The following is a 72,089-nucleotide window of genomic DNA, read 5'->3' as shown; positions in this document are numbered from 1 at the left end:
ATCAGGCAAGATTGCGCCGCGAACCACGCAAGTTCCAAATCAAGAAAAAACGAATTTAGGGATGTCCACCCTTAGCGGACAGGGCTCGCCCACCCTCAGCGGGCGGGGTCTGCGTCACTAGCCGCGCAGGTCCTCAGTTTACCAAAAATAAAATTTTCAAAATTCAAAATGAAACAGGTTCGCCATCTTCAGCCGGCGGGGTCTACGTCACAAGCCGCGTAGGTCCTTATTTTCAAAAAGCACAAACAAATTTCAAAACAGATTCGTCCACTTCTATCGGACGGGGTGTCCACCCTCAGCGGACAGGTTCGCCATCTTTAGCCGGCGGGGTCTACGTCACAAACCGCGTAGGTCCTTATTTTCAAAATTCAAAAACAGATTCGTCCACTTCTATCGGACGGGGTGTCCACCCTTAGCGGACAGGCTCGCCATCTTTAGCCGGCGGGGTCTGCGCCACTAACCGCGCAGGTCCTTAGTCGCTGCAGCGATAACTTTTTCTGGTTTTCCCTTTTTCCAAAAATTAAAGGACTGGTTTTCCCTTTTTCGAAAAATTAAAGGATTGGTTTTTCGTTTTTCCAAAAAAGAGCGATGTGCTGGATTTTCCTTCGTTTTACGTCCCATAAAAACAAGGGGGTTTTCTCGTTTAGCTAGCCCTGAAAATGAGAATCTTTAAAAACATTTTTACCTCGTGATTGGGCTTGGCCAGGCCCAATTACACTTTATAGCTTTGATTTCCAAAACATCTGTAGCTACTCCCAATGACAAAGTGAGGGAGTTTCTATGCACCTTTAGATACTTCCAATGACAAAGTGAGGGAGTATTCTATACTATCCGTTGATAAATCCCAATGACACGTGAGGGATATGTCGACATTTCAAGTGATGACCTTAAGTCAAATGTTATCACTCGGGGGCTCGTGAGACCCTCGCAAAACAGGTCACATACACCATGGCTTGTGTGACGCACTCCGTCTAGTACTTTGACCATCGTCTTACTCCAAGACTCAGTCAAAGTGGGGGCTAACTGTAGACACCTACTTTTGTCCCCATTCCCGAAAGGGAAATGTTCGATGATGAAAGCATAAATCTCCACTTGACAACGCATCTCCGATAAAATAAACGAATCTCAATTCCCCTTTTCATTTCACCCGAAACCTGCTATTTATAGAAACCCGCTATTTATGGAAACCTGCTAAAAATAGTAACTGTCGTAAAGGGTAGTTTCTAAAAGTGGAAAGTCATAAAAGATAGAAACCTGTCAGAATTAGGTGTTGCATTCCAACATAAATCCTAAATGAGATAGAAAACTGCGAGAATCCTATTCCTAATATGATTCTGAAATAAGAGTTACGTATTAATTAAAATCCTAACGAGCCTAGAGTTCGTAACGGGCCCAGACGCATCCCGTCACAAGGTTAATACGCACTAAAAGACTTGATTAAATCTCAAACACTACGGATTTCAGGAATCCGAATCTGACTAAGAAAACAGCCCAGACCCTATTTTCAACGCCTGGCTCTGGGCGACGAAATCTTCAGCGCCCAGGCCTGGGCGCTGAAAATACCTGGGTACGTGTTTTTTCCTAATTCTTTGTGGATTAGAACTCTGCAATTCTATCTTTCCACGAACTCTCCCCTATAAATACAGCCCCAAATTCGACGTGAAAAGAACACACAACAACACACAATTCATATTCTGAGTATTGACTCCAACTCTTAGCCTAAGCCTCTCGCTGCGAAATTGTTCACGCGTTCTGTCGTAATCGATCCATAAATCGAACAGAACGTATCCTGTCCCATAATTTGAGATTCGTTAAATAAAAAGGAGAAATAGCAAAGTCAAAGTGGTTAGTTTTCTGAGAACCGTGACGCACCTCTCAAAGGTGCGTCGTAATGTGTCCCTTTTTGATGATTTAACTGCTTTCCTCGCCCTTTTTATGAACTGTTAAACTAACTAAATCTGATTGTTCTATCACGCCTAACAAATATAATATTTTTGGGAAATTGGATTATCATGCTAGGTCCCTTAATGCAATCTAAATCAGATAATCGCGATCGATCTAGTATTATATGTTGCACATTGCTAAAATCAACTCAGATTAGTTTAATAGTTAACGCATGTCCCTTCAATTATTTATGCTGAGCTAATAAGGATATCCTGCCTCTGGAGTTATCGACGAGCGAGTACTCCTCTCGGTAGTTACAGTCCCCCGAACCCTCAATCTCTACCTTGCGGGTGTATGTTGAGAGATCCCCACACCAGGGATCACAAGGGAACCTACGCCCGTCGTGGTCAAACATAATTGCACTCCCTTTATGTCACGATAACCGGATTTTGTCAGTTTTTCTCATTGTCGTTAAAAACTGAATGGCGACTCCTATATTACTAGTCAATTGGGTGTAAGCTCACAGGAAATCCAATTACACTTGATTGAATAAAAAGAATCGTCACACCCACGAGGGACGAGGTCACGCATTAGCCTCGTGCTTTTTCGACCCCCTCACAGTTTTGAGCTAGTCTTTACGGCTCAATTTTGCCACTACCTGGGTCCTTGATTAGGGGACTATGTATAAGTATCAACGGCGACCTTTGTCTTGAGGTCGTAATCCGGTTTTATCTTTTGAGATTATCCAAACAAGGGACTTCGTACATCGTAGTCTGGGAATATTGTTTTAACTTTGCATACTCCCTTTTGAAATATATATTTTCTTTCGAGCCCCCAAGCACTCGTGCTTGACGGTCATTTCTTGTCAAAGAGGTTCCTTGGGGATACACATTTTGTAATGTCCTTGATCGTGTTTGGGATCGTGCTTGTAAGTGCGAGCGATCTTTGTAGTGGTGTGCTACTCTTAACGAAGCCATGAGGTGCGACTTTCAGTAAAGAAATCGGCAATTTTCGAGTCGAATGGATACGGCAGGGCCCTATAGAAATCAGGGCTTCTTTTGGGCCTGAGCTCATTTTCGGCGCCTAGGCCTGTGCGTTAGAAATATTTCATGCCCAAGTGGGGCGTTGAAAATATTGTTTGGGCTGGTCTTTTGATGACACAGTTGGCCTCTTGTTCGTTCGTGTATTTCACTTGGAAATTCTACGTATTCTCTTCTCTTTTGTTTTTCTTTATTTTTGGAACGTAGAATTTTATTAGAGATCACAATGAGTTGAGTGATCGTGATGATTTCTCGAGAAGCCGTAGCCGATTGGTGGACTACGGTGTTTGTCGCTTTAGGGCGATTATTTAAAGGAACTGTCACTCTTAAGGCGTTCAGTTATTGCAATAGTTGGGCGAGTCTATTTGGCCCGAGGAACATACCTTGAGGCGTAAGACTTTGATCGCGTATATATTTTTATTTTGCTACAGTCGTTTCGTAGCTTGGAGCCCCCAAGTATGCATGTTGGGATGCTTCCTTTTGGCGTACGATTTTTATAGGTTCTTTCGAGAAAGATGCCTTGGGGGCCCGCTCGTATAGGTGCGAGCTATCCCTTCCGTGGTAGGTAATATTTTGCTACCTTTAATCCTTAATGTAGAAGTCGTGTGGCTTGCATTTTGAATTTGGGCGATAAGTAGTCTTTGCCTCATACTCTTGGTCGTGCCCGCATTAGTGCAATATGCCTTACTCTCTTTTTTTAGACTTGTACCGTGGGATGGTTGAACTTATGGTGCGACGTAGGCTTGTGTGGCCTAACATCGTGTCTTAGAACATTCCTCCAGGTGTTGGGATATCATTATTATTTTTTGCATTGGAGTACTTCATCACGCCTCGTTCAAGTGCTTGAACAAGTGTAGCACCTTCTGCGTGGGCGTGCACGGCTTATTACTTCGTTCGATGCGAGGATTCATAGATGTTTCTTTCTTTCTTTTTTATTTATTTATTTTTATCCTTGATTTTTCTTTCGCTTTTGCTTTGGAACGACGTAGACTGTGTAACGGGCGCTTGTAGGGCGAGCGTTATGTGCAGTAGTTTGATCGGAGTTTTGGTGACTCGCGATTTTCAGTTACCCTTGTTAGTGGGGTGACTTTATATATTCTAAGTAGCGCTTAGAATTTGGGAGGGGTTGTAGCCATTCTAAGGTTCGTTTTACATGATCAAACCTTAGGATTGTGCCCCTATGACGTGTGTATAGCATTAGCGTCGAGAATTTGCGATAAAATCGTCATTTCGAGCATTTTTAGAGTGTTTTTCTCAAGCCCCCAATTGTAGCTACGGGATTGGCAGGGTTCTATAATGCTTGGCATACGTTTTTATGCATTCATGGTGACATGGATCATGAATAGTTTGAACCAGACTCGTTTAGTGCGAGGTACGTTCGAGTAGTGATTTGCTACTTCTCTTGTAAATGTCGTATTGTGCGACATTGCCATGGTCAAGGTAGTCACATGTTGAAGTGTGCCTTGACCAAAAGCTAGGTGCCTTTCTTTACCCATAATCATATTTAGAAATCTTTTTGACTCACTTGCAACATCGAGATAAACGCATACTTAGCTTAAACCAACGACACTCTATTATGTTCGAAGAAGTCTTTGGAAATTATTTGAAATCCGAGTCCTACTGTGTACAATCCGAGGTGTCCTAAGTAAGTTGACTTATAGAAGGGTTCGTACAGGATTACATGAGTGAATCAAAATACTGTTACGATTTTCGGAATGCTATCTAAGGATTTTCTGGAAGCCAGGGTGCAGGCGTGAAGATATCACTTGTGCCCGTGTGGCACATGCTTTAGGCTTTTAGGGCCATCTTTTCCATAATTGCGGGAATATAAACCGCTTTCAAATTGACTTAGATTTACTTGGTGTATGTCTGCACAAAAGGTCAAGTTATACTTAGTTCTTTCCCTAGCTCTTTCATTTCAATTTTTAGCCCCCAGTTGCTATTATGTCTTCTCATTAATGGTGCTTTCAGATTTCGATTTTAGATGCCCGTGTCATATGTCTGAGTAGGGTGAGCCTTGGTTAAGTGCCAAGTCCTATTGACAATGTCTGATTTTTTCAAAAGGGATTCGCAAGCATTTGAATTACCATGAACGGGTGCCCTGAGTTCGAAGGAACGATGGGGCGATGCCGTAGAACAATCCTCTTTATTGCAAGCTTACTGCCTTTACTACTTGTTGGCGATTATGACTGTGTCTAGTGGTGAAAGAAGGTCTTTAAGTGAGTTACTTTGCTTTAGGGAGGGTCAAGTCGAGTACTTTAGAGGTCATGGACGCTCGCGCTAGCCCCCATTCAATTGAGGCAAAGCGATCTTTTGAGTATTGGCTAAGTGCCTAGGAGTGTGAATGCTCCTTCTGGCAAGGGTATGTGCCCTTATTATTTTTCGATGTGTGCTCATTTTGGCATCTTGAGGACTTGGGTTCTTCCTTTGACTTAAATTTTTCTTTCGATTTAGATTGCAAGTAATTAAATTTCAATAAGGGACTCTATTTTTTATTCTTGTTATTCTATAGGCTTTAACATTTTTGCAAATTGGTTGGACCAAATCATGGATTGCCTACGTATCCGTCTTAAATAGATTTAATTTGGAATCAGGTCTTGCGTAGTTCTTAGCCAGAAAATGGTTTCTTAGAATGCCGATTTTAAACAAGTACGTTCGAGTGGAATCATAATGTTTGAAATAGGGTGAAATAAGTGAAGTTTATTATTATTTTAATCTTCTGCTTTGCCGTAAGACAAAAATTTGTTTTATTTTTTAAGTACATGTATTTGCACAAAAATCTTTTCATGTGTTTTTTGGTACGTATATCTGAATACGTGTTGTACCCCCCCAAGTGTTCGTTATTTTTCCGTGTATGTGCGGATAAATGACGAGCACTTCTGGACAAAATTTGGCAAGCAGAGAGATTCAGCGCCCAGGCTGGGGCGTTAAAGATTCCGGCGCCCAGCTCTAGGCGTTGAAAGTGATTCCTGGGGAGATTTCTTGGCGCGTTGCTTCTTTTCGTTTTGTGCCAAATATTTGCGAATCTTTTTTGTGCGCTAAATGTTTTTTTTAGACGAACTTTAAAGGTGCTTTGCAAAGTTTCTTTTTTATTTTTCGTATATTTTTTTTACGTTAGGCGTAGAATGTACTTTTCATTTGTCTTTTTTTTTATTCGTGACTCAAGACGGCTTGAAAGATGGGTTGAATGAGATAGGATAATTTGTATAGGTACTAGTCAATCATGAGGATTGGAAAGGGTAGAAGATCGTAGAACTTTATGTAGTTTTTGTGGTATGATTTGGATTGGTTGACTCAATTCTTTTCCTTCGTTTACTTGGGTAAATTTCGCACTTTGGGAGGTACGGGCTAAGTATTTCATGGCTCGCTCTTTTCGCTCTCCCTTTTCTCTTTCTCTTTTTTCTTTTTTGCTTGGGATTTCTCCCCCTTTTTATTTGGGCTAAAAGGTAGATGGTTGTGGTCTTTGAGTCACGAGGCGAGACTGAGTGAGCCTCGTTTGGTAGGCCTAAAGTGGACCTTTAATTTTAGTAGGCCTAGGGTGGACCTTTAAATTGTCTTACTTTGTAAGCGTATTTAGTCGTTTCTTAAAACGTGCAAATAGCGTAGATTCAAAATATTGTTTTTATTTTATTGAAATTTAACGAAAGAATTACATCGAAAATAATTTTTTTTGCTTCTTTTCAGATTCCAGTTTCCGGGATTTAATTGGAAGTTGTGATTTAGACTCGAACATTCATTAAACTTTTTTGATTATAACCCGTGTATGAATACAAGGAGGTGGCCTGGACTCAAAATAATGACGTGGCGTAAGCCTATAATACTTGACCAAGCGACTTTCAGACTTAGGCTAATTGGACCATAACTTTCGTTGGTTGATACTTTAGATTTTAACCCTTGGGTGTTCATTTGTCATGCGCCATTTTGCTTAATGTTGGAAAGGTAGTTAGTTGGGGAGATCGAATTTTCATTTTTGCAAGACTAGAATCATTAGTGCGGCTTCCCTCTTAGTGTGTATTGCTTTACCCCAATGGTAGCCTTATGGCATGCCGATTTGGGTATTTTCATGGTTCGTCATGTTGCATTCATGGAAAATCTTTTAGTCCGTACTTAGGAGTACTTCAAGGAGCGAGTGGCTCGAGAGGACTATGATAGTCGTGACCCAATGTTATCATAAGCCTTGAGGTCATTAATTTTTTTTTTTTTTTTTTTGCCAATGGTATTGACACCTTAGGCTCACTTTGGGGGTTGTGCGACTATGGAGGAATGATTTTCAGAATGTGACTGTTTCCATTTTGCAAATACTTGAATTACATAATATATTCTTTTTATTGGTGAGAGAGAGTATTGAGGCCGTAGATTCTTAGCAAGGGATGACAATTACATATGGGTGCTTATTGATTTCTTTTAAATGTTAGGAAGGGAGACTCAATATGGTTTAACCTTTTAACTTGCAGAACGACACCAAGCATTAGGACCGATTCTATGTATAAGACAACTAAGACTTAGGATTTAGATTGTACTTTGGCATAGCCTAGTCTAGACTCGGATTTATTTATTTTTTATTCGAACATTATTTTTCCTTGAAAACTTTATTCGAACATCATTTTTTGAAACATTTGCCCATGTGACATTCAAGGTCATTTAATCAGCGTGCTCGGTTTAGTGCCGAACATAGTCGTCATAGGAGGCCTAGTGACGACACAATGAGTTGTTTATTTTATAAGTCGTTCTTAGAATGGAGTGCCTTTTTCATACGTCCTCGTTGCAAATTTGTTACGAATTTTTTTTATTGCTACGTATACTTTATGCGCGGGTACCGAGGCTGCTGTGCCTGACCAAAAGGCCAGGCAGCAACTTCGGCGCCCAGGCTGGGCGTGGAAAATGATTGGCGCCCAGCCAGAGGCGCTGAAAATGCGTCCCCGACTGGTACTCGTATTTTGTTCGCGTATCCTTTTTCCGTATATACGACTTGATTTTGCGTGTTTGCCTAATAACGTCCTTTACGCGTTTGTGCGGCGTTGTGGGACTTGTTACAGGTTATCCTGGGCGTCGCTTATTTTTGTGGCGATCGCCCGGGGCAACGGAACACGTATTTTGGTACAACTCTTTGGCCAATTGGTGTTTATGAATGTTTGGGAAATTTTAGGGTCGTTGGTTTTCTAGTATTATTTGTCACACACAATCACATAATTCTCTACACATAACTAACATTACAACATGAAGCAAAATAATATGTCACGTAGTTTATGATAGGCTTCTATGGGTAATATTTGCGCCGGCTTAGTACCTCTTCTATCGTCGATCCAACACATGCCCCGGCCGGGGAAGTGCATTCACAAGCGAATTTCGTCCCAAGAGGCCAATCACGATGTAAGCCAAGGGGGCATGCACCAATGAGAGGGACCTAGTGGGAGAGCGATTGGGTTTGGGATAGGTGTACTACTAGCGAAAGTTCCGAGTGGACAACATTCAAAGCGTATGCACCCCCGGGTGGCGATGGGTATCCTTATTCCCAACTCCCGAGATGAAACATGCCAAGGGAGCCAAGATTCGTTATGCGGTTCTGTTCGTTCACATTAATATGCTGATTTTCAGGTCGTCCCAACTTGATAGGGAAATAAACGCGGGGTAGGATCGTTTCACCCTTCGGCTATTTTGATTACCTACGAGCACGAGTATTTCATTAACATCCCCAGTGGAGTCGCCACTGTGAGGGGGTCGAAAAAGCACGAGGCTAATGCGTGATCTCGTCCCTCGTGGGCGTGACGTTGTCAGATCAAGTGTAATTGGATTTCCTATGAGCTTACACCCAATCGACTAGTAATATAGGAGTCGCCATTCAGTTTTTAACGACAATGAGAAAAACTGACAAAACCCGGTTATCGTGACATAAAGGGAGTGCAATTATGTTCGACCACGACGGCCATAGGTTCCCTTGTGATCCCTGGTGTGGGGATCGCTCAACGTACACCCGCAGGGCAGAGATTGAGAGTTCGGGGGACTGTAGCTACCGAGAGGAGTGCTCATCGATAATACTCCAGAGGCAGGTTATCCTTACTAGCTCAGCATAAATAATTGAAGGGACATGCGTTAAACTATTAAACTATTCTGAATTGATTTTAGAATATGCAACACATAACACTAAATCGATCGTGATTATCTCATTTAGATTGATTTAAGGTACCTAGCATGATAATTCAATTGTCCAAGGTATTATCTTATTAGGCGTGATAGATCAATCAAATTAATAGTTTGACAATTTTATAAAAGGGTGATGAAAGCGATTAAATCATATGAGGGACACATTACAACGCACCCTTGAGAGGTGCGTTGTGGTTCTCAGAAAACTAACCACTTGGCTTTGCTATTTCTTTTATTTAACGAATCTCGAGTTTCTAAGCAATGTTCGAGTATTTAAGCTTAATTCATCAAGCTACAAGGGGCAGGATGCGTTCTGTTCGACTTTTGGGTCGATTGCGACAGAACGCTGGATCAATTTCGCAGCGTGAGGCTTAGGCTTAAGGCTAGAGTCAATACTCAGGTTATAGAATTGTGTGTCCTTTTTCACGTCGGTTTTAGGCTGTATTTATAGGAAAAGAGTGTGCGGAAAGATAGATTTTAAGATACGAATCCAAAAAGAATCTGGAGATAAAACGGCCCCAGGCATTTTCAGCGCCCAGGGCTGGGCGGCGAAGATTTCGGCGCCCAGATCCAGGCGTTGAAAATGGGATCTGGGCCGAGTTCTTTGTCAGATTTTGACTCTTAGAACACGGAGCTTTTGAGATTTATCCGAGTCTTTTAGTGCGTATTAACTTATGACGGAATGCGTCTGGGCCCATTACGAACTCTAGGTTCATTAGGAATTTAATTAATACGTAACTCTTATTTTCGAATTATACCAGGAATGCAAATTCTATCTCTTTTAGGATTTATGTTGGAGTGCAACACCTAATTCTGACAGGTTTCTATCTTTTATGACTTTGCCACTTTTAACAACTACCTTTTACGGCGGTTACTATTCTTAGCAGGTTTCTATAAATAGCAGTTTTGACTGAAATGAAAGGGTGATTGAGATTCGATATTTTATAGGAGATGCGTTGCCAAGTGGAGATTTTATGTTCTCATCATCAAACCTTCCCTTTCGGGAATGGGGACAAAAGTAGGTGTCTACAATATGTGATAGGATAAGGAGTACCTGAGGGTGGTGACGCCGTAGGTGTTTTGTCAGAAGTACTATATTTTTTCCGTATTGTATGTATCACACGATCTTTCAGCTTTGTCGACGGAAACTTCGCACGCTTCCCCCTTCCTAACTCTGTAACCTCCACACACTGCCTTGTCTCACTCTCATCACTACCCGTCGTCTCATCGACACCTGTCGTCTGTGAGACGACGTCTAATTCCACTCGACTAGGTGTATCATGTTGTTGTTCCTCCCTCACAGGCGACGACGCTCCCTCTTCGTCACCACTGGTCAACGAGACTCCCTCATTATCACCCGTATTCGACAACACTCCCTCAGTATCACCTGTAGGTGACGACACTCCCCCAGTAGCGCCCGGCGGCGACGACACGTTCGCAAGACACGTAGTCCCACTTGAAGGAAATAATGCCCTTGGTCCAAATATGCATTTAATGATAACTCTAATAAATGCGGTTCAGTATTAATTATACAAGTTAATAATTCAGTGAGATCAAGTGAACTGAATGCCTAGCTAGAGGCCACTTCAGTTCAAGTGGATTAATGATATTAATCTACAGCTTACTCTTGGCTGAACCCGTAAGGTCACACAAATAATACGTAAACGGATCAAGTATTTAATGGCATTGAATACTCTATCTAATACATATTCGGAATCGACGAATCTTAGTTTCAGTTGGAGCCGAGATCGTCAAAGGCAAATAAATGAATACTCCGGAAACGATGATATTGCTGGAAACGGAAATATGGATCGTATCGGAAATATAAATATTATCCAAGTCGTAGATGTTGCCGGAAACGGAAACATGGTACGTATCGGAAAATACTATCGGAAATGGAAATATTGCCGGAATCGAAAATATTGCCGGAAACGGAAATATTGTCAGAATCGGAAATATTATCGGAATCGAAAAATAATTCCTGAAACGGAAATATTAAATATTTGTTCGAGACGGAAATTAATTCCGGAATCGAAAATTTTAAATATTGTTCGTATCGGAAATGAATTCCGGAATCGGGAAATTAATCGGAAGCGCGTCGTACGAATTCGCATCGAACGAGCTTGCTAGACGAAGGCCCAACACGAAGCCAGGCCAGCGCCCAGCAAGGGAAACGCGCGCCACAACACGCCAGCCCAAGGCTGCGCCAGGCCCACCTCAAGGCAGGGGCAGCGCGCGCCCAAGGCTGCGGCAGCGTGTGGGCTTCATGGCAGTGGGCTGCGAGTGCTCGTGGGCTGCGCGCGCGCGCATGGCGTTCCTCGTGGGCTGCTGTGCGTGCGTGTGTTTTTGTGTTCACATAAGAAACCTAAAGCGTATAGGATTCGATTGATGATTAAATTCCTAATCCTAAAAGATAAATTAATTAAATAAAGAGTTCTACTAGGATTCTAATTTAATTAATTCGTATCCTAGTAGGATTCGATTACTTATTCCATGGCCTATAAATATGAGTTCAGGGCTCATAATTTATAACGAGTTTTCAAGTATTCAAAGTGACATTTTGGGAGCAAAATTCAGTCATATTGTTGCCCATATTAGCCGAAATTCCTAATACCTTAAGGGCGATTCTAGTTGGTCAATCTTAAGGCGGATCCGGACGTGCTGTGGACTTTCTACGGAGGGACGACACTTGGAGTCCTAAAGACTTGTTCTTGTTCGGTTCGGGCGCAGCAAGGGAGGGCACGCTACAAAGTGTATGCATCTAAATTATGCTAATTGTTATGTGGCAATTAATTTGGAATCCTGACATTTATGGTTTTTCCGCATGATTTATATTCGTTTATATGTATCATAACCTAACAGTGGTATCACGAGCCTCTTATTAATTGCATGATCTATTAATGCTTAACATGGTTAAATTTTACAAATTTGCAAAGAATTAAAAAGGGGTGATTAATTTTCGTAATTGTTAATTAATTGCAAATTGCGTTTATTTAATTATATGTACACAGTTTTTCGGCAGTTTCTTCGTTACTCAACCAAATCGAGTGATTTTTATATGAATTCTGCATGTAAAATGCATTCTAAAATTTTGACAAAAAGACTTTTTTTTCGGCCGAACCCAGAATTCCCAAATTCGAAGCCTAACTATGACTTTTCGGAGGTTTTAGTTTTTCGAACGCAAAAGTTTGTAATTTTAAGATGTTAAATTGAATATTTGCGATTCTTGTTGTTAAATCTTGAATTTTTGATTGACCTACTGTATATGTTTAACAAATTTGAATGCCTAAGCTTGTTAATTATACAACCTAATTTGTAATTGTAATTAATTTGTTGAAATTCGAATAATTTAGAATTTGATTTGATTTTCATAATTAATTGACGATTTAATTAGGTATCCATGATTAAAAACCACCATAAAAGTTGTTAATTTATGATAAATTTTAAATTTTTATGACCTAGATTTGAATCCATGTTAATCGAAAATTAATTGATTAATAAATTTTCGATTTTCGCCCTAAAATTATGAAATTAATATGATTTATTAATTTGTCGTTAATTTTAAATTAAAAATTTTAAATTTTTATGAAGATTGCTCATGAATGTTGCACGCAAAGCAATGGTCGCTACGTGTAACCCTTAAGGGGTGTTGTATAGTGCGGGCACGCGACGACAAGCAAGGGAGCTCGTCGCCCGTGCGGTACGAATGCAGCGAGCAACATAGCATGACGCGCGCGCGAGGCATTGATGCTGGCCGTGTGTGCTATGCAATGGGCGAGGGCGACGAGGAAAGGCACAAGCGACGAGCAAGACGCGTGTGGGCAGCGATGGTGCTGCGCCACAGCGCGCCTGGCTCGCCCCAGCAAAGCAGCAGCAGACGCGACACAGCACAGGGCTGCGCGCAGCGTGGCCAGCGATGGATGCGTGTGCGTGTGGCGTGTGGCTGTGTGTGCCTTGTGCAGCGATCGATCGAGTGGGGCGCAGCAGCCACGTGGCTTGATGGGGCTTGGGCGCAAGCCCAAGTGCCTCGTGTTGCGAAGATTGATACGTTTTGTTTTTAAGTTGAGATTTTCAGTTTGGAAATAATTTTAATTAACTTTAAAATTAATAATTTAAATTGTTTTCTCGGAATTTAATTTTGATTATTATAATTATTATAAATTTTAATTTATACTAATTATTTTACTAAAATTAAACCTTGAATAAATTTAAATTCGTTTAATTCAACTGAAAATAAATTAAATGTATTCGATTATAATTTTATATGAGCTTTAAATTTTAATTAAACTTGTATCTTTCCGGTTAGACTAGAAATACATTTTTATGTTTAAAATTAGTAAAGCATATAAAGTTATTGGTTTAAGTGGGAGCATTTTTAGTCATAAACTCTTGATTAGGTCTACAATCCTTTAAGGTTAAACAACTTGATTAGAATTAATAAGGACTGAATAATTGGTAGATTATTGGTGCCCTTGATTAATTGCTGCAAATATTTATGTGATGCATAACATGTTTTACTAACCAGCTATGTGGGCCATTCATGATAATGAATAGGTGAATGGTATATATTGTATATGTACTGTTTTGCAGGTTATTGATAAGTGACTAGTATGGCCCAAATAGGATAGAAAATATGGTATGCGTACCATTAATTTGAATGTAATATTGGTCTAAAGTACCAAATTTTATTGCTTTTAAATATGGTCTGCGTACCATCAAATAGTTGTAATTAGTTTAATTATAGCTTATCCTATTTGAAGAAAATGGCGCCTCCCATGGTGAAATTCAAGACGGAGTTTCCAATCCATTTTCAAGACGGACTTTGAAGTTGAAGCATCAAGATGAAGTCGGGCCATACTAGATCACATTTATATCTTATGCATGTTTTAAGTTATTTATTTCTTTAAATATGTCTTAATTATGCATGAGATTATGGCTTGTTTATGTTGCATGATTAAGGATTTAGTTCACTTAAAATCTAACCATCATAGTAAGAGCCTTAAGTTCCAAACTTAAAAATTGAGTTAAAAGGTGCCATGCCAAAATAACACTTATTTGGATAACCTTTACATCAATCTTAGTAATAGTTTTCCACCATAGCGAGGTGTTACTTATTTATTCTAAAGGGGTAAGGTACACAAATAATTGTGAGTACATGTTAGTTTTGGTGAAACTCAACGATATAAGTAAGGAGTCCTTTTATGTCGTGGCAAAATCGATAGGTTTACCTAATAAGTTCTTAGACGTACCTGTCAACCAAGAGTAGTTTCTAGACTATTAGCAAAAGGCTTTTGCTTACCTAAAATATTTTAGAATTGAGTCAAAATACATAATCTGCTTAATTCTTCAATGATTTAAGGGTCTTGGAATCATTTTATTCACACCTGCCGGAACAAAAATTCGAATAAAATGCTAATGACTTGTTTGAATTGCATGATTGCTTTAATATTCAAGTTATTATTCATGATAAATGTTTAGACTTTGCATGCTTCAATGTATGTTTTAATTATTGTTTATAATTAAATATCTTGAACTGCAATAAATCCTTTTAGAAAGGTAACAGTAAATTTCCTCGATTGGTAGTGAATCCAAGAACGATTCACGGAAATGAGAGAAAATGAGCAATATAAAATGTACGTTTCTTTTAGCGACTTTTATGGTTGTTTTCGAGTATCAAAGTCGAATGGCAAACCGATTGGTGCTTGTGAATTCAAAATACACTGTAGTTTTGAGATCATAAAGCATTGAGTTTAAACGCTCAGCTTTACCAATGGTTAACAACCTAAAATCTTTTTCCATTTAATTCTCGAATGAGTCTAGACCCTAGACATTCGAATAGATTCATGCTTAGAGAACTTTAGAAGCTTCTGGTAAGATCATCTAGTTGATGCAAAACATTCAACATAAATAACATGGTAAGAACTTTGTTGGAGTGACATTGGACATGTCTAAACAAAGTATAAAAGTCAACACTAGAGAAGTCAATTCTTAACACTATAAGAAAGGGTACAAGAAATAGGAAAACAAGGAACAAACAAAAGGAATTTACGATTCCGTTTCTACCTATAAGTTTATGTTTAAAGAAAAGTGACCTAGCAATCAAACTTCCTTGGTATCATATACCGCTTGAGGTTCTTACTTAGGTAATAACTCAAACAATGGAAGCTAGGCTACACTATTGACCTACAAGTTGGGAAATGAAGCATGGAAATGCTACATTAGTTGTAGGGTCATCTAGTTTGTTTTAAGTCCTTTCAAGGCTGGAACTTAATGGATATTTTGTTCCATAATCAGCATACCTAAATTTATGTTTTCAAACACACAAAGACTCACATTCAAGAAAAACAAAAACAATGTTTGTTTGTTTATTTGAATGAAATGGTCATTTATGGGATGAGTCAATATGCTTGATTAAAACAAACAACTCTTTAACAATAAAAACTTTACTAGGTTCAAATCAACCCCTTGATTTGAGTTCCATTAATCTTTGGCATTGTTGCTTAGACCATATCAACAAGTTAACATTCAAAGGATCTATTTTGATGGACTTTTTAAAGTTGATTGATTTCTAGATCAATTCAAGACAAGCTAGTCTTACTTGTTGAAAGTAACAAAAGATATGAACTATTGTTAGAACGCCTAGACAATAGAGTTCAAAGCTAAAGAAAGATTTTATGACTTTATTATTTCACATAGATTTGAGTGAATATATGTTTATTTACTCAAAGTGATATAAGTTTGAATCTGTTTGGCTAGTTCAAAGATTCAGAAATATAAAATCCACTTGGTAAGAAATCATAAAGATCTAGGATAGATCATGTTAATGATTACTTGAGACCAAAAATGATCATCAATGATTGTGTGTTGTAATTTCACAATCTAGCTCCATGAGATATGGCATATCTAAGTTGGAATGATCGAAGTCAATTAGAACTTGATTCGATCAATGATGAATCATAAAGACTTTTCCTATAATTTCTAAAACAAAATGCTCAACTACCATCAAACTAAAACCAAATTCGTCAAAGCTATTGAAAAGTAATTTCAGAATATCTTGTCAATAATATATATCTAAAGAGTTGCTAAACTCAGTGGGAGCTTAGTGTTTGTTATTCAACAAACTAAGGCCCAAGTATAGATATATGTTTCATTGTGATTTATTCAAATGAGACACAAGGGTATTGTTTCTACCACGAATTTTTGAGAACATAATGTTTGTTTGCTCGAAATAATGTCCTTTTGGAGATTCGTTTCCAAAATGACAAGTGGGAGAAAATAGACCTCGAAAGTCTTCGAGGCGAACAACAAACATAAATGGACATTTCGGGGGCTTTTCGAAGTTCTTCAGAAAATCCGAACACTTATTCTTTAAGGACTTTAGAAGTGGCTTTAAAGAATAGACATCTCTTAGAAGACTTCACAAGTGCTTCAAAGAGAATAGAATATTCAAAGTACTTTCAAGTGGCTGTTGATATTCTATTGTTTGATCGATGTTCTATACCCAAGTAGGCATAGAGTTCAAGTCACTGAAACTATGAGATTCTTCTATTAGATAGTGAAGAAACATGGAGTTCAGGTCACTGAAGCTATGCAATTCTTCTATTAGATAGTGAAGAAACCTACAACTTGCAGTCAAACTATTATGTAGATTAATGAGTTTGTGACTTGTAAGAAAGCTATGACGAAACCTAGATTCCCTAAAATGGTTAGAGGCCATATATAGACTTAATGTTTAATTGGTTAAAGGCCATAAAAACATACTCAACATTCTGATGACAAAATTGAAATTTTGTAGATTTGCAAGAATGATTTACATCTTTTGGTTGCAAATTGGTTTTAAGGATAAAAACCATCAAACATGGAAATATGTTCACACACAAAGCTAGATTAGTTGCTAAAGGTTACAAGCAAATTCACTACGTGGATTGTGTTGAAACCTCATGCATAATCGTAATGCTTAAGTCTATAATTCAAGCAATAATTGCATATTGGTACATATGGCAATTGGATGACAAAATGTATTCTTTAATCAAATGTTGGAAGAAACTATGTACATGGCATGTCAAAGGATTTGTGGATCCAAATAAATGCTTGAAAAAGAAAGCTAGCTTATGAAATCTAAGTACAGGTTTAAGCAAGCAATTGGGAATTGAAACTGTATTTTAGTGAAGCTAATAAGTATGTTAGTTTCATAAAATGAACATGATTCTTATAGATATATAAGAAGTTTAGTGGGAGTACGTAAAAACTTGAGTGGTCCTATGTGTATCACACACATATCTCTCTATTGTGAAAAAACATTCAAATGCTAATGACTTAGATTTGAAATTATTCTTCAATGATGGACCATGGCGAAACTTAGTACATACTGGGTATTAAGATCTATTTACAAAGATCTTATGATATTGTTTTAGATTAAGTAATGGCATTAACTAAATCAAACACAAAAGACTCCATTGGAGACATTCGACCCATATGAATAAATCTAAGTAAAGGATGTTTGAACTATGTATAAGCATTTACTAAGTTAAACCTCAAAGAATCTAAGTGAGATTCTTAACCTATATTATATGTCAAAGAATTTAGCTGGATTTAGTATCTACTGAAACTAGATGAGCTAAAGTTACATGAATAGAATTCAATTGGGAATTATTCTGCAAAAGAATTTATCATGTATAATATAATATAAGGATTGCCAAAAACGTATCGTATGACTTTAGGCATGACGAACATATACAAATCTCTATTGATATAAGTAAAGATCAACTAGATTGAGATCAAGAAAAACTTATGGTACTTGAAAAAGTACATAAGAATAGTTCTTGATTCAAGGAAATATAGATATGCTAAATATTGATGCTACACGCATAAACACTGGCAAAGGATCAAGCAAGATTCCTTTGAAGTTAACCATTGACAAGGACGAGCTAAAAAGCATCGTGTTTTGAAATGGCAACATGGATTGGAGACTATGAGTTGTTGCGTGGGAAATTAAATATTAATTTCTACGTTCTAAGATACAGCTGGAAAGTCTTCCACATATCTGTGAACTGCTTAGATAAGAAAATTCAAACAAAGCATCACAAGCAACCTATACAGTTGAAGTAAAAGTAATTATTGCCTAAGAAGCAATAAAACAGAGTTGTTTGCATTAAAGAGTTCTTCATTGAACTTGGGTGGATCACATGTCTGCTGACTTGATGGTTCTTCATTGCAAAATATGTAGAACCACTATCGAAGTAAGAAAGACTAGATCACATAATAAACAAACTCAAAAGATCTTATCATCCTATCTCGAAGAACATTCGATGAAAAGGATATTAAGATTGGCAAAGCATGATAACTAAACCTATGCAACAAGTGAGAAGCAACACTCACATTGTAGCACTGGAAATCAAGCATAGCTTTGAATTCCATGAACTGTTTTAAACATGGGTTTGAGGCCCATGGTTGTAAAACATTAGGGTTGAACATTTATCATATATGAAATGTATTTTCATATTCCATTTAATCTTGGTTTAGTATTAAATGATGAGTCCCTTCAAATTTGACGAAATATTCAAGATAGACTGTCAGGACCAGTCCTGCGACTAAGAAATGTCTATCAAGTGAACTTGAATGTCAAAGGTTGAAAATGGTCCCTAGTCGGAGTTTTCTATAAAATTGGACGCATAGAAAATGTTAGACGACTAGAATGCAAGATGACTAGTAGTTCTGTTTCTTGAACTATGTGGACATAGCAATGTCATAATCATTTGCATAGATACTTACTTTGGGAAGACTAGTATCGAACAAGACCTATGAAACTTTACTGTAAGAGATGAAAATCTGTCATAAGTAAATTTCATTAAAATTATTAGACACTTATCCTCAATACCTGAGTGATTTGAGATTACTTGTTTAAGAACTGCTTACTTTGACGTTGTCAACCGTCGCATCGTAAAAGGAGGCTATAAAGGCAACGCTCAGGTAATCACCTATCAAACGAAGTCTAATCTCAAGATCGCAAGATTAGGATTGTCCTCCCATAAATCGGGATGAGATGCTGAAAGTTGTACAAGGCCACTCGGAGAGCTTGAAACTGTAAAATGCATGGCCGTGCTCAGATGAATCATATGCTATGATTATCTGTTTATTTGATCAGTTGAACTCTGAAACCGAGAAACACCTCTGGACATAATAAGGATGACAACTCTTACCTTATGTTCAAAAGCAAGCATCGAGTGACAAAGGAATTAGGAAATGCACACTTGTCCCTACGGACAAGTGGGAGACTGAAGGAAATAATGCCCTTGGTCCAAGTATGCATTTAATGATAATTCTAATAAATGCGGTTCAGTATTAATTATACAAGTTAATAATTCAGTGAGATCAAGTGAACTGAATGCCTAGCTAGAGGCCGCTTCAGTTCAAGTGGATTAATGATATTAATCCACAGCTTACTCTGCACTGAACCCGTCGGGTCACACAAATAGTACGTAAACGGATCAAGTATTTAATGGAATTGAATACTCTATCTAATACATATTCGGAATCGACAGATCTTGGTTTCAGTGGGAGCTGAGATCGTCAAAGGCAAATAAATCAATACTCCGGAAACGATGATATTGCTGGAAACGGAAATATGGATCGTATCGGAAATATAAATATTATCCAAGTCGTAGATGTTGCCGGAAACGGAAACATGGTACGTATTGGAAAATATTATCGGAAATGTAAATATTGCCAGAATCGGAAGTATTGCCGAAAATGGAAATATTGGCAGAATCGGAAATATTATCGGAATCGGAAAATAATTCCGGAAACGGAAATATTAAATATTTGTTCGAGACGGAAATTAATTCCGGAATCGAAATGTTAAATATTGTTCGTACCGAAAATGAATTCCGGAATCGGGAAATTAATCGGAAGCGCGTCGTACGAATTAGCATCGGACGAGCTTGCTAGACGAAGGCCCAGCACGAAGCCAGGCCAACGTCTAGCAAGGGAAACGTGCGCCACAACACGCCAGCCCAAGGCTGCGCTAGGCCCACCCCAAGGCAGGCCCAGCGCGCGCCCAAGGCTGCGGCAGCGTGTGGGCTTCGTGGCAGTGGGCTGCGAGTGCTCGTGGGTTGCGTGCGCGCGCATGGCGCCCCTCGTGGGCTGCTGTGCGTGCGTGTGTGTTTGTGTTCACATTAGAAACCTAAAGCTTATTAAATTCCTAATCCTAAAAGATAAATTAATTAAATAAAGAGTTATACTAGGATTCTAATTTAATTAATTCGTATCCTAGTAGGATTCGATTACTTATTCCATAGCCTATAAATATGAGTTCATGGCTCATAATTTATAACGAGTTTTCAAGTATTCAGAGTGACATTTTGAGAGAAAAATTCAGTCATATTGTTGCCCATATTAGCCGAAATTCCTAGTACCTTAAGGGCGATTCTAGTTGGTCAATCTTAAGGCGGATCCGAACGTGCTGTGGACTTTCTACGGAGGGACGACACTTGGAGTCCTAAAGACTTATTCTTGTTCGGTTCGGGCGCAGCAAGGGAGGGCATGCTACAAAGTGTATGCATCTAAATTATGCTAATTGTTATGTGGCAATTAATTTGGAATCCTGGCATTTATGATATTTCCGGATGATTTATATTCGTTTATAAGCCCCAATGGTCAAACTTCCCATCACCGTCATGCACCAGTGGCAACACATTCGATGCATCCGCGAAAGGAAACTTCCCTTCATGAAACTTGACATCTCGTGAGACGAAGAACTCATGTGTCTCTAGATCGTAAAGTTGTCATCCCTTCCTGCCAAACGGATAACCCAGAAACACACATCTGCGACTCCTAGACTCAAACTTATCCCCTTTACACCGGAGATTATACGCTACAGACACCCAAACACTCGGATAGGCACATACGATGGTGGTTTACCCAATAACATCTCATAAGGTGTTTTATTGTCAAGGACCGGGGTAGGTGTACGGTTTATCAAGTAACAGGAAGCCAAAACACATTCCCCCAAAAATTTATTGGAAGATTTCCTTGAAAACGTAACGCCCTCCCAACATTCAAAATGTGTTGGTGCTTTCTCTCGACTCTCCCATTTTGTTGAGGTGTCCCAACACACGACGACTCAAACAGAATCCCATGTTGACGAAAATATTTTTGCAAGCAATTGAATTCAGTACCATTATCACTGCGTACTACTCTAAGGGATCGATTAAACTGACACTTAATCATGGCAACAAAATTAAGAAATGTCGATGCAACTTCCATTTTATTACTCAGTAAATAAATCCAAACACCTCTAGAATAATCGTCAACAATGGTAAAAAAATACTTTGCCCCACAAGACGAGGGTGTCTTGTAGGGTCCCCATAAATCAAGATGGACCAATTCAAATGTGCGACTAACACGACTATCACTAACGGGAAAACTCTCCCTACATTGCTTTGCTCGCGGGCATACATCACAAATTGTTTTATTCTTCCTAATCTTATGACTCACGTGAGGAAGTAACTGCAATACTCTTTCCGGCGGATGCCCCATCCGTTGATGCCAAAAGTCGACCACACACTCTACTGATAGCACACGAACCCTCGGAGACCCACGGAAAAATATAGTCCTTCCTGTCAATCACCCACGCCAATCACCATCCTCGTCGAGCGGTCCTGAAGAACACACATTTTGTTAGTAAATTGAGCAGCACAATGTAATCCGTCACTTAATTGAGTTACAGAAATTAAAATGCAGTTCAATTTAGGCACAAATAGAACATTATTGAGCACGAAACCATCCTCCAAGACCACCGAACCATATTGATTTGAATTCGCAGGTTTACCGTCTGATAACACAACCTGTTGATTTCTCGATGTTTTGATATTTCTCAGAATTGAAATATCACCCTTCACATGATGTGAGACCCCACTGTCAACAATCCATCGTAAATCAAGATTACCTTGCAACTTGTTTGGTGGTCGTGACAAGATGTCAACAATTTGCTGGACTTGCTCCTTCGTCACACCAACAAGCTCATGATTGGTTGTCGTCACTGCTCCCTGCGATCCGCCTCCACTCGTCACAGTGGTTGTCGCCCCTCCTGTGGTATTGCTCACGGCATTGGCACGAGCGACACCACTGGTCGACGACGCTGCCCCATGAGCTCCTCTGCCTCCTCTAATCGACGTCCTTCCTCCTCGATCAGGCCCTCTTCCACCTCATTTTTTCTCATCCCACAATTCAGGAAATCCTATCAAGTAATAGCAAGTATCTTCCTCGTGACCCTCACGATTGCAATGACCACAGAACCTGTCACTCGCATCCCCCGACCTCGACCGACCCTTAGTTTCAACCTTGAACGCCATGACACCCTCGTTACTTCTAGATGCCTTGGCACGCATGGTCTCTGTATTCATAACCGTCTGATACGGCTCGTCAAGGCCTGGCAACGGCGACCTTGCTAACAGTTGCGCACGAATGGCTTCATAGTGGTCTTCAAGACCAATTAAGAAATAGTGTAGACGATCTTCATCGTGAATTTCCCCCACCTGCTTCCCTATATTGCACGTGCAACCCGCACAAATACACCTAGGAACTCGTGCATACTGTACGTACTCCTTCCATACCTTCGACAGACGACCATAGTACTCCATGACGCCCTCAGACGCGCCCTGGTTGCAGCCACTTAGAGCCATCTTAATATGACAGACCCTAGTGCTTGATACAACACAGTACCGCGTCTTCAAATGAGCCCACAACTCGTGAGCAATATCAAAGTCCTCCAGATTCGAACGCACACTCTCGTCTATGGTGTTTGTGATCCAGGACACCACCATCGAATTGACCGTAATCCAATGTTTCTTCTTTGTCGCGTCCGTAATGGATTCCTTCACAGACCCATCAAGAAAACCAAATTTAAAATTTGAAATCATCGAGCGACGAACCCCTTTGGCCCACTCATCGTAGTTCGATGCTCCTCTAAGTTTCACAGGGGTGATGACAATACCGGGGCCGTCACCTGACCCGATATAATAGTCTAGGTCGACGGCGGCGGTGACTGTCTTTTGTGGCGTCTCCTCTTCGGTACTCATTTTTATACTCGAGGAATTTGTAACTCCTAATATCTCAATACTCAACTAGCGAAGGAATTCGCTATTCTCAGACTCTCTCAAACTCGTGCGGAAAAAAATTTAGGGTTTTTAACCTAGGCTCATGATACCATGTCAAATATTGTGCAATCTCGTGTCTATTCTCATTAATCACAAACATATATATAGTACATCTCAGTTACCTAAACCCTAGCATACATATTAGGTAACATACCATATTTAGGACTCTATAGAATATTCACAGCATAATATCTACTATATTTTATCTTAACTGTAAACGTAGAAACCTTATGTTTGGAAAATTATGTATATGTTCTTATGTCATAAAATACAGAGTAGTAACGCATTGCATCACCCACATCACACCCGACATGCATATAGTAATAACTGGGCATCACTCACGTACACCACGCCATACTCTAATCGTTTCATCATATTAACCCTTAAACAATTACTATATAAAAGTAGCCTTTAGAATATGGATGGCAATGGCCGGGTTGGGCCAATTTCGCAGGGTACGGCAACACATAATTAAGCACATTCGCGCATAGGATAGACACGATACAACATGTTATTGTGCATGTCAAATGAAACCACGTTTTCTTTTGCAAAAGTATATCAAGACGCGGCCCGTCACAATAAAACAGGATATAACCATCTCAGAATTTGTCCAAGTCACAGAAGTACGATACGATGGGAGGTGGATTTGAAACGTGTCTGGACCTCTCTCTTGAGAACTTCAACACAACACACTACAACATGTATGTACTATCTACGTAGTAGTATTTTAAGTCGGACGAGAACGGTGCCTCACTAGCCAGCCTCAAACACGCAGTCTCAATACGAGACATGACCCATATGCATCTTAACCATTAGCATCTTGATAAGGATTTTACCGGTTATTTCGGATGTTAGTGGCATAAGGTTGAGTGCTTGGCACACCATGTGATATTAGCTAGCTAAAAAGCATATAACAACAATAATATTTGAGTGGGAATCTTGTGTTGTGCGCAATTTCGATGTACGGAATTATAGATGCTATGCTTGAATTATACGGATCCATTAATAAATCATGATTAGTACTCACTATTAATCATAAGTTCTTGACATTATTCGGGACACTTGATATTTTATATGTTAAGACAAAATTTATGGTAATTAACAATTAAATTCACATGAAAATACGTACTTTCCATGTTATGTAACACCAATATGTGACAAATTCCATCTTATATTTAAATTATCACCATATAATTAAATGAATATATCATGCTTTTTCTAGAAAATAAATATTTATTAAGAACCTTCCAACCGTATTAAAGCCAATCTTTCTCCCGTGGATCATGACACAAGTAACTTTTTTTATGTCATCCAGATATATCAAATCTTACCTTATATTATTACCTAACATTATACTCATCTCTAATTTTGCCTTTTGGTGATGCTAAACCTTATACTTCAATTAATTTTGGCTTCAAATCTCACTTTAGAATTTTTTATTTTTAAAATTTGGAATTTTTATTCTCTTTTATCAATAATCAAACATGAATAGGGTGAGCAAAGATATCCGGATACCCGGTTTTTCGGATCACAAAAACCATGATCCGTATCCAACCCGGTTTAACTGAAATCGGATATCCGGTTTAACCGGATCGGAAATTTGGATAATTCGAATCCGATTTATGCAAAACTAATTCTTAATACCTTGTGAATAAGCTCTTTTATTCTTTGTTTCCTAATAATCGTCATAAATTCGTAGTAATATATTTTTAGTATCCAAAAATCATGTACACGGTAATTGTGAATTTAATAACCTTAGTATGCACGAGTTTATCCTGCATAGAGTTTCTTTTTCTTTGGTATTTCAACATTATTAATCACAAATGATAAAACACGTAGTGTTTCAGTATAATCAAATAACTACATTCGGTAATTTTCTTTAGTATTGTATCTTACAGACTTATATTCTTGTTAATTTTTTATAACATACGGAGTATGTAACTTTCTATTTTGTTATTTAAGTCACCAAACTTTTTTAATTTTTTATGAAATCGTAAAATTCGGATCGGATTCGGATTCGGATTCGGATATCAGAATCTTAAAAAGCGTGATCCGTATCCGATTTTTTCCTCAAAAATTCGGATCGGATATCCAATCCGATTTTATCAAATCGAATATCCGAAAATTCGGATACTTCAATCGAATAACGGATCGAAAATATGAATATCCATTTATTCGGATTTTTTTCTCACTCCTACACATGAAGGGCGTCAAAATCGCAGCCATGCATGTATTATGAAATACATGTCATGGCCTTGTTTGTAATTTCCCAGCCATTTTGAAATTGTTGAATAGTCAACCCCGTTTGCCAACTTGGATCCTATGAATACCATTTTAAAATATTTAGCACCATTTTTGTGATATTAATACCACTTTATAAAATTTAGTACAAAACGAGTACCATTTAAAAAAAGTTTAGTACCATTTTTGTAATACCAATACCATTTTTGTAATACCAATACCAACTCAGCAATGCCAAATCACCACCCCGTTTTACAAATTTACAATTCCGTTATACATTTCCCCCAAAAATATTTAACATTTACATTTATCTTTTTATTTGAGGTTGGCATGTTTTTGCAAATACATGCCAGGCATGTATTTGGACTTCCTCCATGAACGTACACCTCTAGATACGACATCGCACTATCAAAACTCAAATGTAGGTTGATTCTTATTTTCCTTTATTGCGTGAGGATATCATCTGATTTACGGCTCTCTTCTCTTTACCTTATTTTTACTTATTTCAGGTGTGATATGATAAGATAAGATAAGATAAGATAAAATAAGGGTCAATAAGATAAGATATGATAAGATAAGATAAGATAAGATAAGTTCATGGTCAATAAGATAAGATAATGTAAGGTAAGGTAATACTATAAGTTTCAATAAGATAGGGGTCAATAAGATAAGATAAGATAAGGGTTAATAAGTTCAGATAAGATAAGATAAGGATCAATAAGATAAGATAAGATAAAATAAGATAAGTTCATGACCAATAATATAAGATAAGATAAGATAAGATAAGTGAAATTCAGGTGAAGAGAACACTACCGTACTAGTTATTGGCTTGTGCGATGTCCATGACAGTAGAAAAATAGATCAATTGGATTATTATATTACTTGTTTTGAGACTAATTTAAATTTAACTAGATTATTTACCGTGCACGCACTGATGTTATAAAATTATTATTTGACCAACTTTTATAAAGGATTTAACTGAAACATTTCTCCTCGATCCTAAAGTTATTATATACTCGATCTGTAATTAATTAGTGAACATACTAATTTGGGTGATGATAAAGGTCGCAAGTTGCGACAACATTATCTTACGTGTTGGAGTTTAATTGGTACATATAGGCGCCACGTATGTTACGCGTCGTCAGAATATTTTTACTATCAATGCAATATTTTTACTATGAAAATATGTAAATAAGGTAGTCGATATAAAGAAGAAAACAAAGTAGAATATTAAGGTTTTCTTAGCTACGTACCTTTTTTGAAAACATGAATAATAGGTTATATATATAAGTTAAATATTTTAGTTTTCAATTTAAATCATGACACATAAGCATCTCATGTCATCATTACGACACGGCTTAAAGGTCGCATACTGCGACCTTTAATCATTTTCGTACTAATTTAATCATATAAAATGCAATTTTCGTCCTATTACGTACATATTGCATGTTTATATGCTTAATAATATGCTAGTTTGACAAAAATATTGAGTAAATGTATTTCTCAATATTAAGTATAACGATTTTACTAAATTATACAAATGTTCATTTTTAGCAAATCATTATTACATGTTATCTAGTATTTCCATAATCTTTAAACCAATTTCTTTTACATGCACAAAAAGTTTATATAAAAGGATAGAAAATAAAAAAAGTTAAGTTTAGTATTTTATTTTTATGAAAAATATTTTTTAGCGGGAAAATTTTACACCAAAAAATGACATGCATGTGTCACACATCGTGTCTCTTTGAGAATAAAGTTATAATAGATTTGTTAGATTATAATTTACCTTGATTTATGCTTTAATAAAATTATTATGTAAGAAATAGTAACTCGTAAAAGTTAATGAATGATTAGTGACAAAAGACTAATTGAGATTATTATTAAATTATGTTGAGTTAATATATTTTGCTCATATAGAAAATAACAAAAAGAGTGGTTAGTGGTTGGAATATGACACAAACAAATGAGTGCTACGGAGTAATACGTAAGAAACTATGGCTAACTACTACTCTCTCCGTCTCTTTTTGTTTTTTACGTTTGATGTTTTTCACGCGATTTAACGACTATTTAATGTGCATTGAGATTCCTCTATTTTTTTATTTAAACAAGAAAAATTACGTTTATTTATAATGTTTTCACTCTTATAAAAAATATGACATTGGAAAAATGAGAAATATTTAATGTCCAATGGATTTAATTGGTTAAAATAATATTTGGACACAAATTTTGATAGAATATTAATGCATTATGTGACAATATAAAAGGAAATGTAAAGAACAAAATGAAACACCCAAAATGGAATACGTAAAAAACAAAAAGATACGGAGGGAGTATTGAGTAACATTTTGAAAATTATTACCTCCATTTCATAAAGTTCTTACCGCTTTGAAAAATGTGTCAAACAATAAAACTGACCATAAATTCTCATTATTATATCTATCTAAAAGTATCATGATATATATATATATATATATATATATATATATATATATATATATATATATATATCTTGTTAGATTCGTCTCAAAATGTATTTTACATAAATTAATTGTTTATAATTTTTTGTCATATACAATTAAATATACAATCAAACATTGTATCAAAATCCGTACAAATAAAATGTGTAAAAATATTTTTGAAACGAATGTAGTATTTGAGATGATGATTTATCATATTAACGTTAAATAGAAAGTGACATGCAGCAAGAAACTTTAAAAAAATGGAGAATAAATGTTTGGAGGTTCAATTTTCGATGAAAGAAACAAGGTGATTGGGCTAATGATAAACTCATAATCTTTTATCAACTAAAGAAAGCCTTTTTCTTTCCAAAAAAAGGACAAAATAGTTAGCTTACCTTTTTATAAACCAACTTTGATATCATGATATGGTCTAAAAAGCATGTGTATCAGTATTCAGTGAACATACAAATGTACTTTTTGCAAATGTTCAATGCACATTGTAGGTTACTAATACTCCCTCCGTTTCTAAATAAGTGTCACATTTCTATTTTTGGCGTTCTCTTATAAGTGTCATATTTCTATTTTTGAACATGTGCTTTTCTCACTTTTCCATACACTTTTCCCACTTTTCTATAAATCATAATTACTTTTACTTACACATTCTACACTTTTCCACTTTTCAATCCCCACATATACTTTTATTTGTACTTTATTCAATTAAACAATTATCTACTTTATCCTTTTCCCAAAAAAAACATTCTCAATCATTAACTCTTACACACTTTACAATTTTATTAATTACCGTGCCCGAGCCCAAATGTGACACTTATTTAGGAACGGAGGGAGTACTATTTTTTTGGGTTGATATAGAAAGCTTTTTACGCCTTAGGGTACCCGTTTAAATATGAAAATTTTGATCGTAGATTCTTACTATTATATACATCAAAATGTTATTATTTAAAATTGTTAGATTGTCCTCGATATGTATTTTCAAAATATCAACTTTTTATGTTTTTTTACATATAAAAATAAATATATATTAAATATTTCATTGGAACGTGCAAATAATAATTGTGAAAAATATTAAACAACAGAGGTAGTGTATCATTGCTTTTTTTGTATATACATAAGAATTACACATATGGGCCTTAATTTAGATGAAAGGAATTTTACATTTTATTTGAATTTCTATTTAGGGTATATAGGGATGTTTAATTAGACTCTGAGTTAGAATAAAACTTTTGATTAAGTTGTGCGGAGTAACTTCTTCGATCATAATATAATCGTAGAACCAACTTTAAAGGCTGATTTTTAGAGACGTAGAGAGTATCTTTGTACATATTTTCCTCAATGGTAGACAGGTAGAGATGAAATGAAATTGAAAAGTGGGTGATAATAAAGGTCGCAAATTGTTACAACATTTAGTTGTCGTAATTTTATATGTCGGAATTTAATTGTTACATATAAGCGCCACGTAGGCTATGCGCCATCATAATATTTTTACTATTAATGCAATTTTTTAACTATGAAAAAATGTAAATAAGGTAGTCGATATAAAAAAGGAAACAAATTAGAATATTAAGATTTTCCTACCTTTTTTTGAAACATGTATAATATGTTATATAAGTTAAATATTTTAGTTTCCAATTTAAATAATGATACATAAGCCTGCCATGTCATCATTGTGACACGGCTTAAAGTTCGCATGTTGCGACCTTTACCATTTTCGTAAAAACTATACTACTTCCTTCGTCCCTTAATATTCTCTCCGCTTTCCTTATAAAGTCGTCCCTTAATACTCGTTCGTTTCTGTAAATGACATATTTTTACTAATAGTATATCATTTCTCTCACTTAACCATGACGCACATATATTCTTATTTCTTTAAAAAGCATTAAAAAAATCAACCCACCCCTACCTCCACCCCTTTATTTGACACTTTTTTCACTAATTATATTAAAAAAAATATCCCACTGTCAGCATAATAAATTAATCAGTCAATTAAATTCCCCAAAATTTTGTGCCGTTCAAACTAAACGAGTATTATGGGATAGAGGGAGTATGTATTAGTCTTTTAGGGTGTATAAGTTACAAAATTTTAAATAACCCCTAGCTCTAAGATTTTTCTTATGTGTCAATATAAATACAACACTCAACTTTGTTTCTCATAGTCAAATATTTCCCTATTCTTTTTTAGATCACAATTTGATTTTTGGCACTATTCATATAATTTACTTTAATTATTAATTTTGATTTATACTTAAGAAAAATTATAGTCATATGTGATTTTTTTATAATCATCTAATTATATAGATTTATAATATCAATTTTTTATAATTTTTACCTATTGATAATTAAATATATTGATGATTGAAATATGGCAATGGAAAAAAAATAAACAAACTGTGTCATCTAAAAAAATAGAGAAAATATATAATTGAATGGATAACATCTTCTCTTTAAAATTGAAGGGTTGAGATTTAGAACTTGTATACCGGCTACACTTTCTTTGTAGCCGCTGAAAAGTCTTTCATCAAACTTTCAGCTTTTTTTTTGATAAACAAATTAATTCATTGATAAAAAGTCATATGACATCTACATAAAGTTTTGAATCTAACAAATACATAACAATCGAATCGAATAAAAACTTCCTTTCACCATAGCTACGATCGTAGTATATCAAACATCATGTATACCCTTTTTTATATAGCTGTGATTTACAGCCTTCATTGACGAGGGGGTCTATAGATCTGTTGTAGTCGTGACAAATATGATTTCCATCTGATTCCTCTGATTGTAGTCGAAAGATTGACATCCTCTTCGATCCCGCATAAATCTTTACCAAATAAACAACCTGAATTAAACTAAACACACAAAACTTAACTAAAAACAAATCCACCATAGGGGTACTTACTACATTGAAACAATCAAACCCACCACAGGGGTACTTACTAGACTGAAACTATGTAGTTTTATTGAAATCAAACGCAAAAACACAATAGAATTGAAAGAGAAGCGGCGGAAATAACCAAATTTCCGAAGAAAATTGGCTATTTCCGTCCTAAAAAACCCTAATTTTTGTAAACCCTAAAGATAGAGAAAAGAGAGAGAGGGGGGGAGAAGCGGCTATTTCATCAAACTTTCAGCTTGTCTAGGCTTTGAAATTTTAATTTGACATCAATTGAACATTAAATTATGCTTATTCTAAGTTGCTTATAACCTTGAGGAAAATAAAGATGATAATTATTCTTTGTTTTGTTCACATTTTTTCCACTTATTTCAGAAAAAATAGATAAGCTCAATTAAGTTCAAATAAGTTCAAATAAATTCAAATAAGATAAGTTCGGGAAAAATAAGGGTTGAGAAAATATACTTTATAACTAAAATAAATTTTTATAAGTTATAACAAGTTCAGATAGTATCAATTATGTTCACATAAGTTCGGATAAGATAAGTTTAGGAAATTTTAGGGAAGATCCGGTGAATAGAATGCACCCTTACTCACTTAGGCTCTGTTCTATATGACTTATTTTGACTTATTTCAGACAAAAGAAATTCAGATAAGTTAAGTTAAGTTCAGATAAATAAGTTCAGCAAAAGTAAGTTTTTTTCAGACATTTTAACACACAAAAAAGTTTATTTCAGGAAAAAAAAGTTTTTTTCAGATAAAATAAGTTCAGATAAGTCCAGATAAGTTCAGTTGATTTCAGGTAAGTCCAGATAAGTTCAAATAAGTTCAGATAATATAAGTTGAGCAAAAATAAGTTTTTTTCCAGATATTTTCACACACAAATAAGTTTATTTAAAAAAAAGTAATTTTTTTTCCAGATAAAATAAGTTCAATTAAGTTCAGATAAGTTCAGATAATATAAGATCAGTCAAAATAATTCCATTAGAACGAAGCCTTAAACCCAAAGGCCAAAACTGATGTTGGTGGACAGCCCGATCCGGGGACAAATTTCGGCAACCCATAGACGATCAATGGTGGCTACGGGTGAGCACATATCGGATATCCGATCCGAAATCTTATTTTGGACCGGATATCCATATCCAAAAATTTTGAAATTTGATATTTGTATCTGATACGAAAACTTTCGGATATCCAATATCCGATAGCCAAAAATTTTCGGATCAATTTCTTTATGTTTTTTTAACTTTGTTTTCCATCAATCACTAGAGGAAAAATCGTCATGTGCTTCCCTTCAAGTGCGGCTCATTTAGTAAATTGGCAGCACTTGAGAGCATGAAAAATAAAAGAAAAAAATACATTTTCACAAGTGGGGGCTATATTAAAAAATTGGCAGCACTTAAACTCAAATGCGGGCTTTAAACTCATATGCGGGCTCATTTTACAAAAGCCGCACATAAAATTTCTAAAATATTGCAAAAAAAAATAAAAAAATTCAATTCTAAAATCAGAGAAGCATTCGTTTTCTCTCTCCCCGATTCTTCTCCCTCTTCCTCTTCACTTCGTTTTCTCTCTCCTCTGTCGTCGCCGTCGCTTCTTCACCCCCGGAGATCGATCTCCCCTACCTCCGTTGATCTCTACCCTCTTCCAGATCAGACTAATTCAGGTTTATTCATCGATTTTTTTTCTGGTTATTTTTGGCGATTTTCCTCTTCAATCCTCCGCCCTAATCAATTTCTTTACTCCAATTTCATGGACATTGGAGGACCTCTCATTTTTCGTTAATTTATTAATTTTTATGCAAATATTTTGTAGGTAGTTTGGATCACTGGAGCCAGCCGCGGAATCGGTATGCGATCAATTTTTGTGTTTTGATTGAATTTATTGCTTCTATTGTCAATTATTAGCTGCTGTGAACTTCAGATAGTAATTTTTTTTTGATATTGTTGTAAAGCTTGTTGAATTGGTGCGTATGTAGCAAAAAAATATGATGTTTAAACGCTGTGATGTGGAAATTGTTTGTTGATATCCATATTCTGTTGTTTGGATTACTGGACCCAGCCGCGGAATCTGTATGCAATCAAATTTGTGTGTTTTAATTGAATTTATTGTCAATTTTTAGCTGCTATGAACTTCGGAGTAGTAAATTATTTGATATTGTGGTAGAGCTTGTTGAATTGATGTGCAAAAAAGATGATGTTTAAACGCTGTAATGTTGAAATTGTTTGGTAATTCATATTCTGTTGGTTTCGTCACTATAGTTCAATTGATTGATCACAAACTCTTAAGTGAGTCCGTCTCATTGTAACTTAATTCCACCAATGCCGTTTAGCGGTTTAGGAACAATCTGTGATCAATTTTCCTGGTAAATTTTCGGTTAAGTGTCAGTATGTGTTTCAATAGTTAGCTTATTGTGAGACCATCTCACCATTAGTTGTTATAGGATTGATGTTTCATTGTTATATTTGGAAGTTTTCTGGTGAGGGAGAACGACAACATCTAGTTTGGGAACTGAAACACATAAGTGTCAGTATGTGTTTCAATAGTTAGCCTCATGCTCTACCTAATGCTGACCATAAGATGTACCTTATCTATAAACTGCAGTCTTAGGTTAGTTTTTTTAAAACTGATATCTACCTCATCCTTCAACTTTCTTCATATTGTTTATGATTGTATTACTTTCTTTCTCAATGCGTCTTGCTAATGTATCCTTCTAGTTCATTCAGGCTGAGATCACTTGGGCTTTCACTGTATTGGGATACTTGGGGAAGCTTATAATGGGAATCTTAGGGAGGAAACGGCCTCCATGTTTACTGGTTCAGTAATAGAATTGAAGACGTGCAATGCTGCTTTGCTTGAAGGCACTGGAAAATCCTGGGAAGAGGTAGGGTCACAACTATTTACTCTGTTTCTCGATTTTTGTAATTATCTTTTCAAAATGGATAAATCAGATGATAAGAGTGCTTTTAGCAACCAGAACAGAGGTACATTAGGTGTCTCGGCTGGTCTGCTGTCACATCAATGATTAAGACCCAAATAGTTTTTGAAGTTTAACTGACTTGATTTGTAGCTGTACATGTTACGTGTTAGTACTCTTTTTTAAAGTTGGATTTCAAGAATAATAAAAAATTGTTAACAATAAGTAGATTTGTGTTAACAATACATAGATTTGCAATTGCATACTAGAATTTAGGAAGTGAAGATCATCGTCTTACAATTCAGTAGCAGCATAACACCTTCATCAAAGCTAATTGCCCAACTTCATTCTTAAGAACAGAGAAAACATAGAGTTTTACAGAGGAAGTAATTATTGTATTATTGCTAAAAAAAAGTGTTCATTTTTATTGTAATGAACGAGAATACAATATGAGGATGTAAAACTATATACTAAGTTCACAAATATTACAAGAATCATTAGCTGTATGAAAAAGAAGTTGGAAGCTTCTTACATCAGGAAATTCTGGAACTAAGTTTTACTGTTTGTTGATGTTATTGCTGAGCTGTAGTAAGCACTGCCACAGTGCCACATAGGCACGTAGGTTAACTGCATGATCGTCGTCCTGATCAATTTCTTGTTGCTGCATGCTGATGATCATCTGTTGGATCATTTTCATTTTGTCAGCATGTTTATCAACACTGGATTATGAAAAGGTTTCTTCAAGAAGTCCTGCTTTTGTACTGGATGGTGTTTTTTTTAACTTATTATTTTTTGTTTGCCAATGATGGTTTTGCTGATGGATAAAATATCAAGTAGAGCAAGATTGCTTAGTTTTTTAGTTCATTTGTTAACTCCTTTTCAGGGGATTTCGTGCCTCACATTCCTGGCTAACTGAAGTGTAAAAGATGATGGAAGAGGATTGGCCATTATTTAAGTGTATAAGATGGACAGGAAAATAAGTTTGTCCCATGTTTGTTTGTTTGAACCTTAACTGTTTAAAAGAAATTACGAGTTTAATGGGGAAGGATTCTATATGACCTGGTGGAATATGCTGATCCTGTGCTACGATATATTTGTCTGCAATTGCATACCTTATGATCCGTTAAAACATGTAGAATACCCAGCTCCTGGCAATAACAAGGCATGAAGATCAACAAATTCCTGGAGAAGACATAGTTAACATGTAACTGCCTCAAAGAAGGACAAATACAGACGATATTGAGTAATTGGTGAGAGTCTAAATTTAAGATTAAAATGGAACAATATTCATGAACTTTTTCTGAAATGTTTCAAGTCAGTAACCCCCTTTCTTATTAGTCTCTTTGAAATGTTTCAAATCAATAACACCCATTCTTTTTGTGTAGATAAGATGTATATTATTACAAGGTTCATTATTTCATTATATTATAATGTTTCGAGACAAATAAGCCATTTTTATTATTATAAGGTTCATTATTTCATTATTGTGAGCAAATTATGTCTTATTTTAATGTACCATATAATAATTATAATATAACTAACATTTTTTTTTTTCTCGATGATCGATCTTCTTTAGGTATTCAACAATCCGAGGGAGAAGCCTTTTACCACTGAGTAGATAAATGAAGTTCGAGAAAAGTTGGCAAAGTTCATTACCATTTATTGTCTTTGATATTTTCTTCTAGTGAATCTTAGATTATGGATGCTAGTTTTTCATAGGATTGTCATGTAATCAATTTTTATATTATAATTATATACTATTTAATTTAATTATCTATATAATTGGATTTTTTTTTATGTGATGTATGGAGGTTAACTAGTGGGCGTGGTCTAATTGTATAATATATGTAGCAGGGATATCAGTTATATAACAAATTTCTAGATCAATTGCGGCTCATTTATATATCAAGTGCGGCTCTTTTTTATGCTTGTGCTGCCCATTTTTATGTCAAGTGCGGGCTAATTTCCAAAATTGGCAGCACAAAATTTGTCAAGTGCGGGTTCACTTTCAAAATTGGCAGCACAAACTTTGTCAAGTGCGGGCTCATATTGCAAAATTGGCAGCACCAAATTTGTCAAGTGCGGGCTCATTTTGAAAATTGGCAGCACTTGAAGTATCAAGTGCTGCCAAAATAACATCAAGTGCGGGCAAGCCATGTGCTGCACATGTAAAAGCCCGCACTTAACCCCTTAAAATGAGCCCGCACTTGAGCTTTTTTCTTCTAGTGAATTTCTCACTTTCACTCGTACTCTCACTCTCATTGTTAACTACCCAAAATAAAGAAATAAAGTTCCTTATTATGAAATGGAGATATGTAATTTAAGAATACATAAATTCTTACTTTGTATAAAGAATAAGTACAAGAGCTAAAATCTCAAAAAAAAAAATATATATATTAATCGACGAGTTCAAACAAACCAACTAATTGTACCCAATTTTCTAAATCCAACAATACCTATATGCAACTCTCGTTGTTTCCGTTTCTTGTATATAACACACCCAATTAAAACTCCAACTATCACCGTCGTTTAGCCAAATCATCCGCCTTTCTTTCCGGAGATGGGGAAGAGATATCATCTAACATTTATTCTTTAATTTGCGAGCGATACTGAAGTAATGACTCAAAGTAACTCATGGAGATTTCTAGCTTCATTTTAGAGGAGAGAAAAAAAAGTTAAATCGAATTTAGAGAGAGGTACTGATTTGGTTGGAGAGAGAGAGAGGGGGAGGGGGGTGGGGGGCTGGTAGGAAGGTTGAGGGAGGCGGAGAAACTTAGGGTAAATATATACGAAGTATGTAAAAAGAAAAGTAAACATGAAGTTAAACAAGCTCCCAGTGTTGCTAAGGTTTAACGTGTTACGGACATATCTATTACATTATACTAAAACAGACATCAGGAATGACACGTGTCACTTTCTGGTGCAATTTTTTCCCGCCAAAATCTTTTTTATTATTTTACTTTAAAAAATTTACATTACCTTTTTATTAAACTAAGATAAAAATGAAATAAAAATATAATTCAATTACCATAATCGTTAATCCCTTCGTCCCAGGTTAGTTGTAACATTTTCTTTTTTCGTCCGTCACAGATTAGTTGTTACACTTCTAAATTATGAATGACCCCACAATTATTATATTGTCTCTCTCTTCCCACCAAATTTTTTTTGTCCCCACACCCTCTCTCATTCAATAAAAAATACTCCACTAACTCCTATCACATCTACTTTTTCAATAAAATAACAATTGATAACCAAACAACCGCTTATCACCTAAAACTTTGTGCAAAGGTAAATGTAACGACTAAATTGGAACGGAGGGATGTATTTTGTGCTGCACATAATTTTAGGAGAGTGAGTTGAATTTATTAAAATAAGATGAAAATGAGGTAGATGATGAATTATTTATTATATTAAAAAAGATGATGTGAGTAAATGTGAGGACCACAAGAGAAATATTATTCTAATGGAAGTGGGGACCAAACCATGTCGGAAAGGAAAGTATATCTCTTTTTAAAATACGACAACTTAAGTAAAGTGTATCTCTTTTTAAAATATGGAGTGAATAATATGTTATTGGAGGAAAGCTGAATCATTATTATTTTTTCCTTTATGATATGATTTTATTTATGTATTATTACACTACAAAAAACAATCTCGTATAACGACGGATTTATAGCGATGGATTTATACCCGTTTCTAATTTAGAGACGGGATATTCATCACCAGTCTCTAATTTTATTTCGAGAAGGATATTGTAAATTCGTCGCTACTTTTATCGATGGAATTTAAAATCCGTCTCTAAATTAGGGACGGATTTTAAAATCCGTCTCTAAATTAGGGACGGATTTTAAAATCCGTCTCTAAATTAGGGACGTATTTTAAAATCCGTCTCTAAATTAGGGACGTATTTTAAAATCCGCCTCTAAATTAGGGACGTATTTTAAAATCCGTCCCTAATGTGTTTTAGCAATTCTCCAATTTAGAAACATAAAGTTCACGAGCAATTTCTCATAGACTCTTCGTAGAAAGTTGATCTAAATTAGAGACGGAATTTTAAATCCTTCCCTAAGCCAGAAACGGAATTTTAAATCCGTCCCTTGTATAAAGACAGATTTTCTACATCCGTTTCTAATATTTCTTTAATTATTATCAATTTCACACATAGAAGTATACAAGTTGTACTTGGTGTAGTTGCTTGGAGTTTCTCCTTGTGACTTTGAGGTCACAAGCTCGATTCCCTCTATCCCTTCCTCCTGCAAAGATGGATCGGGTTGACCTAATTGCGAGATTCCGAACCGAAAATGGGACCGAGTTGAACTGAACATCTAACCATAGGTGGCAACTATTTTTAGCATTGACAATTTTAGAGGCGGATTCAAAATCCGTCCCTAAATTTTAGAGACGGATTCAAAAATCCATCCTTAAATTTTAGATACAGATTTTATGGAATCTGTCCCTAACTTGAATTAGCGACATGATTTTTTAAAACGGATGTAATCCGTCCCTAAACACATATAGCGACGGATTTGACCAATTTAGAGACGGATTTGGTCCGTTGCTATATTAGCTTTTTTTTTTTTGTAGTGTTATAACTTTTCAATCTGATAATAAATTTAAATAATATTGATGGATGAACTTCTAATGATAGTTCATTTCTAATGCTAATATAATACATGGTAAGTACGATGTTAATTAAAAGGCAAATTTGCGAAAGACAACCTTTTATAATTTTTTTTGCAAAAAAAGACCTTAAACTAAATTAAATTTGCGAGAGACAACCTAAATGGATTTTCAGGCGTTGACCCAACGTTTTCCGGCTTGACTTGCCCGGTTTTGCTACTTACACCCTCTTTCCCTCCTTTTTTCCCACTTAAAACTAACTTGGAGTCAAAAATAAAGAAAATAATCCCTCAAAATTTCTTTCTCTTCTGTGTTCTTCCTTCCCCCACTCATTTTCTCTCTCCTTAATTAAAAACCCCACTTGTTCTCTCTACTCAACAATATTCACTTCACTTAAAACAAACCCTTAACAATTTTGCAATTTCATGCAAAAATATCCAAATGGGTACCCACAATTTTCAATCTATTACAAAACCCTCCAAATTTATTCACTATTTTGTAACAATACCCCAAAATTTTCCAAATTTTCACCCGCAAAAGTTCAATCAATTTTTTTTTCTAGAATTAGTAAAATCAAGCAACATGTCTGTTGTGTGAAATAATGGAGATGTTTTGGGGATGTTTTGACTATTTGATGATGTTGGTTTCACAAGAACAGAAGCTTCAATGAAGAAAAATACAGACCATCATGAAAGTCTGTAATATCGTTGAAAATGAACATGGTTCTGTTTTTATCAGTACTTGCATTGAAAATGGCATATGCTTAGAGCCCAACGCCACTTTTTTCCTTTAATTCAAAAATTTGGGGGAAAAAACCATAACTTTTCTTCATCAAAACTACGCACAATTAAGGAACAAAACTTACCGAAAATTAGTTGTAGAGTGTTGAAAAACAGTTAATTGAGAGGCAATTGCAATAATTTCATCCCAATGATTCAACAGGAAGATTGGGCGAAAAAAAAAATTGGGGGAAGGAAGAACACAGAAGAGAAAGAAATTTTGAGGGATTATTTTTTTTTATTTTTGGCTCCATGGTAGTTTAAGTAGGAAAAAGGGAGGGAAAGAGGGTGTAAGTAGCAAAACCGGGCAAGTCAAGCCGGAAAACGTTGGTCAACGCCTGAAAATCCATTTAGGTTGTCTTTCGCAAATTTAATTTAGTTTAAGGTCTGTTTTCGCAAAAAAATTTATAAAAGGTTGTCTTTCGCAAAAAAGTGGTTATAAAAGTTTATCTTTCGCAGATTTGCCTAATTAAAATAATAATACATGGTAAATAGAGTAATATTAAAATCCAATCATCAAAATTGCACTCAATTCAAATTATGTTGCATTTGACTATGTTATGCTCGGGTTTTACGAAAATTAGTCTTGGGTCAGTCATTTGGGTTTGTTTAACTTTGTTAGATCGATCTGTAAATATACAACTATAATCCTTAACTTGGTATTGTAATATGCAAATTTAGTTCATTTGAATATTTTTTTACACAACGTACTTTGAATTTATACTTTTTCTCACGGAATATATCCTTTTTACTTTCACGTTTTCCTAATATTACAAAAAAAAAAAATTTAGTTACTATTGAAATAATAAATTATTTTAGTATATTGCACTAGACCTCATCTAGTATTTCATAAATTGTTCACATTGTAAAACTTAAATATAAATTGCAATAGATTTTTTCGGAATATTTTTTGGATATCAGATATCCGAAAAAAAAAAAATCAATATCCAAATAGTTATTTGATATTTGGACTTTTCGGATCGGATATCGGATCCGAATTCAATTTTCACACCGGATATCCAAAAAATCGGATTATATACGAATCGTTCGGATATTCGGATTTTCTGATAGTTTTGCTCAGCCCTAATGGTGTCCGTTATTAGTGGTGGTGATAGGCTGATATATGAATTTTGATGACTGAGTGGCCATGGAGTGTGGTTTTGGCGGTGGAGAGAGAAATTAACGTGGGAAGTTGGCTACATGCTCATGGACGAGAGAAAGTTAACCCCAAAGATATTGCGGAGACGCATAGCCTATTGGCCCTGTTTGAGAAGAATTGTGGAAGATTTACGACGGAAGCTGTGTATTATGGTACCTTGCAACGTGAAGTTCAACATGGCGGTGGTGGCTTAAGGTGGTGGCTACGGCGGAGAGAGCTTCAACGCGGTGAAATGGTCAACTCGATCACTCAATACATTTAGTGGTGGTTTCGAGGGCTTTCCCGTTGATTGAAGACAAGATCAATGGTTTAAATACGACGAGTAAAGCATAAAAATGGAAGGTAGCGGCGAGGCTGTAGTGGTTCAGTGGTTGTCCTTGTTGGTGGCTGTGGTGGTGGTGACAGATGAGAAAATGAAAGAAAAAGTAGTCCACCTTGAGCATATGTGGTGTGGGGTTTGTGTTTTGTGAGTGGCAGCAGGCCCACTTTACTTTAGGGTGAGTTTTCGACGGATTTGGGCGGTGGATTCGGGTGTCGATTAGTGGTGTGTGATCGGGATTTGGGTGGCTATAGTGGCAGAGTGTGAAAGTTTGTAAAAAGGCCGAAAATAAGAGATTCAAAGGAGATATCAAAACCTTCAATTCCATGCATATATAAGGAAAATTAAGACTGAGAACAATGTAGATATAGAAAAAGGCGAATATCGGATTGAATGACTTGAGGTGGGAATTGCAACAAAATGTTCTTCAGAAGTGTGAAAAACATATTATATATGGCAAAGTAAGGTATTGTGACTCTGGCACCTGAAAGTTAGAGTTTTATAGAACATTGTTTTCTAACTGCTGGTTTGGTAGGAGTTTAGATTGTTGGAACTTTAGCTTGGGACATAAAGTTTGACAATCTCATATTTAAAAAGGCATATATATTGGTGGTTAAGTAGGCAACATATTTGTTCTGTTTGGCAAAATCAGTTGTTTAAATAGATACACGTTAATTAGTCATTGTTGTTACCCTGTATTATTTATGGATAGTTAATTAACCGTACTAACACATATCGGTTCTGATAGTTAACTGCAAAATAATTAGTCATTGTTGTTACCCCGTATTATTTATGGATAGTTAATTAACCGTACTAACACATATCGGTTCTGATAGTTAACTGCAAAAGGTTTTTCGGTTTTTAAAATCAACATGATTATGTAGGCCGGGTATAACTATAACTAATTTTTAGTTCATGATTCTCTCTAAATTAACTTATCAAATTCATAAACCCATAAACTAAAAATTGACAAATGACAATGATACTAAACATGCCCTAATATTTATTTTTGTTTTGTAATTAAAATTACCTACCTTTCAGTTTTTTTAATAATTGTTTTTTTTTTGGTGTAAACACCCAGGTTCACCCTTAGGGCTAATTCGTATTCGGGGCGAGTTATGGATGGATAGGTTCCAGTCCCCTCCCAATTATTGTTACGGGAGATCGAACACGGGTTTTCCCTACCCAGTTCAGCCTCAATCACCACTGAACCAACAGACAATTGGTTTATATATATATATATATATATATATATATATATATATATATATATATATATATATATATATATATATATATATATATATTTTCTTATAATAATTGTGACTGTAGAGGTGTTTTTGTTTTTCGGTAAACGGTGACAAAGAGAAGTGGTTCAAGAAACACAACTTAACTTCTAGACTTCTTAAATTCCTTACGTACATAGTTACATGTTTACATTCTTCTAAAATCCAATAAAAAGGGTTTAACTTTCCTAGACATGAACTAACATGCATAAGAGTGTTGGAAAATGCCCATAATAGAGAGATACATATTTTGAAAACTTTCCTGGCCATGAACTAACATGAGCGTAAGACTGTTGAAAAATGTTCATAATAGAGAGTTACATATTTTGAAAACTTTTTTTTCTTTTCCAAAAGTAGTAATTTAACATGTTCACGTTTAATTTTATTTTTTCGGTTGATCATTTTGTCAAAAATTTTGACCACACTACTTAACAATTATTTTTCCAGTTTCAGTTTGCTTCACCTTTTCCTCATCGTTTTTCCATACCGTTTAATGCTATTTATCGAACACTAAACAAGCTCATGGACTTTCTCTCTCTAGTTTTTCCTCTCAAAGAAGGAAAACCACAAAACCCCTAAACCTAGCCGTCACCTTAGCCGGCTCGCTGGTGGCCACGGCTCGCTAATCGGCCGCCGGTGAGCCTGCTACCCTATTGTATTAGCGGTGTAGCATCGTGTTTCTAGCGGGGAAGAAGAAGACGGAGCCAAGCTTGATCGAAAGAGAAGCTTCTACCTCCTCTTAGTGTGCTTCTTCTCACCGGATTTGGTAATTTTTGATTCGGAATTGTTTTAGTAGGTGGTTCATCGCGTTCTGTGGTGGTTATCTCAACGTTTTAGCGGGTGGAGATCGATCAAATCTGATCTGGGATTCAAGTTGGCTTCTAATCTCAGATCTATTTCGTACGCCGCCGTCGAAAAATCGTCGGTAAAGGTAAAGTACGGCCTAGGGTTTCTTAAATGAGGAGCTTTTCTCGGCTTTTGGATTTGGTTTTGACGGATCCCGACCTTTCAAATCGAAGCTATTCTTGTTGCCGTCGTCTTGTGGTATCAGAGATACACCGATCTTGACGATAAAGGCGTGGAGGGGAATCAAATCGGAGCTATCTTGGTCGCCGTTGTCTTGCAGTGTCGGAAATACACCGATCTTGACAATAAAAGGTGAAAACTGGGTTAGGGTTCTGCTTTTGATTTTTTAGTTGTCGGGTTTTTCCTCGTTTATGACTTCTTGCTTTGTTGAGTTAATTAGTGTTTTAGTTGTTTGTTTTGGTTTAGTTGTCAATTTGCTGTGGTTTAGTAAGTATTATCTTATTTTGAATGTCTAAACCACAAGTTGTTAAGTTGGTTTCCTTGATGGATCATTTTGCCAGGATGTTGTTGTGGCCTATGTGGATGGTGGTGGTGGTTTTGTTTCTCTTTATTTTGGTGTGTTGGTACCCATATGAGATTGTCGTTGTTGTTATTACGCTGGGGTTTTCAAATATGCTGGGTGTAATTGGAGGTTCTATGTGGGATTTTTCAAATCCGATATTTGAAGTAGTCATGTTGGGTTTAATGAATAGGTGTAGAGAGGTTATAAAACCTGATGTTCCTTCTTCCTCTGAAGTTTGGAGTGTGCATTTTGGAGGAGGCGTCATGAGTCTTGGCAAGAAATATCCAATTTTCTTTGGTAGTGGTCTTGGAAGATTTAGTTTGAGAATAGGAGATGTGTGTGGAAGGGGGTTTTGAGGTTCATGGGTTTGGGTTGTAGTTTGATCATTGAGATTGACTTCGGTTAATTCTCATTTTAGGTTAGTGGTGAGAATGTTTCTCAACGCTTTCCGAGTCCTTTAACCTTTTGAGGATTCCTAATGCTTGTGAGATTATCATAAGCTCTTTGCAACCAATCTGTGGCGTTACTACTCTTTCTCTTCTTTCTTTTGTTTCTGAGTTCCACAGGTATTCCAAGGGGTCTCTCTATGTTTACCTTCCCAACTTACTCTACTAAAAGAAGATCACCAGCAACCAGTGGCGGTGCCAGGATTCACCACTTAAGGGTTCGAAATTTTTCAAAAACATATAATAAAATCAAACATCAAAATCCAACTTATAATTAATAATTCGGTGGTAAATATGTTGTATTACAATGACACTAAAAAAAATACAATTGAACTCGACGAGTTTTCATTTTCGTATTGGAGATTTTGAGATGGTTCAAGTGGTCTTGAATATATATTGGGGAAACAAACGGGTGATTTTTGTGACTTTAACGCACAATCATTCAACATATACTATAAGCCCTTCATCTCATCTCAACCTATTTAAAATCAAATCAAAAAAATTTCAATTTAATGTAAAAGAGAAATAAAATGAAAAAGAGGAAAGGAAAAAAAAAAAGGTTTGTATGCAGTATAAATTATTTCAAAATGACAGGGCTTGTTTGGGGAAGAATACAAAATTATAAACAAAAAGGGGAAAATATGCAGCTAGAGGGTATCGAACCCAAGTCATTCGGTTTAATATGTTGATGTCAAAACCACCACCTCACTTGGTTTGCTATGCCATATTTGTGCATTTAATTATGTACAAACGGCATTTAATTTTAAAAATGTGGCAGTTTTTCTTCCGGGCCAGTAAGGGTTCAGTTGAAACACTGAACCCTTACTGGTGCCGCCACTGCCAGCAACAACGGCTTTGGCACGCTAAACACTATTTGGCGTTGTAAACAAAGTTGTGTCGATAATCATGGGTTCACCAAAGAAGAGAGTGCCTCCCTTTCGGCCTTTAGTAGTTTCTTTTTAGTTTGTTATGTAAGTGTTTTGTATGTTCCTGATAGATTTTATTCCTTGATAACTTGTAGTTTGTAATAGCGTGTAAACTCTTTAATTTTGTAAATTAAACCTATGTCAAAAAAACAAAAAATCTTTTAAGATCATTTTTCTATTTCGGTCTTTTATGAACACTCCTACCACCGTACGGCTTAACCCAATACATTTGCAAATAAAAGTGCGTAATATTATTATCATGGGATTTGTCCACGTACGTATTGTCCACATAAACTTATGGCTAGAAAAAGTGATTTGTAAAATATTCCTCTTTTTTTTCTTACTCAGCAGACCTTCTCCTTCACCTCCCTCACATATCAACCGCTATTTTGACATGTTCACGTAAGTTTTTTTTTTTTCTTTTGTTGGATGTCCTTTGCCTTTGCTAATTTGAATATTCATGTACTACCTCCGTTTCAGAATGTTCTTTACGCTTTGGAAAATGTGTCTAAATTATAAAAACTTTGGTCGTAAATTCTCACCATTATATACATCAAAACGTTACATGTAAGATCTTGTTAGATTGGTCTCGGGATGTATTTTCAGAATATCAATTTTTTATAATTTTTTCACATACGAAATTGGATATATTAGTAGTTAAATATTGCATTTGAGTTCGTGCAAATAGTAACTGTAAAGATCTTATTGAAACGGAGGTAGTACATACTTTTTCTCCAATTATTTTTTAATATACCAATCAGTCCAAATCAATCTAACGTATTACAAATAAGGGTACACAAACCATGCAGGTTAGGTTGACATTATTTATGTTGACTTTTCTACTTATTTCAGAAAAAATAAGTTAAGATAAATTTAAGCGAGTTCGTATAAGTTTAAATAAGATAATATTTGGAAAAATAAGGTTACTAAGTACGGAGTACGATTATATAAGTACTATTATGTTCAGATACATAAGACCAACTCAGAAAAAACAAGTGAACAACGGATGATGCTGAATAGACACATATGTAGTACGAACCCTTACCTTACCAAATGTTTTCAATCTTCAGGGCCTGCCACTCTTTTGTAGTCGTATAAAAAAAACTACAATTTTTTGTACATAATACTTAATTTACCCGAACTTATTGATTAGAAACTTATTTATCAAACATTATACTTTGTATATAAACTTAGGCTCTGTTCGGGCCCCCCTGTGGGACCCACTTTCTACACAAATTACCAAGATACCCTTTCAGGGGAAATTGCTGAAAATACCCTCAAACACAAACCTCTTCTCTCTCTAACAAGGACTGACTTGAGCGTCGGAGAGGGTTTTCTCGGGAACCCCCCGAGCCAGTTTACGTTTGCTCCCTTTTGTAGGAAAACGACAGCCGATTGGAGGAAAATAACAGCCAGGTTGACGAGGCTTCCCCTATTTTCACACTTAGCAATTTCTTCGCAGAAACAGTTGGCGCCGTCTGTGGGGAAGTCAACTACAAGCCATGGTTAACACTCGACGAACCAGGCAACACTCCTCCTCTCATCGATCAGAGTCCCATCCCAATTACGTGTTGATGCCTACTTCGAGGAACGGAGATGATCACGATGGTGATCAGGACCATGAGAATCAACAGCCCCATGTCGAGGGTCACCCTGAGAACTTGGTCACCCGAAAGGATCTAGAGTATTTGGCTGCTCAAATCAATGAGGCTATCCACAACCTCCAAGGAATGGGAGAAGGACCTTCAAGGAAAAATCCAAACCACCCTACCAACTCAAAGGTGAGCACAACATCTCATACCTGAAGGAAATAATGCCCTTGGTCCAAGTATGCATTCTATGATAAGTCTAATAAATGCGGTTCAGTATTAATTAACAAGTTAATAATTCAGTGAGATCAAGTGAGCTGAATGCCTAGCTAGAGGCCGCTTCAGTTCAAGTGGAATTAATGATATTAATCCACAGCTTACTCTTGACTGAACCCGTAGGGTCACACAAATAGTACGTAAACGGATCAAGTATTTAATAGCATTAAATACTCCATCTATGAATATTCGGAACCGACGGATCTTGGTTTCAGTGGGAGCTAAGATCGTCACAGGCAAGGAATGAATACTCCGGAAACGATGATATTGCCGGAAACGGAAATATGGATCGTATCGGAAATATAAATATTATCCAAGTCGTAGATGTTGCCGGAAACGGAAACATGGTACGTGTCGGAAAATATTATCGGAAATGGAAATATTGCCAGAATCGGAAATATTGCCGGAAACGGAAATATTGTCAGAATCGGAAATATTACCGGAATCGGAAAATAATTCCGGAAACGGAAATATTAAATATTTGTTCGAAACGGAAATTAATTCCGGAATCGGAAATATTAAATATTGTTCGTATCGGAAATAAATTCCGGAATCGGAAAATTTAATCGGAAGCGCATCGTACGAATAAGCATCGGACGAGGCCTGCCGGACGAGGCCCAGCACGAAGCCAGGCCATCGCCCAGCAAGCCAAGCGCGCCGCACAAACAGCAACGCCAGGCCCAGCGCAAGGCCAGGCCCAGCAGGCTGCGCGCAGCGCGCAGCGCGCACAGCGCGCACAGCGCGCACAGCACGCACAGCGCGCACAGCACGCGCAGCGCGCAGCGCGCACAGCGCGCACAGCACGCGCAGCGCGCAGCGCGCACAGCGCGCACAGCACGCGCGGGCGCTGAGTGGGCTGCTGCTCGCGCGCACGCATGGGGCCCATCGTGGCTGCCGTGCGTGTGTGTGCAAGTGTTTGTGTTCGTGCACGTTTCCTAAAACATGCAGAGTTCGGTTAATGATTAAATTCCTAATTCTATTTGATAAATTAATTAAATTAGAGTTCTTGTAGGATTCTAGGTTTGATTAATTTGTATCTGAATAGGATTTCGATTCCCTTTCCATACCGCTATAAATATGAGGCTAGGGCTCACAATTTATAACACAAGTTTCAAAGTATTCAAAGTGAGTTTTTGAGAGAAAAATTCAGTCACACATTTGCCTATAAAGTGCCGAAAATAATAGTACCTTAAGGGCGATTCTAGTTGGTCAATCTTAAGGCGGATCCGGACGTGCTGTGGACTATCTACGGAGGGACGACACTTGGAGTCCTAAAGACTTGTTCTTGTTCGGTTCGGGCGCAGCTAGGGAAGGCACGCAACAAAGAGTATGCATCTAATCTATGCTAAATGATTATGTGTAAATAATATGTTTTCCTGGGTTTATGGTTTTTCCGCATGATTTATGAATTGTCATATGTATCATAACCTAACAGTGGTATCACGAGCCCCTTATTATTTTCATAATCTAAATTGCATGAACATGGTTAAATATTACAAATTTGCAAGAATTAAAAGGGGTGATTAATTTTCGTAATTGTTAATTAATTGCAAATTGCGTTTATTTAATTATACGTACGCAGTTTTTCGGCAGTTTCTTCGTTACTCATCCGAATTGAGTGATTTTTGTGTCAATTCCGCATGTAAAAGGCATTCTAAAATTTTGACAAAATTAGTATTTTTCTGCCGAACCCAGAATTCTCAAATTCGAAGCCTAACTATGACTTTTCGAAGGTTTTAGTTTTTCGAATGCAAAATTTCGTAAATTTAAGATGTTAAATTAAATATTTGCGATTCTTGTTGATAAATCTTGAATTTTTGATTGACCTACTGCATATGTTTAACAAGTTTGAATGCCTAGTCTTGTTAATTATGCAATCTAATTTGTAATTATGATTAATTTGTTGAAAATTAGAATAATTTAGAATTAATTTGATTTTCATAATTAATTGTAATTTAATTAGAAACCTATGATTAAAAACCACCATAAAAATTGTAAATTTACGATAAATTTTAAATTTTTATGACCTAGACTTGAATCCATAACAATCGGAAATCAATTGGATAATAAATTTTCGATTTTTTCGCCCTAAAATTATGAAATTAATATTATTTATTAATTTGTCATTAATTTTAAATATAAATTTTAAATTTTTATGCGATTCGTTCATATAACTTGCACGCACGAAGCAATGGACGCTTCGTGTTACCCTTAAGGGGTGTTGTATAATGCGGGCATGCGACGACGAGCAAGGGAGCTCGTCGCCCATGCGGCACGAATGCAATGAGCAAGGGCGTAGTGCACGAGCACAAGGCAGCAGCCCTGCCTTGTGTCGTGTGCCACGACCAATGGACGAATGGGCATGGGCGTAGGGCGAGACAAGGCAGTCGCGTGTGGGCAGCAAGCGAGCTGCGCCACAACGCGCGCTGCCTCGCACAAGAGCGCGCAGCCTCGCGCGCAGCGAGCGCAAGCTCGCGTGCCACGAGCGCTGCGCCTAGCATTGCTCGCGCGCACAGCGAGCGATGTCGCCCGCCCAGCGAGCGATGTCGCGCGCCCAGCGAGCGATGGCTCGCGCGCCCAGCGAGCGATGTCGCGCGCCCAGCGAGCGATGTCGCGCGCGCACTGCGAGCGATAGCCCGCGTGCGATGAGCGCTGGCGCGCGCAGCGAGCACCAATGCGTGCGAAGGCTTGCGATAGGGATGCAGCAGCTATGCGACGAGCGCATGGGCTGCGCGCACATGGCCAGCAATGGCTGTGTGCGTGCGGCCCATGGGCGTGCAACGCGTAGGGTGTTTGCGTTACGATTAGATCGTTTTGAATGTTTAATTTGAAAATTTCAGTTCACGTAATTTTAATTAATTTTAAAATTAATAATTTAAATTATTTTCTTGGATTTTAATTTTGAATATTATAATTATAATAAATGTTATTTATTCTAATTATTTTACTAAAATTAAAATCATGAATTAATTTAAATGCGACTGAAATTAAATTAAACTTTTTGGATTCAATTATAAATTTATATGAGCTTTAAATTTTAATTAAATTTGTATGTTTCCGGTTAGACTAGAAATACATTTTTATGTTTAAAATTGGTAAAGCATATGAATTTATTGGTTTAAGTGGGAGCGCTTTTTAGTCATAAACTCTTGATTAGGTCTACAAATCCTTAAGGTTAAAACAACTTGATTAGAATTAATAAGGACTGAATAATTGGTAGATTATTGGTGCCCTTGATTAATTGCTGCAAATGTTTACGTGATGCATAATGTGTTTTACTAACCAGCTATGTGGGCCATTCATGATAATGAATGGGTGAATGGTATATATTGTATATGTACTGTTTTGCAGGTTATGAAGTGACTAGTATGGCCCAAATAGGATATAAAATATGGTCTGCGTACCATTAATTTGAATGTAATTGGTCTAAAGTACCAGAGTTATTTTTCAATTCAAATATGGTCTGCGAACCATCAAATAGTTGTAATTAGTTATAGCTTATCCTATTTGAAGAAAATGGTGCCTCCCACGGAGATTTTCAAGACGGACTTTGAAGTCAAAGCTTCAAGATGAAGTCGGGCCATACTAGATCACAAATATCTTATGCATGTTTTAAGTTATTTATTGTTTTAAATATGTCTTAAAATGCATGAGATCAAAAGCTTGATTATGTTGCATGATTAAGGATTTTAGTTCACTTAAAATCTAACCAACATAGTAAGAGCCTTAAGTTCCAAACTTAAAAAAATTGAGTTAAAAGGTGCCATGCCAAAATATACACTTGCTTGGATATCCTTTACATCAATCTAGTAATAGTTTTCGCTCAGCGAGGTGTTACTTATTGGTCCTAAAGGGGCAAGGTACACAAATAATTGTGAGTACATGTTAGTTTTGGTGAAACTCAACGATATAAGTAAGGAGTCCTTTTATGTCGTGGCAAATTCGATAGGTTTACCTAATAAGTTCTTAGACGTACCTATCAACCAAGAATAGTTTCTAGACTATTAGCAAAAGGCTTTTGCTTACCTAAGATGTTCTAGGATTAAGTCGACAAACTGTGCTTAGTTCTTCAATGATTTTAGGATCTTGGAATCATTTTATTCACACCTGCCGGAACACATAATTTGAATAAAATGCTTAATAAACATTGAATTATGCATGTATGCTAGAATTTAAGTTTATTAAGAGAAACTGTGAATGGTTATTTATTTGTTTATTCTTTTCAATTGTAGTTTTTAATATGGCAAACAACAATTCATTCAACATTCGATCAATTCTCGAAAAGGAGAAGTTGAACGGGAAAAACTTCCTTGACTGGCAAAGGAACTTGCAAATAGTTCTTATGCAGGAAGAAAAGGAGTATGTCCTAGATGAGGCGATGCCCGAAGCTGCAGGCGACGGGGTCACTCAGGCAGCCCTCAATCGTTGGATTGATGCCAACAAGGATGTGAAATGTCTAATGCTCGCCACCATGAGTGCGGATCTGCAGAAAACGTTCATCAACTCAGATGCCTTCACAATCATCAGTGAGTTGAAGAACATGTTCCAAGATCTGGCTCGAGTCGAAAGATTCGAGACTCATAGGCAAATTCTTGAGACCAAGCTTAAGAAAGGCGAGCCCGTAAGTCCACATGTTCTCAAAATGATTGGACTCATTGAGAATATGAGTCGGCTGGATCAGCAATTTTCTCAGGAAATGGCTATAGACACCATCCTCCATTCTCTTCATAGCGGGTATGATCAGTTCAAACTGAACTACAGTATGAATAGTCTGGACAAAACGCTCACTGAGCTTCACGGTATGCTGAAGACCGCTGAAAAGACGCTCAAAAGTGATAAGCAGGATGTGCTTATGGTGCGTGGGGGCAAGTTCAAGAAATCTGGAAAGAAGAGGAATGCTAAGAAAGGTGGCAACAAAGCCAGCCCAACTAAGCAAACTGGCGCCAAATCTGCAAAGAGAAAGGTCAGTCAACCCACTTCTGAATCCGAATGCTTCTACTGCAAGAAGAAGGGGCATTGGAAGAGAGATTGCTTGAAGCTAAAGGAAGATCAGAAGAACGGAACATTCGTTCCATCTTCAGGTATTTTCGTTATAGACTGTATACTTGCTAATTCAACTTCTTGGGTATTAGATACAGGTTGTGGCTCACACTTATGTTCCAATCCACAGGGACTAAGAAGAAGTAGAAAGTTAAGCAAGGGTGAAGTCGACCTACGAGTGGGAAATGGAGCACGGATTGCTGCATTAGCTGTAGGAACTTACTATTTGTCGTTGCCCTCCGGGCTAGTTTTGGAACTGGAAGAATGTTTCCATGTTCCAAGTCTTACTAAAAACATCATTTCAGTTTCTTGCTTAGATGCTAAGGGATTTTCCTTTATAATAAAAGACAATAGTTGTTCGTTTTATTTTAAAGAGATGTTTTATGGATCTGCTAGATTAGTCAATGGACTTTATATAACATAAATACCAAAAAGGCCAAAAAGGATGATTCAGATCTCACCTATCTGTGGCATTGTCGATTAGGCCATATAAACTTGAAACGCTTAGAAAGACTTCAAAGGGAAGGAATTCTAGAACCATTTGACTTAGAGGATTATGGTAAATGCGAATCATGTTTACTTGGCAAAATGACGAAGCAACCTTTCTCTAAAGTTGGAGAAAGAGCAAATGAACTATTGGGTTTAATCCATACAGATGTATGTGGACCAATGAGTACAAATGCTAGAGGTGGTTTCAGCTACTTTATCACTTTCACTGATGACTTCAGTAGGTATGGTTATGTCTACCTAATGAAGCATAAGTCTGAATCCTTTGACAAATTCAAGGAATTTCAGAGTGAAGTAGAGAATCAATTAGGCAAGAAGATTAAGGCACTGCGGTCTGATAGAGGCGGTGAATATCTGAGCTATGAATTTGATGACCATCTGAAAGAATGTGGAATTCTATCAGAATTGACTCCTCCTGGAACACCACAATGGAACGGTGTGTCAGAACGGAGGAACAGAACCTTGCTAGACATGGTCAGGTCAATGATGGGTCAGGCCGAACTTCCATTAGAATTTTGGGGACATGCACTAAATACAGCTGCACTCACTATAAATAGAGCTCCGTCTAAAGCTGTCGAAAAGACTCCATACGAATTATGGTTTGGAAAGCCTCCAAATGTGTCTTTTCTTAAGATTTGGGGATGTGAAGTATACGTCAAACGATTAATTTCAGACAAACTTCATCCAAAATCTGACAAATGTATCCTTGTGGGCTATCCAAAGGAAACAAAGGGGTATTACTTCTACAATACATCTGAGAACAAAGTGTTTGTTGCTCGAGATGGTGTCTTTTTGGAGAAGGATCACATTTCCAAAATGACAAGTGGGAGAAAAGTAGACCTCGAAGAAATTCGAGTCGAACAACAAACTCTAGAGAATGCTCAAGATGACATTCAGGATGAAACTCAGAGATCTTTAGAAGAATCTGGTGAGAATCATGGTCAATCTAGAAATGTTACCCCGCGTAGATCGCAAAGATATAGATCTCATCCGGAAAGGTACTTAGGTATTTTGACGAACGAGAGCTATGACGTTCTATTACTTGAAAGTGATGAACCTGCGACTTACAAGCAAGCTATGACGAGCCCTAGCTCCAAGCAATGGCAAGAAGCCATGCAATCTGAATTAGACTCCATGTCTGAAAACCAAGTATGGGATTTGGTCGATTTGCCAGATGGCTACCAAGCCATTGGAAGCAAATGGGTTTTCAAACTGAAAAAGGACAAGGATGGGAAACTTGAAGTTTTCAAAGCTAGATTGGTTGCAAAAGGTTACAGGCAAGTCCACGGTGTGGATTACGATGAAACCTTTTCACCAGTTGCAATGCTAAAGTCTATTCGAATAATGTTAGCAATCGCTGCATATTACGATTACGAAATATGGCAGATGGATGTCAAAACTGCTTTCTTAAACGGCGTTTTAACAGAAACCGTGTTTATGACACAGCCTGAAGGTTTTGAGGATCCAAAGAATGCTAAAAAGGTATGCAAGCTAAAGAAGTCAATCTACGGATTGAAGCAGGCATCCAGGAGCTGGAATATACGTTTTGATGAAGCAGTCAGTGACTTTGGTTTCATCAAGAACGCGGACGAATCTTGTGTATACAAGAAGGTCAGTGGGAGCAAAATTGCTTTCCTAGTATTATATGTCGACGACATATTGCTTATCGGAAATGACATTCCTATGTTGAACTCTGTCAAGATTTGGCTTGGGAAATGTTTTTCGATGAAGGATCTAGGAGAAGCACAGTACATATTGGGCATCAAGATTTACAGAGATAGATCTAAAAAGATGATTGGACTTAGTCAAAGCACTTATATCAATAAGGTGCTTGATAGGTTCAAGATGGCGGACTCCAAGCGAGGCTACCTACCCATGTCTCATGGAATGACTCTAAGCAAGACTCAGTGCCCAAAAACACTTGATGAGCGTAGACGAATGAATGGGATTCCATATGCATCATTGATTGGTTCAATAATGTATGCTATGATATGTACACGCCCGGATGTTGCGTACGCACTCAGTGCTACGAGCAGATACCAGTCAGACCCAGGAGAGGCGCATTGGACTGCTGCCAAGAACATTCTGAAGTACCTGAAAAGGCACAAAGATGACTTCCTGGTCTATGGTGGAGATGATGAATTAATTGTTAAAGGCTATACGGACGCAAGTTTCCAAACCGACAAAGATGATTTCAGATCACAGTCTGGGTTTGTCTTCTGCCTCAACGGAGGAGCAGTAAGCTGGAAAAGTGCTAAGCAAAGCACCATTGCGGATTCTACAACTGAAGCGGAGTACATTGCTGCACATGAAGCAGCAAAGGAAGCTATATGGCTAAGGAAGTTCATAGGAGAACTTGGTGTAGTCCCCTCCATTAAAGGACCAATAGCCCTGTATTGTGATAATAACGGAGCTATTGCACAGGCAAAAGAGCCTAGACACCACCAGAGAGTCAAGCATGTACTTCGTAGATTTCACCTTCTACGAGAGTTCGTTGAAAGAAAAGAAGTCGAGATAAGCAAAATTGGAACTGATGACAACATATCAGATCCATTAACTAAACCTCTGCCGCAGGCGAAGCACAACTCGCACACTGCAGCTATGGGAATCAAGCATATTGGAGAATGGCTTTGATGTCTCTGTTTAATGTTTTAAAGTTTTAGAGTTTAAATCTTTGTAAAACATTATTGGTTAATCATTCACAATAAATGAAAAGAATTCATTTTTCCATTTAATTTGTGGTTTATTAAATGATGAGTCCCTTCAATTTGACGATATATTCAAGATAGACTGTCAGGACCAGTCCTGTGACTGAGAAATGTCTATCAAGTGAACTTGAATGTCAAAGGTTGAAAATGGTCCCTAATCGGAGTTTTCTATAAAATTGGACGCATAGAAAACGTTAGACGATTAGAATGCAAGATGACTAGTAGTTATGTTTCTTGAACTATGTGGACATGGCAATGTCATAATCATTTGCATAGATACTTACTTTGGGAAGACTAGTATCGGACGAGACCTATGAAACTTTACTGTAAGAGATGAAACACTTGTATCGGGCGCTGAGTGGGCTGCTGCTCGCGCGCACGCATGGGGCCCATCGTGGCTGCCGTGCGTGTGTGTGCAAGTGTTTGTGTTCGTGCACGTTTCCTAAAACATGCAGAGTTCGGTTAATGATTAAATTCCTAATTCTATTTGATAAATTAATTAAATTAAAGTTCTTGTAGGATTCTAGGTTTGATTAATTTGTATCTGAATAGGATTTCGATTCCCTTTCCATACCGCTATAAATATGAGGCTAGGGCTCACAATTTATAACACAAGTTTCAAAGTATTCAAAGTGAGTTTTTGAGAGAAAAATTCAGTCACACATTTGCCTATAAAGTGCCGAAAATAATAGTACCTTAAGGGCGATTCTAGTTGGTCAATCTTAAGGCGGATCCGGACGTGCTGTGGACTATCTACGGAGGGACGACACTTGGAGTCCTAAAGACTTGTTCTTGTTCGGTTCGGGCGCAGCTAGGGAAGGCACGCAACAAAGAGTATGCATCTAATCTATGCTAAATGATTATGTGTAAATAATATGTTTTCCTGGGTTTATGGTTTTTCCGCATGATTTATGAATTGTCATATGTATCATAACATAACAATACCATCCACAGGGCACAGCCCCGAAGTGTGAAGGACAGGCTAGGTGACAGGGGTGGGGCACAGCCTCGCCCTCGCCAATCAAGGGCCAGCCAAGATGCACGACGGGTAATTGAAGATCGACAACTGCACAGAGGAGACCTTGATGCTCGAGACCTCTTGCACAGAAGGCGCCTCGAACAAGCCAGAGAAGCCATCAGGAATGATAGGATCACCCGAGGTCTATCCCCCTCTAGTGCTAAGACTACGGCCTCCGCACGAGACCACCCCACTCCTTCAAGACAAGTCAGACCGATCGAGGTCAGCTCTCGAAGGACATCTCTCAGGAGGCACTCACCTTCTCCTATAAGGAGATGTCACTCACCCTCTAGCCGGGCTAGAGGCCGTTCCCCCAGGACAAGGGTTTCACCTCTCGATCAACAGCCAGGGGCTCATTCATCTTCTCATCGCCCAATGCATCACTCACCCTCAAGAATAGGAAGGATCCCTCGACGCCGTGAGCGAACATACTCGCCTCTCCCAGAGAGTAGAGGTAGGCATACCTCCCCAAGAGGAAGATGGGACTCCCCTCCACCAAGAACTGATAGGCACAGACATACCTCGTCATTGCAAGAGGCTCTCACTCCCTTCTCCCAAGAAATAATGAGCACCCCCCGCCGAGACAAAGTGAAGGTCCCTACCATCGAGCCTTTCGATGGAACTACAGATCCAGAAGAACACATGGCCGCCTATGCGGCTCAAATGAACGTTCAGACTGGATGCGGAGCTACTTGGTGCAAGTATTTTCCAACAACCTTGAAGGGTCTTGCCCTTATATGGTTCAACAAGCACGTACCAAAGGGAAGCATCAAGAGCTACAGTGAGCTTGAAAGGATTTTCATCAACCAATTCGCGGCGGGTCGGAGGCACCAAAGGACAAGTGTCAACTTAATGGCAGTCAGACAGGGAGAGACGGAGACCCTTCGCAATTATATTAAGAGATTCAATGAAGAAGTCCTAAAGATACACAATCTCAAGGACGAAACCAAGTTCGCAGCCCTCTTGGCAGGTCTTCAGCCAGATGACTTCAAGTTTGAATTGGTCAAGTCCGGGGTGTCCAACCTTGAGGAAGCAATGGAGAAGGCCCAAATGCACATTCAAGCCACAGATATTTGTAAGATCAATTGGGGTGGTGAGAGTGGAACAAGGCAAAAACAAAAGCTAAGACCTAACGGCAGCCACGACCAAACTCAGCCCTCCCTCAAAAAGTCGGTTATGGTTGATGACCATGGTGAGGATCCGAGGTACAACCGCAATAGGCGGGAGATTTACCTTGATCTCAAAGGAAAAGACATCCTCCCTAAGCCACCTGCAATCCGTACGCCCGAAGCAAAGAGAGACAAGTCACTTTGGTGTGAGTTTCACCACGAGTGCGGGCACACCACAAAGAACTGTAGGGAGCTGAAAAAGGCACTGGATCACTTGACTGACAAGGGCAAGCTGAATAATTACTTAAGGAAGAATCCCCCAAAAGAAAAAGCCAAAGAAAAGGAGTCTCTTAGTGATGATACGGGAGACTACATTGGAGTGATAGTCGGAGGCTTGGCAACAGGCGGGTCTGTGAGCAAGGCGAAGGATAGCTTGTGGGCACTGGAACATCAAGTCCTAAAAGTGGCATCGGCTTCTCAAACAGCCCCGGTGATGACATTTGGTGGGAACACTAGTCATCCAATTCAAGAGTCCCATGACGATCCGCTGGTCATCGAGATGAAAGTCGCTAACTCAACGGTAGGGCGAGTGTTAGTGGATAGTGGATCATCCGCCGACATCATTACTCTAAAGTGTCTAGAAGGGCTCAAGTATTCCAAAGATGATCTGAAAACCATCTCCCAGCCACTCATTGGATTTGGAGGTCAAGCCGTCCATCCTCAAGGCACCATCAAGCTACCTGTCAGGTTGGGTCCTAAAAACAAGGGAAGACGGTTGTTGGTAGACTTTCTTGTCGTGGACATCTCCCTGCCATACAACATCATCTTAGGCCGACCTCTACTAAGCAAAATAAAAGCCGCAATCTCTGTGTACCAACTTCTCATGAAGTTTGAGTTGGAAGATGGCTCCGTGGAAAAAATCTCTGGGGATCAACAAGTGGGCAGGCGATGCTATGTTAACAGGCTCAAGAGAGGGACAAGTACCCCCCCAGCCACTGGCCAAGAAAGCCAAGCCAGAAGAGACTCGTAACTCCTGAAGGCAAGCCCCTCCCTCGCCCAGGGAACGCCGACAACCTTAGAAGGCTTTATGTTCAATCTCCTAAGAATTTCTCCCTTTCTCAGAAATACTTAGCTTTATAGCTCACAACCATAGTTTTCAGTGATGAAAGTGGGGGTAAGGTACATGTAAGCCCACCATAGGCTAAATAACATCCCATCATTGTCAACAAAGCTTTATATCTTCAAGGCAATAGTAGTAAAGAGCTCGACCAGTAATGTTACTTAGCAAATTTCGTTCCTAGAATGTTGCAAGTAGAAGGCAAACATTGGCCATGCAAGCGCAGCACACGTCAAAAGGAAAAGACAAGCCAAATTCAAGCACATGAACTCATACTTAGCAAAATAATCTAAGTCATTTTCAAGAATGGCGCATCATCATTCGCCCAAGCATGGGGCTCATTAGTCCCTTTGGAGAACATCAGCCGATTCCCATACTTAGCAAAATAATCTAAGTCATTTTCAAGAATGGTGCATCTTCGTTCGCCCAAACATGGGGCTCATTAGTCCCTTTGGAGAACAGAAGCCCATTCCCATACTTAGCAAAATAATCTAAGTCATTTTCAAGAATGGTGCATCTTCATTCGCCCAAACATGGGGCTCATTAGTCCCTTTGGAGAACAGAAGCCCATTTCCATACTTAGCAAAATAATCTAAGTCATTTTCAAGAATGGTGCATCATCGTTCGCCCAAGCATGGGGCTCATTAGTCCCTTTGGAGAACATCAGCCCATCTTCATACTTAGCAAAATAATCTAAGTCATTTTCAAGAATGGTGCATCTTCGTTCGCCCAAACATGGGGCTCATTAGTCCCTTTGGAGAACAGAAGCCCATTCCCAAACTTAGCAAAATAATCTAAGTCATTTTCATGAATGGCGCATCGTCGTTCGTCCAAGCATGGGGCTCATTAGCTCCTTTGGAGAACAACAACCCATTCCCATACTTATCAAAATTTATCTAAGTCATGTACGGAAAGTAGAAGCCATGGCACCATAAGTAGAAGCCATGACACCGTCATGTGTATGACAAGTAGAAGCAGAAGCCATGGCACAATCATGTGCGGCGAGTAAAAGCCACGACACCATCATGTGCGGCAAGGAGAAGCCATGGCACCATAAGTAGAAGCCTTGGCACCATCATGTGCGGCAAGTAGAAGCCATGGCACCATAAGTAGAAGCCATGGCACCATCATGTGCGGCGAGTAAAAGCCACGACACCATCATGTGCGGCAAGGAGAAGCCATTGCACCATAAGTAGAAGCCTTGGCACCATCATGTGCGGCAAGTAGAAGTCATGGCACCATAAGTAAAATCCACGACACCATCATGTGCGGCAAAGAGAAGCCATGGCACCATAAGTAGAAGCCTTGGCACCATCATGTGCGGAAAGTAGAAGCCATGGCACCATCATATGCGACTCTCTCTCACGCACCGCACCCGACATCGAGCGACAAAACAACAGCCACGCCAAGAGAAAGCATCAGCCATCATCCTACCCACGTACATACGGCAAAAAAAAAAGGAGCAGCCACGCCTGGCATGTCCTTCCTCCGCCAGCCTTCGCAAAAAAAAAAAAAAGGGAGCAGCCACGCCGAGAAAGGAACAGCCACGCCTGGCATGCCCTTCCTCCGCCAGCCTTCGCCAAAAAAAAAAAAAAAAAAAAAAAAGGGAGCAGCCACGCCGAGAAAGGAACAGCCACGCCTGGCATGCCCTTCCTCCGCCAGCCTCCGCGAGGAAAAAAAAAGAAAAAAAAAAGAAAAAGAAGGAAGCCACGCCAATCGGCGCCTCTTGCCCGATTAACAAAGAGCAGCCACGCCGAGTCATAACAGCAGCCACGCCGCTCAACCATGCCCGCGCCCTTGGGGCGGAAAACAAAAGCCAAGTCCAGCCTTGTGCGCGCCCTTGGGGCGGAAAACAAAAGCCAAGCCGAGCCTTGTGCCCGCGCCCTTGGGGTGGAAAACAAAAGCCAAGCCGAGCCTTGTGCCGGCGCCCTTGGGGCGGAAAACAAAAGCCAAGCCGAGCCTTGTGCCCGCGCCCTTGGGGTGGAAAACAAAAGCCAAGCCGAGCCTTGTGCCGGCGCCCTTGGGGCGGAAAACAAAAGCCAAGCCGAGCCTTGTGCCCGCGCCCTTGGGGCGGAAAACAAAAGCCAAGCCGAGCCTTGTGCCGGCGCCCTTGGGGCGGAAAACAAAAGCCAAGCCCAGCCTTGTGCCCGTGCCCTTGGGGCGGAAAACAAAAGCCAAGCCGATCCTTGTGCCCGCGCCCTTGGGGTGGAAAACAAAAGCCAAGCCGAGCCTTGTGCCGGCGCCCTTGGAGCGGAAAACAAAAGCCAAGCCGAGCCTTGTGCCCGCGCCCTTGGGGCGGAAAACAAAAGCCAAGCCGAGCCTTGTGCCGGCGCCCTTGGGGCGGAAAACAAAAGCGAAGCCCAGCCTAGTGCCCGTGCCCTAGGGGCGGAAAACAAAAGCCAAACTCAGCCTTGTGCACACGCCCTTGGGGCGGAAAACAAAAGCCAAAGCCTAGCCTTGTGCCCGCGCCCTTGGGGCGAAAAACAAAAGCCAAGCTCAGCCTTGTGCGCGCGCCCTTGGGGCGGAAAACAAAAGCCAAGCCCTGCCTTGTGCCCGCACCCTTGGGGCGGAAAACAAAAGCCAAGCCGAGCCTTGTGCGCGCGCCCTTGGGGCGGAAAACAAAAGCCAAGCCTAGCCTTGTGCCCGCGCCCTTGTGGCGGAAAACAAAAGCCAAGCCGCTCGCGTCACACCCATACCTCTCTCAGCACAAATTTGAAGCAACCGCCCAATGTGGAATGTCTCAAATAGGCATGACCTTCGCCAAGCTCACAAACATTGCTAGCCAGCCGGGCAAGCAACCCATGTATACGTAACAAAAGCCGGAGGGCTGAGTTCATTCTGCCAAACTCCCGAGTCTTTGGCCAGAACTCGCAAATTTGGCGTGGGGCTAATGTTCGGGCCCCCCCTGTGGGACCCACTTTCTACACAAATTACCAAGATACCCTTTCAGGGGAAATTACTGAAAATACCCTCAAACACAAACCTCTTGATGGGCTCAGACCAGAAGTTAGGGGTCCATATCTCAGCCCCCTACATGTCCAAGATTCCATACCCCTACACTTGCCTATATTTACTTATAATGCCATCCTGCATTACTATAAGTATGTTTCACCTAATCATTACTGAGGTATGCAATTATTTCCAAACTCACTCTCTGACTACTTTCTCTCTCTAACAAGGACTGACTTGAGCGTCGGAGAGGGTTTTCTCGGGAACCCCCCGAGCCAGTTTACGTTTGCTCCCTTTTGTAGGAAAACGACAGCCGATTGGAGGAAAATAACAGCCAGGTTGACGAGGCTTCCCCTATTTTCACACTTAGCAATTTCTTCGCAGAAATAGGCTCCATTATAATCAACTTATTTTGTCTGAACTTAACTTATTTAAACTTATTTTAATTTATCTTTTCTGAAATAAGTCAAAATAAGTTTAAAGAACAAAGCCTTATAATCTTTAGCAAAAAAGTAATTAAATATCCCCTAAAAGAAATTAATTATTTTTTTCTTAAAATAAGTAAATAATATGAAAAAAATACTACGGAGTACCTAACTAAGAAATAATGAAGTAACTATACCCCAAGTTAGCCATAAATAAATGACACTTTGAAATTTTCAAACTAAAAAGTCAAAATTTAAAGATAATGGTAAAATATGAATAATTATAATTTTAAGTCAACCCGCTTAATTGAACAACGGAAATATTAAGTTAATGACATTATTAGAAAATAGACTTTGGTAAAAAAAAAAAAAATATATACATATTTCACGTAGTGCCTTATTTATTTATTTATTTTAATATAACAATCATATACTTCCCGTCAAAAAAACAATCATATACTGCTCTGGTGACTTTTATTGGTAGTAGTGTTATTAAATTAAAAGTGGTTAGGCAACAAAGATATGATGATAAAGCTTTGAGAAAATGAAGAAGGGGCAATAAAAAGCTATGAAAAAGAAATTGGAGGGTCAGAAATGAAATAGAGGTAAATAAATCAAACGTTAAAATAGCTTTTTAAAAGAGGCAACGGCCATGGAAAGAGAGAGAGGGACACAAGTGGTGCTCGTGTTTTGCCAGTCTAAGACTTGCTATGCTCCAGCACGGCCTCGCACTTTCTCTCTCTCCTACTATTATTGTGGAGCTAAATACATCCGATAAGGGTGCGATTTTTAGTCGGATTCGGATGACACCTAAATTTATCAGCACTTAACTATACGGATTACATACTTATATGATCTTATTCAAATTTAAAGTGTGTTTGTTTCAATTTTCTTTTAACTTAAGATTTAGTAAAAATAAGTTCTGTAAAAATAACGTTTTTAATTTAGATAATTTACACACACGCAACATAAGTTCATTTCAATCAAAATAAGTTTCGAATAAGTCAATTCCATTCATATAAATATAGATAAATTCAGATTAGTTAACTTCAGTTAAACCATACAGGGTTTCGTTGGACCTGATAAAATCTGAATGCAAGAGAGCAAACTTATTGGATGTGATTGTAATTTGTCCGAACTTATTGGGAAAAAAGATTAAGGTTAAAATAAAATCATTTTAATTAAAAATATTACGAAGTACTCCGTATGATAACAATATAATAAATTATTTAATATGAAGGATTATCATAATTATTAGAAAAGGTCAGCTGATAGTTAATAGACATACTTGTAGTATCCCTTCCTAATATCTTATGAAATTGTTGAAAATAGACACAAAATACACACAGGAAGTAACCTAGAACAATTGAGCTAAAGCAGGAGCTCAGAAACTTGTATTTAGAAAGAATTAGTTATTACGTAGTACAACTTTAGGAAAATATTCTATGATAATTAATGATTGAAGGCTATAGCTAGAAATATATAGTACTCTACTGAATTGTTGTTACAACCAATCAGAATGCAAGAAATAAACAGCTGACCAATCATAAACATCCTAGTTGCCACTAGCAGACAAACTAGCTGATATGGGATGAACATGTAACATAATTATGTTACTTGGGTTGAAATTAATCCTGTGTGTCCAAGCCCTGCCTTGTAGTGCTGTGCTTGCTTAGGTGCAACTTCGGTCAAAGTAATCTGATTATCACCAACACCCCTTTCAAGCTAGGCATTGCAGGAGAAACACATAGCTTGGAAAGAAGTTCTTAGAATTGTGATGATGTTAAAGCCTTAGTGAAGATATCAGCTAAATGAAATTGTGTAGGTAAGTAAGTGAGCTGAAATAACCCTCCAACACTTTTTTATCCCTAGTGAACTGGCAGTCTGTCTCAATGTGTTTAGTGCGTTCGTGGAAACCTAGATTCTTGGAAATGTAAATGGCAGATTAATTATCACAATGCAAAGTTATAGGCTTCAAGTTTGTAACCCCAATTTCTTCCAACAATCTTAGGTTGCTGCTTCCATGGCCCTATACTCAGCCTTTGAAGAACTTCAAGAAATGGTACCTTGTTTCTTAGACTTCCAAGAAACAGGAGAATTACCAAACAACAAGATATAGCCAGTGATAGACTTCCTAGCGTTGGGACAAGATTCCCAATCACTGTCAGAGAATGCTTGGAGAGTTAGAGAATCAGAAGCTTATAGGAGAATTCCTTAACCTTCTGAACCAGCCACATCTTTGAGCACATGTTGGAGAGCAGTTACATGAGGAATTCAAGGTTGATGCATAAACTGACTCAACAATTATAAAGCAAAGCACAAATCTGGTCTGGTGTATGTAAGGAAGTTCAGTTTTCGCACCAATGTTCTGTAATGCTCAGGTTTGTCATAAACATCTCCCATATCAGCAAATAGTTTACCATTGATAGGAAGAGTGATGGTTGGCAGTTCTCTCAATATTAAAACCACTATTAGCAAGCAAGGATTTAGTAAACTTGTTCCGTGTTAAGATCACCCCATCTGACAAGTTTCCAACTTCAATACACAAGAAGTACGTAGTTCATCACTCCCAAATTTTTGATACTAAACACTACATCTAAGTGTTTCTTCAGTGCTTCAATTGTAGGGACATGGTTCCCTATCAATAAGATATCATCCACATAAACTGCGGCAAGAGTGATATGAAGATCATCCCTTTTAATGAACAGAGAATAATTATGTTTGGATTGTACAAACCCTTGTTTCTGTAATTCACTGTGAAGCTTAGTAGAAACATAGCAAAGACATTCAAATTCTCTTAGAAGATCATATAGAGGTTTATGACCATGCAACTTTTCATTTGGTGTCAAATTTCAACTGATCCTCATTGGCATTATGTTCATCAGATAAGTAACACACGGTATGCAATCACCCCAATATCCTATAGGTAGTTTGGACTGAAAAGGTAAAGCCCTAGATGTTTCTAGCAAACATCTGTGTTTTCTCTCAACAACACCATTTTGTTGTGGTGTACCAGTACAACTTGTTTGGTGTAAAGTACCTTTATTGAGAAATATTTGCTTCATCTCACCCTCACATAATTCTAAAGCATTATTAGATCTAACGCAAAGCACTTTACTATCAAACTGTGTTCTCACCATTTTCAGAAAAGAATCAATTACTCGTACAACATCGTTTTTTAATTTCAGAAGATGTGTCCATGTTCTAGTAAAATCATCCACTATGGCAAGAAACATAGTACATCCATTGTGAGTATTATTTTTATAAGGAACCCAAGTATCTAAATGTATCATTTGAAACATCTTGGTGGTCTTAATACTGCTAACAGGAAAGAGTTTCTAGGTTGCTTAGCAACTGAACATATATGACATATGCACATGCTACATTATTGCTAGAAGTAGCTAAGATATCAATAACATGCTTCATTATGAAGAAAGGCATATGACCTAGTCTTAGATGCCAAACCTTAGCATCTGGTTGATGTGGAGACAATGTTGTAAGACCTGTTGTTGCAGATGGTCCACTTATTACAGATGCTTCATACTGGCTTGTATCCACACTGTAAAGTCCTAACCTTACAATACCAAAAACCTGCAGACTTTTAATTAAATGGCCCTGAATATAACATTTGTCAGCAGTAAATGAGATAGTGCATTGATGATCTGAACGTAGCTTATTTACAAACGATAAGTTTTACTGAAAGTCAGGAACATGGAGAACACCCTTCAATTGTATAGTCTCATTAATGGTGATTGTCCCTTTATGATGCACTAGTACCATTTTCCCATCAGGTATGGTGATAAACTCATCATCTCCAATAACATGCTCATAAGTATCAAACATACTTAAACTAGCACACATATGATTTGAAGCTCTACAATCAGTAACCAGCTAGAATTTGAACAAGTAAGGAAACAGGAAGTATTATTACCTACCAAGAATGCATGGCCAGAATTTCTTCTTCCTCAAACTGAGCATCAACAATGTTGTTGGTAGTCTTCTCGTTCTGTTGATTGTTCAGAAGACTCAATAGTTGTGTGCATTTTTTATTTGTAAGAAATCCAGGTTGATGTTGTGCATTAGGATAGCCTTGTTGTTGATATTTTAAAGCCATATTATCACAATAGCCTTCTTCTGAATATGCAGCTGCTATAGCTCTTTTGTCATTTTTGAAACCTTTAAAACCTGGTGGGAATCTATGAAGCTTCAAGCACCTCTATGTATTGTGAACATTTACTTTGCAGTGATCATAGTAGCAACCTGAAGGTCTTTTGTACACATTTGCCTTGCTTCCCCGGTTGAATTAATGTACTGATAGCCATTCCTTGAATTTGGTTTATGTATCCTGTAGTTGTTCTTATTCTGAAAATTAATGTACCTCCTTCTATGTACTCAAATGCATGACTCTCATTATGCTAAATAGAAGGTACACTGAGCTCCTTTTGTCGTTCTTCTTGTGCCAACATTCTATAGGCATGAGAGATTGTTGGAAATGGTTACATCATTAGCGAATTTCCTCTTTTTCTCTTAGATGTTCCCCGACTTTAATGAGAAACTGCATGAGTATCTGATCTTGCTGCATCTTAAGGATCTTCTGTGTCAAATTTCATGTGCACATATTGCAAGTATAACATGGCAGAGGATTTGCTGCACTTATTTTATCTCGAATTGGCTTGATCTCTGCGATGAACTCAACAATTTTTTTTTCTCGTTGAGTAATATCAGATACTTGCTGCTCTAGAGCATACAACTGTGGTCCAAAAACAAAATCATACATCTCTTCTAGGCCTAACCATATTTCTCTAGTTGTATTAAAGTACAATACAGACTTGGCTATAGTTAAATCTAGGTTAAATAGAAGCCATGATATCATCATATCATTACACCTCATCCAGGGTTGGTAAGTAGCATGTGTAGGATCTGGTTTTGTTAGAGTGCCATTCACAAAACCTAGTTTGTTCTTTAATGATATAGAAATCATCATACTCCTTCTCCGGTCTCCATAGCCATCACCTTTAAACTTAACTAATACTAGATGAATGGTTGTGTTATCAGTTGGATGCAAGTAGAAAGGACTAGTAGGATCTTGATTAAGTGCTAAAGGATACGTAGTCATTTTATGAATCTTTTTTAAGAAAAAATATATAAGAAAACAGGAAAATATGCTTGGATTTTGTAGATAGAAACAATTGAGAATACTGACTAGATGTCAATCTAATCTCAGTAATTTGTATAGAAATCTTAACACAGAAGGAACATAGAGGAATTCAGGAATAACAACAAGAATTTCTAAGTAATCAACAACAAGAATGAGCGCTTAAGAAATCAGATGAGGATGAACATGCCTCAAAATTGAAGAACACGGAATTCAAGTCAGATTATACTAATAGAATCAAGAAATATTGCTGAGCCATGATCTTTAATCTCTGATCTGAAACCATGTTGAAAACAGACACAAAATACAGGAAGTAAGAAAGAACAGTTGAGCTTAAGTAGCCATAAATGGAGCTGTACATACACTTGTATTTTGAGAGAATTTAATTATTACAACTTTAGGGAAAATATTCTCTAATAATTAATTATTGAAGGATAGAGCTAGAAATATATATACTGACCAATCATAAACATCCTAGTTGTTACTAGCATACAAACTTATTGATATGGGATGAACATGTAACAGACTTTGAAGGAAATAATGCCCTTGGTCCAAATTTACATCTAATGCATTTAATTCTAAGTCTAATAAATGCGATTAAGTATTAATTAAACAAGTTAATTATTCAGTGAGATCAAGTGATCTAAATGCCTAGCTAGAGGTCGCTTCAGTTCAAGTGGAATTAACAATATTAATACCACAACTTACTCTTGACCGAACTCGTAGGGTCACACAGATAGTACGTGAACGGATCAAGTATTTAGGTGAATGTAATATTCAGTATATACTCTAATTATGGATATTCGGAAATGATGGATGTTGGTTCCAGTGGGAGCTAAAACCATCTAAAGGCAAAGAAAGAATATTTGCTGGAAATGAAAATATTGCCGGAAACGGAAATATGGTTCATGACGGAAATATAAATATTATCGAAGTCGAAGATATTTCCGGAAACGGAAATATGGTTCGTTTTGTAGAATATTAATGGAAATAGAAATATTACCGGAATCGGGAATATTGTCGAAAATGAAAATATTATCGGAATCGCAAATATTGTCGAAATCGGAAAATATTGTCGGAATAGGAAATTTTATCAGAAACGTAAATATTGTTCGAATCGGAAAACAAATTGGAAGCACAACGAGCGGCAGGACGGCAAGCAAGCCAACCCATCGCTCGACGAGCAAGCACACGAGGCACGACAAGCCAACGCCAGCGCCGAGCACAAGGCCCAGCGCCAGGCCCAAAGCATGTCTTGTGTTCCTTGGCTTGTGCGTTAAGGCAACAACTAGCAACGATGGCAACATCGATTGCTTGGACCACAAGCTATATGTTTTCCTTATCCTACATGATTAAGATTTTTATGATTATCCTAATACTTAAGTGTGTGGATTTTCCAAAACTCTAAGAATTTGTGATCAGCTCAAATCCTAATTCTAAGGGTTTTAGTAATCCTATTTCTAGTAGGATACGACTATCTATTCCCCTATAAATATATGACCCATGGTCATAAATTTATATATACAACTTGAATTCAATTAATTCAATATTCTTTCCTATCACTTATAGTGAGTTCCCGAGTGCATAATACCTTAGACGATATCCTAGTTGGTTGCACCTAAGGCGGGTACGAACATACTGTGGACTTTCTACGGAGGGTCGGCGTTTGGCGTTCTTACTTGTTCTTGTTCGTTTCTGGAGCAGCTAGCAAAGGCACACATCACATACTACGTATACTAAATTATATTAATTTATTATGTGGAAATTAATTTGGATTCTGGCAATTTATGGTTTTTTCGCATGTCAATAAGATTGTTCATACCTAACAGTGATATCACGAGCCTCTAATTAATTGCTTAATCAATTAAATTAACATGGATTAAATTTTATAATTTGCAAAGAATTAAAGGGGTGAATTAATTCGTGTAATTAATGGCAAATTCATGCGATTATTTAATTATATGTTCGCGGGATTTTCGGTAGTTTTGTCAATATTGGTTAGAATTTTATGTTTTTATAGTGTATTCCGCATGTAAGCGGCGTTTTAAAATTTTGACTAAAATAATACTTTTTTTCTCAAAATTTAATTGTTTAATTATTATAATTAATTTTATACTAATTATTTAATAAAATTAAAACCTTGAATAAATTTTAATTAATTTTTATAATTAATTAAAAATCAAATAAAGGGATTTAAAATAATTTTATATGAGCTTTAAATTTTTAATTAGATGTGTGTTTTCCGATTGGACTTGGAAAATCATTTTTATGTTTTAAAATTAGTAAAGCGTATAAATTATGGTTAGAGTGGGAGCATTTTATTCATATTCAATTAACTTTTGACTAGGTCCTTATTCCTTTAAGGTTAACAACAAGATTAGAACTATTTAGGTCAAACAATTGGTAAATTCTTGAGCCTTAGTTAGTTGATGCAAATGTTTATGTGATGTATATTTTTTGATAACTTGCTAAGTGGGCCATTCATTGATAAATGAATGGGTGATGGTATACTGTAAATATATTGTTTTGCAAGTTGCGGAAAGTGACTGGTATGACCTAAATAGGATAGAAAATAGGGTTTGCGTACCATTAATTTTGAATGGAAAATATGGTCTAATGCACCATAATTTTTTTTTAAATATGGTCCGCGTACCATCAATTTGTTGTAATTAGCTTAAATATTGCAAGTCTATTTGATGAAAATGGGGCCTCCCATGGTGAAATTCAAGAATGAGTTTCCAATCCATTTTCAAGACGGAGTTTTGCAGTTGAATCTTCAAGATGAAGTCGGGCCATACTATATCACATTTAAATCGTATGCATGTTTTAAGATATGTATTGCTTTAAATATGTCTTGATATTATGCATGAGATTATGTCCTAATTATGTTACATGATTAAGGAGTTCACTTAAAATCTATCTAACATAGTAAAAGCCTTAAGTTTTAAACTGCAAACTTGAGTTAAAAGGTGTCATTCCAAAATAACACGTATTCTCACCTTTAAATAAACGAGTAATACTTTTCCGCCATAGCGAGGTGTTACTTATTGATTTCAAAGGGGTAAGGTAAACATTAGTTGTGAGTACAAGTTGATTTTAGTTGAACTCAACGATATAAGTAAGGAGTCCTTTTATGTCGTGGAAAATGGGATAGGTGTGAGGGGGTCGAAAACACGACGGGGCGCCTCTTGGGAAGAGTGTACGACCCGCACGACTTTTCCCCTCTGGATGTGGCAAGCATATTAAGTAAACAGGGACTAACTGTGGGCGTTAGCCTCTTTTTACTAGTCTTTAGGAGTCGCCATTCAGTTTTAGAAAACTGACAAAAGCCGGTTATCGTGATATGTCTGGAGTGCAAACATATGTGATTCACAACATCCCTGGTATGGAGAACCCTCAACGTACATCCAGCGGAGCAGAGATTGAGAATTCGGGGGACGTTTACTAATACGGGGAGTGCCCAGCATTAGCCCACGCGGTACGATCCTTACTAGTTCAATTGTGACGATGATGGTGAAGGAAATAATGCCCTTGGTCCAAGTATGCATTCAATGCTAAGTCTAATAAATGCGGTTCAGTATTACTTAACAAGTTAATAAATTCAGTGAGATCAAGTGAACTGAATGCTTAGCTAGAGGTCGCTTCAGTTCAAGTGAAATTAATAATATTAATCCACAACTTACTCTTGACCGAACCCTTGGGGTCACACAAATAGTACGTGAACGGATCAAGTATTTAAGTGAATATATTATTCATTAAGTACTCCATTTATGAACAATCGGAAACGACGGATCTCGGTATAGTGGGGGCAGAATAAAGAATACTCCGGAAATGATGATATTGCCGGAAAAGGAAATATGGTTCATGACGGAAATATAAATATTATCCAAGTCGTAGATGTTGTCGGAAACGGAAACATGGTTCGTATCGGAAAATATTATCGGAAATAGAAATATTGCCGGAATCGAAAATATTACCGGAAACAGAAATATTACCGGAATCGGAAATATTTTCGGAAAAGGAAATTATTTCCGGAATCGGAAATATTAACGGAAACGTAAATATTTGTTCGAAACGGATATGAATTCCGGAATCGGAAAACGAATCGGAAGCTCGACGAGCGACAAGCGGGCAAGCGAGCCGGCCTATCGCTCGACAAGAAAATGCAACATCATGGGCCGCACCTGCGATAAAGGCCGCAGCCATGAGGCCGCGCCAAGCAAGGCAGCAACCCCATGGGTCTTGCGAAGCTGCAAGCAAGGCGGCAGCTCATGGGCCGCGCCAAGCCTAAGCCAAGGCAGCAGCACATGGGTTGCGCCCAGCTCGCGTGCAACAGCTGCGAGGCCTGCCGAGGCGTGGGCCGCAGCGCAGTGGGCCGAGGAAACTCGAGCAACCCACGTGGGCCCCTGTGGTTGCGTGAGGTTGTTCGTCTTCGGCTCCAAGAAATATCCGATTGCTTAATTCCCAAGTAACCTTGGATTAAGTATTCCTAGTTTTACTAGAATTCAAATAATTAAGAGCTTAATTATAGTTGCAATTCTAATTGAATAAGAGTTTCAATCCTATTAGGTTTGGTAATTCTATTCCTAGTAAAACTCAAATTCCTTATTTCCTGCACTATAAATATAGGGCTAGGGCCTCATAATTATACACATCAATTGAATTGAAAATTCATAATCTTTATTTCCATTGTGTTCAAGGGAGAACATAATACAGGCCTGCCCGAATACATAAAACCTTAAGTAAGATCCTAGTTGGTTGAACCTAAGGCGGATCCGAACGTGTTGTGGACTTTCTACGGAGGAGCAACATTTGGGGCTCTAGAGACTTGTTCTTGTTCAGTTCGGGAGCAGCTAGGGAAGGCACACATCACATTGTATGTCACCTAAATTATGCTAATTGACTATGTGGCAATTAATTTGGATTCTGGATTTACGGTTTTTCCGCATGAATTATATTGTTGTATTATTCATAACCTTACAGTGGTATCACGGGCCTCTAATTAATTCCATAATCAATTATAGTTAACATGGATTAAATTTTATAAATTTGCAATGAATTAAAGGGGTGATTAATTTCGTGGATGTAATTAATTGCAAATTCGTGCGATTATTTGATTATATGTTCGCAGGATTTTTCGGCGGTTTTGTCAATAATGGTCGAAATCTTAGGTTTTTATAGTGAATTTCGCATGTAAACTACGTTTTAAAATTTTGACAAAAATCAAATATTTGACGCCGGACCTAGAATTCCCAAATTCGAAGCCTAACTATGACGTTTCGGAGGTTTTAGTTTTTCGAATGCAAAATTTGTAATTTTTATGATGTTAAATTAAATATTTGCGATTCTTGTATGTAAATCTTGAATCTATGATTGACCTACTGTATATGGTTAAAAATTTTAATGCATAATCTTGTTAATTATACAACCTAATTTGTAATTGTAATTAATTTATTGAATTTCAAATAATTTAGAATTTGTTTTGATTTTAATAATTAATTGATAATTTAATTAGGATCCTATGATTAAAAACCACCATAAAA

The 72,089-nt window shown here is 37.6% G+C and overlaps 1 long non-coding RNA gene across 2 annotated transcripts; it reads left to right on the top strand.

The window, feature by feature from the left end:
* The first annotated feature begins 32,300 nt into the window (after positions 1 to 32,300).
* LOC110784996 (uncharacterized) lies at positions 32,301 to 35,544 on the top strand. Of its 2 annotated transcripts, none has more exons than XR_008927798.1 (5): positions 32,301 to 32,498; positions 32,648 to 32,681; positions 33,559 to 33,716; positions 34,633 to 34,999; positions 35,326 to 35,544. It is a non-coding gene; the product is annotated as an uncharacterized lncRNA (long non-coding RNA). The 2 variants fall into 2 exon arrangements; XR_002532445.2 differs by having other exon boundaries at positions 32,307 to 32,498; positions 34,886 to 34,999.
* The last annotated feature ends 36,545 nt before the right edge of the window (positions 35,545 to 72,089 follow it).

Source organism: Spinacia oleracea, chromosome 2 (genome assembly GCF_020520425.1).
Source record: "Spinacia oleracea cultivar Varoflay chromosome 2, BTI_SOV_V1, whole genome shotgun sequence".
NCBI lineage: Eukaryota > Viridiplantae > Streptophyta > Magnoliopsida > Caryophyllales > Amaranthaceae > Spinacia > Spinacia oleracea.
The sequence above is the reverse complement of the archived record's forward strand: the minus strand, read 5'-3'. Positions and strand labels throughout refer to the sequence as shown.